At 35.0% G+C, this 72089-nt stretch overlaps 1 protein-coding gene and 1 pseudogene across 1 annotated transcript; both read right to left on the bottom strand.

Moving 5' to 3' along the window:
* Positions 1-12786: 12786 nt before the first annotated feature.
* Positions 12787-14719, bottom strand: LOC126053675 (uncharacterized; annotated as a pseudogene).
* Positions 14720-32800: 18081 nt separating this feature from the next.
* Positions 32801-55170, bottom strand: LOC126056319 (octopamine receptor beta-1R). Its single transcript, XM_064040177.1, has 4 exons — positions 54058-55170; positions 34099-34296; positions 33483-33650; positions 32801-32987 (listed from the first exon to the last, which is right to left on the bottom strand). The coding sequence occupies exons 1-4, from the start codon at positions 54837-54839 to the stop codon at positions 32807-32809; spliced, it is 1329 nt and encodes a 442-aa protein (XP_063896247.1). The 5' UTR covers positions 54840-55170; the 3' UTR covers positions 32801-32806.
* Positions 55171-72089: the final 16919 nt, after the last annotated feature.

Here is a 72089-nt window from a genome sequence, read left to right as displayed (position 1 = left end):
TACGTATAATATTTAACTTTATATAAATCAATCATGTTGACCTGATTTTCATTTTTTTTACCAGCAGTAAGCTACGTTATTTTTAAGTGTATATACTTTACCGTTCTCCTCTTTTGACTTACACACAGGTAGCATGTAATCGCATTAGAGAGCCCCACTGTGCCCCGAGGGACACAGAATCAGACGTGAAGCCACCTTTTTTAACTGACTTGATATAGAAATAGGTACTGCAGTTTATAGCTGCGAGTAAAAACTAGTTGTTTTTAAATAAACACATCTCTTGTGTCAAAACACTAGTTCTTGTAAAGATTGAAAATCATGCAAAGTGAGTTTGTTATTCGTTCATTTTTAGGGTGCCTTACCCAAAGGGTAGAACGGGACCCTACTGTTTTCGCTCCTGTGTCCGTACGTCCGTCCGTCCGTCTGTCACCAGGCTGTATCTCATGAACCATGATAGAGAGTTGAAATTTTCACAAAAGATGTATTTCTGTTGCGGCCATAACAACAAATACTGAAAACTATAATAAAATGAATATTTTAGGGGGCTCCCATCCAAGAAACGTAATTTTTTTGCTCATTTTTGCTCTGGTATGGAGTTCCCTGCCCGGAGCCCTTCGTGCGTGAGTCCGACTCGAACTTGGCCGGTTTTTTTATTTCCTCCTAAAACGACTGAACAAACTAAGACTAAGATGCAATTTGGCATAGAGATGAATAGTTTCCTAGATACAGAAAAGACTTAAGTACCTAACCAGGTGCGAGACGTACTCTCCTCAGGGCACGAACGAAGTTGACCATTCAAAATATTTCAATCGGAAAACAAGATGGGATATTTTAATGGCGTGCTTGAGTATTTTTATGATGTTCATAAGCATTTAATGTTAAACGAAATGGCTGGGACAAGGCAGTCGTTTGGTTTAATAGCTGTCCTGTAAAAATATTTAAATTGCAGTTCATTTTTTAAACACTTCTATATTGCGCGGTTACTCCTGATTGGGACAAAAACAATGTGATGTGACATTTTGATACGTTTTATTACAATATCCTTTTTGGAATTACTTTTTTGTATCGTATTTTTTAAATCTAAATATATAAAACTCAAAGGTGACTGACTGACTGACTGACATAGTGATCTATCAACGCACAGCTGAAACCACTGGACGGATCGGGCTGAAATTTGGCATGCAGGTAGATGTTATGACGTAGGCATCCGCTAAGAAAGGATTTTGATCAATTCTACCCCCAAGGGGATAAAATAGGGGATGAAAGTTTGTATGAAACTTTGTCAATTTTAAACCGATCGGACTGAGACTTTGCATGCATAAAGCTACTATGGCGTAGGCAACCCTTAAGAAAGGATTTTGATAAATTCCATCCCTAAGGGGATAAAATAGGGGATGAAAGTTTGTATACATCTTCTTAGATTTGTACGCGCTAATCTTCCGAACTACTGAACGGATTTCAATGATTTTTTCTTTGTTGTATCAGTATTAAGCCTGGTCAACATATAGGCTATAATTTATCTTCGAAACTTGAAGACCTGATGCAGAACTCCAACAGACCAACAAAACTATAAGAGATACAAAAATGGTGCCATGGCAAAAATTGTTTCATGTGATGAGCATTTTCAGCTGAGATAATAAATTTTAAGATCTGGAACACCTGATGTGGAACCCCAAGAGCCCAGCTTCTCTATACCATATACAGGTATGACGTTTTAGCAAAAGTTGTTCAATTTGATAAGCACTTTCTATTGACTTACACAAATTGAAGATCTAAAACACCTGATGTGGAACTCCAGGGGCCCAGCTAGACTATAGCGTATAGAGGTATGACGTTTTAGCAAAAGTTGTTCAATCTGATAAGCACTCTCTGTTGACTTATAAAAATTGAACCACACCTACACCTGATGTGGAACTCCAGGAGCCCAGCTAGACTATAGCATATGAAGATATGACGTTTTAGCAAAAACGTTTTAGTGAACCCCGGTAGACGTCGTTAAAAAAAGACAATCCCCGGTTTTGTGCTAAAATATTGCTAACTATGGAGGAAAACTACTTGGGCTATTGTGATGGGATATTAGTGGATGACAATGTACCTATTAGGTACATCTAAAAATGGCAGGTGGAGACTCGCCACCTCACTTACTGGGCCCCCGGGAACCAGTCACTGAATAGCAACAAGAGGGCAACAGGGACATGAGCGGCTGAAGGGTGAGGATACCTCGGTGGACTTTAAACGCAGATTAAGCGCTCCCTGTGCTTACCATGAGGCACCTACCCTCCGAGTAGGGCTACGAATCCTGCTCTAGCGACTCCACTCTGGACGGCCAAGCCAAGCCAGAGGCGTGAGACCTACCCCCGTCATGATTCACTCCGACCGGCCGGAGATGGGGGACAGTATACTCTCCCTGGAGAACTCAGTATATATAGCCCCGTGGGGTCGCTACTCCCCGTCTCCCAGCCTTAGATGTCCTGCGGTACCTATATCTCATTATTATTGTCGTTATTATCTCAAGAGCCTTTGTCCCAATTATGTTAGGGTCGACTTCCAGTCACGATGCAACTGAGTACCAGTGTTTTACAAGGAGCGACTGCCTATCTGACCTCCACGACCCGGTTACCCGTTCAACCCAACACCCCTTGGTAAGACGTACTGGCTTCTGACTACCCATAACGACTGCCAAGAATGTTCAATGACAGCCGGAACCTACAGTTTAACATCCCCTCCAAATGACGGTCATTGGTATCCAAAATATACGTAGAAAGTACATATGAACGTAGAAAAGTTGCATTGGCAGGCACTTGCCAGACCTGGAATCAAAGACGCACGCTCATACTTGAGAGATTGGTTCTCTACCCACTAAACCACCACGACTTCCACTAAGTCACAACGACTTTGTCATCTTAAATATATAAAACTCAAAGGTGACTGACTGACTGACTGACATAGTGATCTATCAACGCACAGCTGAAACCACTGGACGGATCGGGCTGAAATTTGGCATGCAGGTAGATGTTATGACGTAGGCATCCGCTAAGAAAGGATTTTGATCAATTCTACCCCCAAGGGGATAAAATAGGGGATGAAAGTTTGTATGAAACTTTGTCAATTTTAAACCGATCGGACTGAGACTTTGCATGCATAAAGCTACTATGGCGTAGGCAACCCTTAAGAAAGGATTTTGATAAATTCCATCCCTAAGGGGATAAAATAGGGGATGAAAGTTTGTATACATCTTCTTAGATTTGTACGCGCTAATCTTCCGAACTACTGAACGGATTTCAATGATTTTTTCTTTGTTGTATCAGTATTAAGCCTGGTCAACATATAGGCTATAATTTATCTTCGAAACTTGAAGACCTGATGCAGAACTCCAACAGACCAACAAAACTATAAGAGATACAAAAATGGTGCCATGGCAAAATTGTTTCATGTGATGAGCATTTTCAGCTGAGATAATAAATTTTAAGATCTGGAACACCTGATGTGGAACCCCAAGAGCCCAGCTTCTCTATACCATATACAGGTATGACGTTTTAGCAAAAGTTGTTCAATTTGATAAGCACTTTCTATTGACTTACACAAATTGAAGATCTAAAACACCTGATGTGGAACTCCAGGGGCCCAGCTAGACTATAGCGTATAGAGGTATGACGTTTTAGCAAAAGTTGTTCAATCTGATAAGCACTCTCTGTTGACTTATAAAAATTGAACCACACCTACACCTGATGTGGAACTCCAGGAGCCCAGCTAGACTATAGCATATGAAGATATGACGTTTTAGCAAAAACGTTTTAGTGAACCCCGGTAGACGTCGTTAAAAAAAGACAATCCCCGGTTTTGTGCTAAAATATTGCTAACTATGGAGGAAAACTACTTGGGCTATTGTGATGGGATATTAGTGGATGACAATGTACCTATTAGGTACATCTAAAAATGGCAGGTGGAGACTCGCCACCTCACTTACTGGGCCCCGGGAACCAGTCACTGAATAGCAACAAGAGGGCAACAGGGACATGAGCGGCTGAAGGGTGAGGATACCTCGGTGGACTTTAAACGCAGATTAAGCGCTCCCTGTGCTTACCATGAGGCACCTACCCTCCGAGTAGGGCTACGAATCCTGCTCTAGCGACTCCACTCTGGACGGCCAAGCCAAGCCAGAGGCGTGAGACCTACCCCGTCATGATTCACTCCGACCGGCCGGAGATGGGGACAGTATACTCTCCCTGGAGAACTCAGTATATATAGCCCGTGGGGTCGCTACTCCCCGTCTCCCAGCCTTAGATGTCCTGCGGTACCTATATCTCATTATTATTGTCGTTATTATCTCAAGAGCCTTTGTCCCAATTATGTTAGGGTCGACTTCCAGTCACGATGCAACTGAGTACCAGTGTTTTACAAGGAGCGACTGCCTATCTGACCTCCACGACCCGGTTACCCGTTCAACCCAACACCCCTTGGTAAGACGTACTGGCTTCTGACTACCCATAACGACTGCCAAGAATGTTCAATGACAGCCGGAACCTACAGTTTAACATCCCCTCCAAATGACGGTCATTGGTATCCAAAATATACGTAGAAAGTACATATGAACGTAGAAAAGTTGCATTGGCAGGCACTTGCCAGACCTGGAATCAAAGACGCACGCTCATACTTGAGAGATTGGTTCTCTACCCACTAAACCACCACGACTTCCACTAAGTCACAACGACTTTGTCATCTATTTAATGTTTTTTTACGTAATAATACTTGTGTAATATTTTTGCCACACACAAATGCGGACTAATTAGAATCACTACTTTTATCCCTATGGTCACGTCTATTGCGGTTCAGTTCTCAGCGTTTTGTTTAGTCTGCTGTGCTTTTGCTGTTAAAGTACAAAAATTAAGTATATAGAACGTTTCTCTTCGGTCCCTTAAAATTCAATATCAGACTATTCAGATCTTTGATTTTGCTGACCTCGTAGTCGCTGGCATAAGGGACAGGATCCGCGTACGAAGTCGCGGGCAACAGCTAGTATCATATATTTTTGTATTGAAAGCAATTTATTCTAAGTTAAGTTCTAACAAAATATTTTTTATCAATATCATATCACTAATACCAATTTATGATTTAGCCATACAGGTTTTCCAGAATAACATTAAAACAAAATCATGTAATCTGAATTCAACCTTATTATTTCTTCGTAGCACCTGCGTAGCCCTCGTAGCAGCTGCGTAGCCCGTAGTGCCTACGTAGCTCGTAGTACCTACGTAGGTGAGTCGTAGCAATTATACGTAGGCAACTAAATAAATATTATCTGTTATGTTTATTGAAATGAAATATTACGTTTTATTCGTTATTAATTTTCATAATTTATTATTCAATTATGTGTGAGCAGTAAATAATTATTGTAGGTAATAATGGTAATATTACAAATACAAAATCAGTTGTTTTATTTTTTTGTTACTAAACCGTTTCTTCATCGTATTTAATAGACTTGCAAGGAAATTACTGTTTATGTTTTCTATCTGAGTATCCAGTAGGCATTTTATCGTGATATCGTAACAAACAAACAAACTCACTTTCACATTTCTAGTAAGGATTCTTATAATGTTAGGTTCGTGGTAAATATCTATCTATATAAAATCGATTCCAAATATTTTTCCACTAAAACTATAACATTTCATATGCCCCAAATATTCGAGATTTTTATTTAGTAACATAATATCGAAACTACAATATTTAACCTGTTAAAACCGAAATTATCGGCATTTCCAGTGAAATGCACTAATTTGATGATCTACGATGTAAACTAATCAGCTATGACAATGATAATATAATGAATGGAACTGCATACAGAGGTCAATGACGAATAATTTGTCCGATGACGAATAATTTGTTCGATGACGAATAATTCCGTCACTGACCACTGCGTCTGTGATGTTGTATGCACTTTGAATATTGTATAGCTTTACTAATATGTGGTAAGCTGGTTTGTATGTTTGTTTGTATTCGATAGTACAATTGATTTATCTACAGGCACACAAGATGAATAATATTTTAGAAATAAAAATTGCTATTGAGGTGAACAGAGGTTTAATGAAATCTTAGAGCAGGTTAAGTGCTATTTTAGTATCGAAATTAAATCTTTATGCAATTAAAAAAATATAAAAGTATACACAGTATAACATTAAAAAAAATCGGAACACACATAAATTAAAAAACATAGGTATTTTAATACGTTAAAGATTCTTCAAACAAGATACAATACATAGATAGCGCTTAAATATATTTTTTACGTCAGTAATAATACTGCCAATATTCGGACTTTTACAGTAACATATACATAGGTACATAAAATCTTGACACACGAGATATACTCTCTAACAACACAACACGCTGAAAGTTAGACAAAACGGTATATTTTCACAAACGAGATGAGAGTAAAAAAACTTTTAATGGTTCCCGGTTAAGGAGTAAGAAATGATGAGCGGATATGCCATAATGTTGCGGGGCCCAACAGGGCCAAGGCCTGCCGGTGCTGCGGGATTGTTCGAAAGCGATACCGCGGCCCTGGTACATAAAAGGCCTACGACGGAACACGACGGTTTTAAGTCAGTAAGAGTCTGACACTCCCTCACCGCTGCTAACCCACAGCGGGAGGGGTCATTTGACGATTTTTGACGTCTCGTTAAATAAAATGCATATGGAAGTACCTCAGGCGCCTTCTTCTAGCTCAACTCGTACGATGGGCATGACGAAAACGATCAGTTACGAGATAACTAATGAGGCGTTTGGGTTCTTTGAGACATCTGGAAGCCGGATTTTAGGTATTACAAAAAATGGTCGGGTCCAAAGAAGGCGTATAAGGGCGAAGACAGTAACGTTCCTCGTCCCCTGCATTTTGGCGCGCTACTTTCTTAGGATATTTTCCGTTATGGCACCTCCGCTAGACATTCTGTTCTTAATGTTCCCGGTCAAGGGTCGGCCTACATCTTGTGAGAGGTAAGAAAAGCCGATTATAACTGTGAGTGTCCATCCGACCCCATGTTTTTTAAGGGCCGAGTGGTGAGGGTGTTTTTAAAGATTTAGCATTTTTTTGCTTTGACTTTTTCTAGAGGAGTTTGGTTTCTAAACCAGCTAAGTATATTATGCGCGTGGATAGGAAACATTACTTAATGGTATTTAGGTATGCTGTTTGAAAGCTATACGGCTGGTGTGACGGTGTGCACATTAAGGCAAAGGCCGATATTGATTAACTAACTAATTCCAAAAAGATAGAAGACTCTTACCCATACTCAAAAAAACAATTTCCTTTGGGTCAAAAAGATTAAACGACTCCACAAAGTTTTTGGAGACGAAATCCTAAAAAAAGCAATATACTATTATCCATACAACATAAGGAAGAACACCAAAAAAATCATAACCAAAATGGCCGCAGCGCGATGTTCGACAATAAATTGTCGCAGTTCACACGAGACCCAAGAGGGCTGTACCTAGATTGGTACACTCGTTAACATAATAGAAAGCGATAGATAACTGCTTTTGTGTTGTTTTATTGCGGCTTTTGTTGTAAAATAAATATTGTAGATGTTAAAAAAGAAATACTACTAGAAAATTCAGTAGGTATTCGTTTTTTTTTGTCATAAAAGAAGAACTTTAGTTGTTAGCTTTAAAAAAATAACGCAGTCTTTCTTTCTCATTTTGTTTTACAATTACTTACTTCACACTTAGGTTTTTTTAATAAGAATAACTTTATTTGCGTTTAGTTTATTTAGTTTAGGTACACGGTATTATGGTTACGGGTTTTGTTTGCAATTCAAAAAAGTCTTACTATCTTCAGCAAATTCTACATTATCATTGATATGCTGCGCTCAACGCAAATAAAATTAAGATAACGCTAAGACGAAGATAATGAGTTTAATTTAGGCATATATCATAACACATAAAAAAAACCTCTTTATAAAATACCTACCATCAAATAGCCAATTTCAACAAAAATATTCAACATAAAAAAAAACAATGTTCTCCAACACTTTAGCCCCCGTCTGTCCCACCCATTTGAAACCACTCGGTTTGCGTTAGGAATTAATTCACCATATCGCTGGGTGGACGAACATTTTTCACGAACACTGAGAGATAACATCGTTGGACAATGGCAGATTTTTGAACACACTCTAATTAGCTTGTGGCTGGAATTTTAATAGAATTTTCGGTGGTTTATCAAATTAAGTATATATCTGATATTTCTTGTGCTTTTTACTTTCTGCATTATCTTTGTATTATTATAGTTAGGTACTAGCTATATTTCGTGTCTGTTATTTTAAGAGTACGCGCACACCACAAACTTTTAGTCGGTCGATACTTGGTTTGGATTCGATAGTGTTTTACAAGGAGCGACTGGCTATCTGACCCCCTCAGACCAATACCCCATGGTGAGACTGGTTATCTGCTGGCTTTCGACTACCCGTAATGTCTGCCAAAGATGTTAAATGACAACCGGGCTTACAGTTTAACATGCCCTCCACGGTCCACACGGTCCTAAGATATACTTAGCTAGCTAATCAAATTGATGGCCAAAAATAGGTACTAAACCTTCAAATTTACAACTAAATTCTAACCTAGGTTACCTAACATCAAAATTGAAGGATCACCAACCAATCCCTGATTGCTTATAAGCCCTGGTTTATACAACAACCAAACATCGAACCCGCGACCTACGAAGTTTAGTGCTCGAATTCAATTTAATTGGATTAATTCTGGGGACGTTTACATACGGTAATGTTTGATATGTTCGGCAAACATATGGCGGCTGTGTTCACGTGGGTTTAGGTAAGGTGATATTTTGTTGCTGGGGAGTTTGTTGCGATGCTTCTTTGTTATAGAAGTACTGGTAATAATTAAGTGTATTTTTTTAGTTAAAACAGTTGATGATTTGTTGGTAGCTCTATAGTAATTTTTTTTGTCTTTGGGAATGTCTGATATGCATATTCTTGCTAAGTTGGCATTAGTTATGAATGAAGTAATACAAAACTATTCGATGATAATTTTAATTACTTTTTACAATTTAAAAGAATTGGGTAAGCTATAGAAACACTCACGCAAACGGAAAAAAGGAATATCTAACGTATAGAAATCAATTTAGATTCAACCATAATTAAATGTTGACTGAAAGATAACAATTTAGTATCGGCTAATCATTTGCTCCCAAGTAAGTAATACACTGAAGTGCATATGTATGTAGTCAGTCAAGGGCTAACGAGGGATGATTGATGCAACACAGTTTCTTCATTAAGTAGGAACAAGGTAAATGGAATCTATTTATATCTTATTATTATGGAAAGGTCATTTATCCGTATTTATGTGGGTTGCAAATATTAATTGTAAGACCAAAAGTTTTCACGTAAAATATTTTCAATTAAAATCCAACGATTGGTTGAACGAACGACTGATCTTTGATTCCAAATAAAAGTTGCAAACTATAGACGAAATTATCGGCCAACTATAGTCGACATATTAATATCGTGAATCCAACAATGTTTTTTGTCGATACCTGAATGTAATAGACTGCCCTTCAGTACATCTTCATATTTATTTTGACCCCTATCAAAAATCGGCCGACTAAAAGTTTGCAAGTTTGTCGTGGTGGCCTAGTGGGTAAAGAACCAACCTCTCGAGTATGAGGGTGTGGGTTCGATTCCAGTTCAGGCAAGTACCAATGCAACTTGTCTAAGTTTGTATGTAGGTACTTTCTAAGTATGTCTTGGACACTAATAGCTGATAAAAAGGCGAAGGAAAACGTTTTGAGGAAACCTGGACTTTATTGTCTGAAATCATCAACCCTCACTGAGCAAGCGTGGTGATTAATGCTCAATCCTTCTCCGTGTGAGAGGAGGCCTATGCCCAGCAGTGGGACGATAAAAAGGCTGTAACAGAAAAGTTTGCAGTCTATTGAACTATGCTTATTATATACAGTGCTTATTTATAGTCCAGCTAAAATTGCGTTAAAAATACAATTTCCATCAACCCAAACTTAATATAAAGTGAAGTCTAAAATCTCTATCTTCGCTAATTTTGTTATAAATTAGCATACTCATCGAAAAATAACTTGATAACGCTCAGACTGGCAACAATTTGAAATACTTAGCTGAAAGTAAATTTACTCGATAGTTAAATAGAGTGGAATTTCTTGCTGAAAGTTAATTAGTAGTCATTAATTATTTGAAAGACTAATTTATTGGAGGTAACTTAGTAACTATTTATTAAAGTGTACCTTTGCTCGGAATGGTTCTTAAGTTTAGGTCTAGATTAAGTGGTGTGTAGTAATTGGAAGTTAAGTGCATCTTAGAGAATTGTTTTGCTTGATTTGTTGAAGTTGTTTTAATTGAATGATTTTGTTGAAGTTAAAGATTGTTTGTGGACTATGAAATACTTTTATTTAATAGCATTGAGACTGTTTATGTATATGTATATTAACAATTTCGTCCATCCTCATATGTACATCCTTATAGGTATTCCGTTTTACACAACTAAGAAAAAAAAACACCTTATTTCCTTTCTAGCTTCTAACCGCACTGTCACCCGCATCTCCTGAGAACTTTTTCGTACACCCGGATAAAAAGTATCTTTTTTTTTCTATAAAGCGCCGCAGAACGAAACTACTGCAAACTGAATGAGTTTTTAAACCGGACCAGTTGATTGTACCTCTAATATTAAAGCGTCGAGTACTGAGTCCCTACTTCAAGCAAACAAACTCTTTGAAGCTCAATACTGTAACTAAGTACGTTTCAAAAGTAAATTTTCTTCATACGATTTTTCTAAGAAAACTTTACTATTAAGTAAGGATTTACCACATATTGCTAAACTGCATACTGCATTTACATACCCCCAATATTTTCGCTCTGCGGTCGGTTGCAGTGATACTCTTAAACCAGTTTTGACCTACTTTCGAAGGAGCTCATATAAAAGATGCTTCGTTAGGTTTTCGGCCGCGTCTCAAAGGGAAATATGCTGAGCTTGCTAGATTAAGATAATACTAGAAGGGTTTCTTGATAACGAGATATTGTGTATGTAGCTGATGTAACTTTTTTACATCTATGTGTATTCAGGTTGTAACGCTTAAATAACTACATATTGTGGAATAAGTAAACATTATCTTTAAAGTATGTGAAATTAGCATTTATATACACTGCCACCTGCAATTGCTTCTACATCCCGTGGAAACTACTTAACACATCCGGATAAGTAGACCATAAATGTTAGGCCATAAGTAGGCCATGTTTTCCATAAATGTTCTTAATGTCCATATCTTTCATATATCGAGAAACATTTATGGAAAACATTTGTCTGATAAATGATCTCGCTATCTAAAACTGAAAGAATTTTTCAAATCAGTGAGCCAGATTAAACAAACTTTTCAGCTTTATAATATAGGTATGGATATTCATCTAAGTTCCAGTTCAGACGTTGAACTGCCACAATAATAATCAATGCTTTTCTTTAACAGCCTTAAAATGTTCATGTTTTCAATTATTATAGTACTAGTCGCAAGGGATAAATAAAACAACATAAATATGGTATGTCCTTACGAGCTGTCCTCGTGTTGACTAGTCGTAAACTTCATAGATTTTAATGCACTTTTATGGACACTTCAGGACTCTTCAGAACGTTTTAGTATTAGATATTTTATAGACAGCACGTGGCGACAACTGCATTCTAAAGTTTATCGAATTTCTTAACTTACAGTTATCGTAGGATTTCTTATTCCTTATTTATGTTATGGACCATGTGATTAATTCGGGCATTATTTATAATGCCCGAGCATTATGCATAATGCCTAGCTTTATCGGGCCAAGTGATTAATAACTATCTTAACTTCATTATTTATCACATTGTACGGGCATTATTATATTGCTACATGATAGTTGGGCAATTTGATAATAAAGCTATATTTTATGCGGTGCGAGGGTGGCAGTTGTTCTAATAAATAAATCCTGTTACTTGCTACATATTTTATTATTATTGTTAAAATTATATGTTCTATTTTAATGGAAAATTACAAGTCTAGCCACAAAATTATTAATTGGGCAATTGTCATCTGATTTACTTACTCGGCCTCGTTTTTCTTGATCTCGTTTTTTTTATGGTCGAATTTAACTTGGATTCAAAACATTGTATTAAAAATTGAACTTAGTGACGAAAACGAATCGCTGCAAAACCGACTCGACGTAGTCTTGTCTGCCCTACCCCTAGAGTGCAATTCAAAACCGCGTAGGCGCGGAGGGGCGAGGCGGCCTGCGAGGTGAGGCGCAGGTAGTTGAAACGCCCGCCGACGCGGCTGAGGCTGGCCGGCGGAGCCGGCCAGCAAGCCGAAGCTGCGGTGGTGAGCGTGAAAATCATCTGCGACGATAAGCTCGCATGGGACCGCCGGAGCCCCGCAGCGCCGGAGCCGTGACAGAAGCGATGCTTGCTGCATGTTGCATGCTTACTTCCATGCTGGGTCAATTAATATGGGATGTGTTATGTTAAAAAAATGAAATTAAATATGTTTGTATTACTTTGCCCAAAAGGTCACGGGCAATATGAATAGTGCCCGGTCAATTTGATTATTTGAATAATTATTATCAAATTGCACTCTCATATTGGGCATTTTTCATAATGACCGGGCATTATGTATACTGCCCAATTTATCACTTGGTCCATAACATTTATATTTGTACGGATTTCAATATCATCATATTCGAGTATTTGGTCGGTTACATAACCAATAGCCATTTTGGATGTGGAATGTTTAAATAAAACTACTTTTACGGATTTTATCGCGGTTATATTATATTATTTAATCCCGACGTTTCGGATCCTTTACAGCATCCATGGTCACGGGCAGACTAAGGTGTTGGTCGTCTTGATATATTAGTTACAAACAGCTACCCTACATTTTGTTAATTATTATTGACAATCCGATTCACGCAAAACGAGCTAACTGTATCCTTAGGTCGAGCAGTTGTAGGCTTGGATTTTGATTTAATAGTTTCTATGATGGGATTCCAAGCAGGTGGTATGACCCAGCCATCTTCTCTATTGAAATTTGGATGTTTTTTAATTTCAATAGCCTCGCGAATCATCCTAGGTAGGAATCGGTTTTCTTTTGCAAGGACTTGTGGTTTATCAAATCTGATGTAATGCTGGGCCTTGTCTAGTGTGTGTTCACAAACTGCTGACTGTCTGGAACGGCGGTGTTTGACATCGGCGATGTGTTCTTTTACGCGGGTCCCTATGCTTCTTTTAGTTTGGCCTATGTAGAGAGACCACAATCACATTCAAGCTTGTATACACCCGCATCTTGTAGAGGTATGTGACACTTGACAGGTGGTAAGAATTGACTAATCTTCTTCAGCGGCTTGAAGTAGGTTTTGATTGAAGCTCGCTTCAAGATGTAGCCAATCTTGTCTGTGACTCCTCTTATGTATGGAAGAACAGCAGGTAGACGCTCAACTGTGGCTGGTTTCACGCGGGTTCTGCGACGAGGGCGCGGTACTCGAGCTTGTTGTCGTGCAGTACTTGCTTAACATGTTGAAGCTCAGCACCCAGGTGTTGTTCATCGCAGATCCCACGTGCTCTCTGAAACAATGATTTACCAACGGTAGATAACTGTGTTGGGTGGTGGTGGGACTCACCATGAAGGTATTTGTCTGTATGGGTTTTCTTCCGATACACAGTGTGACTCAAGGTGTTATTAGGGTTACGGATAACCAAAACATCTAAGAAAGCTAAGGAGTTGTTTGCCTCTGACTCCATAGTGAATTGAATTTTGGGGTTTATGGAGTTAAGATGATTTAAAAATGCTGTGACTTTGTCAGATGGTAGTATTGTGAAAGTATCATCTACGTACCGCTTGTAGAATTTGGGTGTTACGGGTGCAGATTGCAGGGCTCGCTCCTCAAAATCCTCCATGAAGATATCAGCAACAATGGGAGATACTGGGGAGCCCATTGCTACACCATCCACTTGCGTGTAGAAGTGATTATTCCACAGTAAATAGCCAGATGTTAGGCAATGTTTTAACAGTTCAGCATATTCAGTAGGCATGTTATTCTCTGCTAGTTTCTTAGACACAATCTTGATGCAGTCTTCAACGGGTAAGCATGTAAACAATGACTGAACATCAAAACTGACCATAGTTTCATTGTCAGCTAGTTGTAGGTGTTTTATTTCACTGACAAAATGGTACGAGTCCTTTACATATGCTGCTGTGTTTCCTCTCAATGGTGAAAGTACTTTAGCCAGATGTTGAGCCAATCTGTAGGTTGGTGAGTCGATTTGGCTGACTATTGGTCGTAGTGGAGCATTAGGTTTGTGTATCTTCGGTAGCCCATACAGCTTTGGTGGTTTTGCGCAGCTAGGAACTAGGTATTTTACGTCTAGATTCAAAGTTTCGGAGTACTTTTTTATCAAATCACTAGTTGATTTCAATGTTTTTGTTGTGGGGTCGGTCTTCACTTGTTTATATGTACTTACATCCGATAAAAGGTCTTGTATTTTATCATTGTAATCTGACGTATCCATCACCACCGTAGCATTACCTTTATCTGCACGTAGAATTGTTAATTCAGGCCTGTCGCGAAGGTTTTTTAACGCTAGATATTGATTTTTATTTAGATTCGGTTTGGGCAGTATGTTGCGACGTAATACAGACGAAATGTCCTGACGTATCGCCTCCGAATCATGTTTATTGATTTTATTTGTAAAGGATCCGAAACGTCGGGATTAAATAATATAATATAACCGCGATAAAATCCGTAAAAGTAGTTTTATTTAAATGTCTAATATTCGCGTAAGTGTCAGAAATCGATGTGGAATGTTCTTTATATGTTTTTCTTTTAGTCTTTATTTTATCAATAGCACCTTGCATTTTTATTGAGGATATCATATTAATAATATTAAAAAAAAATAAGTTTGTATGTATGGATGTTTGTTTTTTTTTCACGCTAAAACAACTGTATGAATATTAACCAAACTATTCAGTTATATGTATAATAGCTTATACATTAGAATTACACAGGGTTCTATTTATCCACGACCGGGAAGTTCTCTCAGAAAGTACGTAATACCGCTGACGGTTATTAGATACCATATACTTACCTCACAAATACCAATAACATTACCCCATAACAACAAGAAACACAGTTTTCCTTTCATAACCACATAATCATAAAAAAATCTTTTAGCCAATATACAAATTAAGAGGCTTAATAATGTAGCCATTAGCCGTGGCCGGTGGGGCTCGGCTATAATCTTGCTTATCTCATTATACTGGGGTCTTAAACTGAGGTACTTAGTAAAGGTTTTGTTTGTAAGATTGTGGGTATTATAGACTAGTGGTTGACTGTGGTTTCACTTGTGTTAATGGTAAGTTGACGATTCTGTCTGGAGTACTGTGTGATGACAAAGTTAATCGGTATTAAAATAATAAAGAGGAAACATGTTTTATTTGTTTTTATGTTCCCCAAATGGTCCGAAACTACTGATCCGATAAAAAAAAAATTGGAAAGTACACTCTTTCTGAGTAATAGAGGCTACATTTTATCCCGGTGTGGGTAATTGTTCCCACGGCACACGGTTGAAACTGCGGGAAAATGGCTAGTCTTTCATAAAGTTTCGTTGTAATTTTTTTAATAACAAATGTTTTCTGGTTTTTATTCTTGAAATATATATTACTGAAGTAAGATGCGAGTGACTCCGCAGGAAAGAGGTAGTTAAACATTATATAACGAGGAAAATATTTCAAATACGGTTCTTCTGTATTTATCTTTTTGTGTAATCTTAACGAACCTAAAAGTTTGGCAACTCACAAACTTTTTGTTTGCGCCCAAAAATTATCATCGCAGAACTTTGTGAATTATGAAATTTCTTCTTAATTGCTTCATTTGTTTGGTAATTTGGTGGCTGTTTATATTTCGAGGGAAAGCAGAGACTGCTAATAATGATATTATTCGCCTTGTGTAGGGATTTCCTTTGTATTTTGTTTTATATATCTAAAGTCTAGGATCAAGTCGAGTAACATTGTTTTTGCATAGCTTTTAATTTACATAATTTCTACTTATATTTCATTTACACAATGTAATTAACGTTGTTTCATTAATTAATTAAAATAAAATAAAATAAAAAATACATCTTGAGTTTTTATCTTGAAACAAGAACAATATATATTAAGATTAAAAATAACACATTTCTTTAACTAATTAGTTCGTTAGTTGTGATAATCTTAATTAGTTTTCACTAGCGGTTTTCCGTAGTTTTGCTCAAATCTCGAACCACTGCCCAAACCTGAATAAAGTTACTTATGTAGAACTATGTAATTGTACATCTAGGCTCTACTCGACTACCTTACTATTTATCTGTCTACCTTTCATTTAAATCTCTTCAGAAGTTTTGGCGTAAAAGCGCGACAGAGTTATCGAGTTATCTTCGCACCTACTTATAAAGAGCAAAACAACTTCAAAACAATTATGTGAACACACAAAACAGTGTTTATCATTTCCGTCCAAAAATAACTTCAAAGAAAATGATAAAACAACAACAAACAATAATAATATCCGGTTATTTTCCTACTGGGTGCAAACAAAATATTTTTCCCATTCCGTTCCTGTTTTCAAAGTCACCTTGAAAATAACTGCATTCAATTAAAAACAAAGATAAAAGTCGTACTTAGTTACGGAGCCAATTGGTCTCAAGTCCTTCAAATTCATTGATATCGTTAAAGTATTTCCGTAGTTCTAAGGGTTGTTGCAAACTTGGCAACTGTTTAGTTGAACTATCGTACACCCACGTACGTTGAGTCAACAGTGGGAAGATACAATTAGATGTAATCAAGAACCCTTTGTTTGAATAAATATTAGTCGAGTTGATTTCCTTGACATTGCAATTACTAAAGCTATATTTAGTTGCTATTGAGATGATTATACCGAAGAATAATACAGTTTAAATACTCTTATAGCAAGTGTTTGTAAAAAAAAAGCTTTATATATTTTTATGTATTAGTAAGTGTGGAATAGACAGAAGATTCCGATAACTCACCATTCTGTTTTCTAAAATTGTACCCCAACAGTTGCCCAACACAAAGTTGCCTCGTGTAAAACCAACCTAATAAAAGCTTTATTTGTTTTCTTGGCTCAACAAAAATAAGCGGTCATTCCCGGTACATAAGGTCAATGGTGCATTTAATTTTTATAGCTATGTTATCGTTTCAACGCAGGTAGTTTATTTTAACGAACGCTTTTCCTGATGGCTCATACGGTTTTATTATGATTTTAGAAGCGCAAACCAATATATGTATGCATGTATACCTACGGAAATGTTTGTATGTATGACTGGAGGGGTATGGAAACAAATGAGGTAGGTATGTTGTAGGTAAAAACAAATGAATGATGCACCCGTGTGTGACATGTGAAATTTTTTTGACCGAATCTCAGCTCTGAGTGCTTATATTTCATCCTAGGATTTAGCTTTAATACATAGGATGCTTAAGTCGGTTTTTCTTCTTCGTCTTGGGAACTTTTTCGTTCATCTGGATAAAAAGTAATCTAAAGCGGTTCTCGTAAAATGAGCTATTAGCTAAACACTTTTTCAAATCGGACCAGGAGTGCCTAAGACTTGCGAGTTTAAGCAAATACCTCTTCAGTAATACCTTTTAATACTACGTTGTTTTCATTGAATTGAATACTGTTTTTTTATACGATTTCTATACTCGAGTTAAAAGTCTCAAAAAGATAACTAAAACACAATCATGTAATATTTCAAGTTTAATCTCCGAAGTGGACTGAAAAATCCGTCGAGAGCAATTGAGTTTCGAGTTCCATTAAGATTATTTTCCGATTGCAGTGTCGCGTCGCCCGCTTAGGACGTAAGCCGGTAGTATAGAACATTATTACGTTAGTAAGAAAAACTATTGTGAGGTTAACATTGTTTTTACGAATAAGAAAAAAACTTGTAACGAATGTAACTTTGTCTGTTCAGCATTAACGCGTAAACTACTGAACTGATTTAAATGTTAAGTAGACAGATAATCTACATCCTGAGAAAGGAAATTATGTTACTTTTTATCCGTGTACGAGGAATTTTGTAACCGGGTGTAGGAAGTAGGTAGTTCCCTTAGGAAGCGGGTGGAACCACCAGTTTGGTATATGAGATAAAAACTACAATTCGTAAGTGTAACGAATTGTTTCTTATAACTAAGGGCTAAGAGAGTTTCCAGTAACTTCGTGACTTTGTAATAAACATAGCATTTTATGGTTCACGGCTTATTAAGGTCTGTGGCTTATAGAGGTACAGATAATACCAGCATTTTCTCCTCAAAATTAAGTTCCAATTCTACCTCAAAAAGTCTTTTAACATGCTAGATATTAAAGAAACATTCTATCTAGATAAAACACATAAAAAGTACTGCAAAATGAATATCTATATCACTGGCCACTTTTATTGAATAGCAGGGAAAATACCGAAGCAATACATTCGTTAGCGATCATAAAAAACCTATTGAAACTTCTACCGATTGGAAATGCATATATTGCAGGTATAAACGCGTCTAAGCGAAGCGATTCATTTTAAATTCCTTTCATATGTAGAGGTACTGTCGATGTAAAACTCGGTTGGACGCCGTTTCTAATTTCAATCATCGATATCTCTTTTTACCTATCATTGTTTAATATAAATTGTAATGCTTATAAGGTTGAGCTGTGCATAAATCTATAGTGTTGAATTATTAAATAAAGTCTTCGTTAGGATAATACTATTTATTGGCCGTGGTTTCTCTGGCTGGCACTACGAGAAATACGCATCGGACAAAAAGCAATCCTTTTCTCGATTTTCGATGGATTGCAATAACCTATCCTTGATTAAGTAGCGAGAGAGATTGGATTTTGACACTAACTTACTCCATATTAATATGTCAATTTGGAAAATGGGTGATCATGATGTGTTATATAAATCCAACGTTAACGGTCTATCTAACACTTCATGTTTTTTTGTAATCTGCGCTGTATTTCCAAACATGACCCCAGCAACGTCAACATGACTTTGGGGGAAAACGCGTCAGTAAAACAGATGATTTAACCCTATGGCTGTCACCAAACCACGAGCCCCTCAATCTAATCTTATAGCTGTTACCACGAGGCAAATTCGCTCACTTTCCTTTTTAATTAAGCCACTCTGGCCGTATTTTCCCATAGGCTATTTCCTTCTTGATTAAGAGTTCGCGCATACGGCAAACTTTTAGTCGGCCTATAGTTTTGGGCTCATAAATCAGTATGAAGATGAATGGAATACACACGTAACTACGATCAGGTATTAAGCCGGTATTTTTTTACGAGAAGTCCTCAAATGACCCTCCCACTGTGGGTAAGCAGCATGAGGGAGTGTCAGACTCTTACTGACTAAAACCCATCATGTTCCTTCGGAAGCCCTTTATGTTCCTTCGGAAGCCCTTTATGTACCAGGGCCGCGGTAACTCTTACGAACAATCCCGCAGCCCCGACATACCTTGGCCATGTTGGGCCCCGCTGGGCCACCATCAGACCAACTTCCAATTTAATTGAATTCACGGTTGTCTAAAATATTTTTTTTTTCTAAATACCAGGGCAACAGTCGTCCGACTATTTAGTCTGCAGTATGTGCCTAGGTAAAAGGTCAAGGGAGCCTCTAAGGCTGTATAAGGCGACCCTATTCAGGCGTATTTGACATAGTATTACTAGTATTGACGTTTATTTCTATTTTTAGGATATTGGATGTTTTAGGGTTTGATATGAAGTGAAGATGGGCGGACTTGCGAAGATAGAGATAGATAAATAGGTTTTAAAAGATGGCTAACTACCTGGTAAGGGTCAGGAGGCGTGTAGAGTCTTTGTCCGGTAGTGGACAATGTATGCATAAAGGGAATTGGTCTAGTAGTATCAAATATATTTAGTCTGAAAGACCTCAGATTCCCAGGTTAGGCTATGTATTCATTAAGATATTGATTATCATCATCATCTGCCTATCTTTTTTCGAACTATATTGAAGGATGCAGCTTAGTAATACGTTTTAAACATTATTCAGTTAAACATGGATATTTTACTCACTTGCTAACCAATACTCGTGCGTCGGTCAGTACAGGCAAATTCCAGGGAGGCAGCAGCCCTGCAGTGAGCACATTTCAGCTGTCACCACGATAGTACTTGCTATTTTGATTCAACATGTTAAAGTCTGAAATCTTCTGAAAAAATATCACTCGAACTTGATTTCATTGATGAATCGTATACAACGATTTACACTCCGTAAAAAAATTCAAACACTTAAATAAAACTTCTTTTACGGATTTTATCACGGTTACATTAATATTATTTAATACCGACGTTTCGGTAGCTTTACAGCATCCACGGTCACGGACAGACTAAGGTGTTGGTAGTCTTAATATTATAGTTACAAACAGCTACCCTACATTCTGTTAATATTCGCATAAGTATGAGAAATCTACCGTTCAAACATTTTAAACACAGAATACAAAATATAAATACGCGCGCAACATACTCAGCGCTTTCAGCATAACTTTGCTAGCTATCTGATTATTTACGAGTTCCTTTAGAACTCCAATATAGCGGGTGGAATGTTTGCATGGAGAACAAAATGATAGTGGAGATGTCATAACGCAAAATCTCCTAAGAAAGTAGCGCGCCAAAATGCGGGTGTTCGGGGGACGAGGACCGCTGGTAGCTCCACCTTTAAGCTTCTATTTTCAAAATAAAGTCCCTAATCATTCAAGACCAATCTTTTGACAGATTGGTTTTCATTTGACAAGGAACCCGAACGCCTCGTTAGTTCTAGTAACTGATCAGACCTACCGTACGTCACTTGACCTACAAGAAGGCGCCTGACCTACCTTCCTCATGGCATCTCCGCTATCTTTCCTTCCTCCGTAAATGTTTGCATTAACACGTTCGCTTCGCTATAGTAGTGGATTATTATGTAAGCGATGCAGCGGCTGGTAAATCATTTACGCTTGATACAGAGATTGGAATTTGAAGGTCTGTGTGCTTAGTTGAAATTACGCTGTGTGTTACCTTTATATTAGAGTACATTTCGACATTAACTAACAAGTTTATTACTTACTTTCCTACTGGTTTTCCAAGCGCCGTGGTAAGTATTGTCAATATAGGAAAGTACAGACCAAGTCCAAGGCATCTATGTCCACTAAATTGCATCCAAATCAGTTCTGCGGTTTTATCGTGCAAGCGAGGCAAATAAAGATATCAATCTCAGTTTCACATTCAGGATGTACGTTTATTTATTATTATTTTTTTATGGAATTCCAAAGTTCAGGAATTTTGTTGAGGAATAAGCAAGTTTTGATTCATCACGGATCGATATGGAGATTTCCCTGTTACAGTTACAGCCTTTTTATCGTCCGACCGCTGGGCACAGGCCTCCTCTCACACGGAGAAGGATTGAGCGTTAATTTCCCTAGCTAGCTTTTAACAAGACTTATGATATTTTTTTGTGTGATTTAGGTCGCCGTGTTTCTTTTGATAGATCACCTTACTTCATACTTACCCCAGTCAAGGACGTTGGCAAGGTATTTGCAGTATAATCATCCTAGTTAACGAAAAGTTCATTTTCTTTTTAAATTTTGAGCACAATATTTCATAACATCAACATATATATATAGTCACTAGCAAACCTGGCGATCTCCGTTTCGCTTCGTTTTATGTTACATTTTGTTTGGTGATTAAAAGAATTCTTTTGTTTCCTGAATTTTCTTTGCTATAAACCTCATGGAGCCCGAGAATTTTCCAACGAATGCAAAACCGTGGAAATCGGTTCGTGCGTTCTGGAGTTATAGCGTCAGGAAGGAAAAGCCTACTTATTTTTATATAGTAGATATGTATAGTCACGTTTTTCCATCCTACTCCGTATCAAATTTTAGCTTTTGATATCATACCAAAATGAAAATATAGAACGTCGACCATTTCAAGCACCATTTTGCAAGCAAAACTATTCGACTGCATAACACTGAAAGTCAATATTGTCGAATATTTGCAGAAAAATGTTCAGGTATTTTCAATCAGTTTGGGAACAGGCGCGTATACAATTAATCTTTCGTGTAATGAACGAAGCAATAAGGTTTAATGAAATTGTGAAAATCAATTTTACACTACCTGTAATTGTATTGGGATTGGGATGTAATCGTTCAGATTACAGTTCCTAAACTGTTTTTGTTTGGCAAAAAATCAACATGGCAAAAAATCTACGGAACAGTATTTTTGTAAAAGCTGTTCTGTAGATTTTTTGCCATAGATGTAGTTTCAAAAATTACTGACTACTACTGCTTGAAAAAGATCAAAAACTTAGGTACGCCTTTTGATTAGATAACCATGCCTAGGCATATTACTTTGGTTGCTGTTTTAATACTTAATGCTGCTTTTTTGAAGTAACAAATTTGTTATATATTCATCATACAATTCTCTTATTTGGGATGTCGGTTAGTAGATAAAGGCATTTCAATGTTATTGAGAAACAGTGGAGATAAATACATAAATTTTTATATTACTTACCTCAAACTTCGCTCTGAAAGTCGATGCTCGTTTTTTTTCATATACCAAATAATAATAAATCCTGACCATAAAGGTCATTCGTTATTATCATACGACCTTAATTACTTTTTGATTGAGCCGTGTTCCTACAATATATCGTATTCGTTCATTAGTTGCCTACCGTGGTATTTTTTATTCCATTTGTAATATAATAATGGCATCCTGGCCGACTATCGGCCACGGCGGCTGTTCTCATATAAGGAGATCACCCAGCTGTGCAGGACATATTATAGTGCACAAGAATTTGCGCATACACAGGTGCACTCCCTATTCCTTCACTCTCATAGCCCGATGGGACGGCAATCCGACACGACCGGAGAGAGATCAGACACAGAATTGACATGGTATAAATTGAAACAGAGATTCACGCATATAATGAATTTATTTTGCTAATACAATCCTTACAGTTTATTATTTACAGTTTTCGTTTATTTAACTAATAATTCTATACTTAATACCCGTGACATGGAATGTAAAACATTACAAGATCTATTTACAATTTAGTGATGTTCTAAACATGATGATCTTGTATCGATATTTTTGTTTATCGATAAAAAATATTAGGCTTGTTTTTTTTTTAGAAAATATTAATATTATTTTTTGGAAAATATTCTGAATGATGAAAAAAATAAAGAATTTTTGCACAAAATCATCACGTTCAAAAATCACTTTTATTTATAATTTTAGTTACACTGATTCTTCGTTTCTAAAACATACACTACTTGACTGCATTGTACATACATAGATCACAAAATAGGGGTCTATATGATAGGATATAAACACTCAAGGTACTATGTACAAGGAACGTGAAGCCATTTTTCTAAATTATTATAATTTTTATATTTTATTATAATATTTATAATTTATTTTTGGCACTTTATTGCCGTGTTACTTAGAGATATGTTATAATTTTAAATTCACATTTTATGTCAATTTTATAATTTTGAAGGGTGTGTTTTTTCTTTGTAAGTATAAAAATACAAATAAATATATTTTTCTTTTTCAAATATTTTCACAAATGTAGTCGTTCAAATATAAATCAACCAAAATGTAAGTTTGTACAATAAAGGAGATGCGGTTTTTAACACCCTTCAATTTTTTATTCTAAATCTAAGTACAATACAAACATTTAAATACATAAAATTCTTTACAGTTATATATTTTTTATCTTATTTTAATAAATATCTTTTTATAATAATTTATGTTTATTATTTTCATAATTGCTCGATTTTAATAACACTCATTTAAATTACATATTTGTTTATTAAAATAAAAAATAAAATAGAAATACAATTCGGTTTTACAAATATTGTCTATTTTTGTTGTACTTTTGCAATTAACTGCATATATTTTCATTATACTTTACATACTGATGACACTTTGTTTGAGACAGTTGCTTGGAAAATATTAAAAAATACATAGGACAAGTAGAGTTTAAAAACCCTTAAAAGGAAAAAAAACATTGGAATTGAATATACAACTTTGTATTCAATAGTCGCACTTATAACCACGAAACCAATGGATATGACAGTATTTTGACAACTAAAATAGTAGATATAGCGTGGATCTATAATTTTGTTATAAAACCAACGACGATTAAAAATATTGCTAATGAGACGTATATGATATGAGTCATATTATTCAATACATATTTTAAACACTTAAAGTTGTGTATTAAAAACCAGGTAAAAAAAACTTCATAACTTATTGTTCGGTCGATTCCCCGCAGCGAACTCAGAATAATAACACGGTAGCTACCAGGTGTAATTTACTAGCACGGAGTAAGAAAAGAGAGGAGATGCTATAAGGCAGGTAGGTCAGACGCCTTCTTGTAGGTCAGATACATAGAATAGGCGTAACCAATGTGACCAGTTACGAGTAAACTAATGCAGCGTTTAGGTTCTTTGTAAAATGATAATTAGAAGTAAACTATCGCGGCGTTTGAATTCCTTGAGATATCTGTCAACGATTTTTGGAGAGGTTATGTGGCGGGTTGGTCAGGAGCCTTCTTCTAGGTCAAATACGCACAATGAGAGAAACCAAAACGGTAATTAGGAGTCAACTAACACGGCGTTCGATTTCTTTGAGATATCTGTCAACAATATTTGGTACTTTAAACATGACCGGGTTCGATAGAAGACGTATAAGGGTGGAGCTAGTACCTACAACGGTACTAGCGTCCCCCGAACACACGCATTTTAGCTACTTTCTTAGGAGATTTTGCGTTATGACATCTCCGCTTGTTATTTGATTCTCCATGTTTCCTAGCGATTTAGGCAGGCAGCCTTATTGCGGTAAACTAGAAATTGTTTGACTTATTACGTGGAAATAATTATATAGTCTAGTGGTTCAAGGGCTCGGTTTTAATGTTGGAATACAGAAATTGGTGGTAAAAGGTCATATGGCAGAGGTGAACGCTTTATCGTTGGGGAATTAGATATTTTTTATAACAAGATTTTGGATTTATATTTTAGATAACTTTTACTAAAAGAAAAAGACCACATGTCTTTGTAGATTGTATATGGACTTAGGTATGTACTTATAGACTAACCGAATACACTGTTTAATATAGCGCTAATAGCTTTGCTACGGAGTTGCGATTTTAAGATATTATTCAAGAAAAAAGAGATTTAAATGTCAAGGGACTGTCTTTAAACAATAAATCTTCATTCCTCCTCAAATAATATTTTCTTACACAAAATATTGAAAAGTTTTCACTTGGTTTATATAGTTTCTGAATCGTCCTGATATCTATTTAAAATAAAAGGTGCTAAAATATCGTGCATCAAAATATTTCTCGTAGCAAGCTATCTACTACGAAGATGTAGCTCATAGCACGCGTAGTAAAACTCGTAGCGACAGTTGAATATTAAACGTAGCATTTGAAACTTGAAGACACTTTTCTTGAAGAATAGAAATATCGTTTTTGATAGAATATATTTATGTATTTGACATAGCAGTTCTATGTAGGGACCTTTAAGGCTTGTATACGCCATTTTGACCTTAAGTTAATGTTAAAATGTGGCTTATTTCTATGTAAAATCTGACGTCATGGTAGCTTTTTACAAAATCCAACGTTACACATTATAATTTTAGATATATCCCCACTGACCCGATAAAACACCCTGTATGTAAAAATAGGTATTGATTTTGTAATTTTAATCACCCCGTCTGGTTAAGTATAGAATGTTTTTTTTTTGGTTTATAAATTCTCCAGAAATTACTCTGCTTAAATATGTTGAACCAATAAAATAAAATTGGGTTAGATCTAAAATTACAGTGAATCATAAATTATAGAGGAATTAATTAAATTACAATACATACATCGTTCGTTATTCGTTGTTTTCTATCAGAGACAATTTTTTTTTAATCTTGTCTTTGGCCCGAAAATTCTACTTTTTTAAAAGTATCTCCGTCCCATCTTATTCAAATACTAAGTATATTACAGTAACATTCATACTCTTAAATTATAAAAACAATTCATATAATAAACAATCAATTTACCAAATTAAACAGAGGTTCCTTTCTAACAGTGCAACAAATCATTTAACTATACAAAAGCAAATTGGAGCGGTAATCCAAAACAGACAGATATCAACCACAAAGGTTTTGATTGCTAACGATTACCACTGGCTAATCCGAAGTAGGTATTTTGTTTAAATAAACTCGATCGTTACAACCAAAGGATTCACAATAAGAGCACACTGCAAACTTTTAGTCGGCCGATAGTTTGCTTGGGCTCATAAATCAGCATGAAGACGAATGGTAGTACGCACATTACAAAGATCAGGTATTCAGCCGGTATCAGACCGAAAGAAAATGAAATGAAATGAAATCGTTTATTTTGCAAGTTGGACATTACATCACTTTTACATGTCATTTTAAGAACGCTGGGGTCGGCATTTCAAAACTGACTGATCCCTGAGAATAAAAGCCGAAACAAACTCAAGGGTCATAGTCTCTTTTAAAGTCAAAACATGTTATGAATCAAATAATATTATATGTGAGTGTCACCATGTACCATGTAAAACTTTGACTGAAATCAAGATTTTCTTTTTTAAATATATGCCAACTATCGGCTAAACTGTCGGCCGATTGTTTAGTCTGCAATATGTGCGTAAGCTTATTTAACAAAAAAGTAATTTGGGTAATGCAAAATAGCTACACTCGCGAGCAAAAAAATGGAATCACCCCCTTGCGCTATACAAATTCAACGACGGCCAATGATACAATATTTACAGTTAAATGTTTATGGTCTCGTTTGGATTCCATTTTTTTGCTCGGGAGTGTAGATATCAACCACAAAGGTTTTGATTGCTAACGATTACGACTGGCCAATCCGAAGTATTTTGCCTAAATAAACTCAATGGTTACAACCAAAGGTTTCACAATAAACCTTTCTCTGTAATCGTTGGAGGTTTTATTTCAATTATTGTGCCTTTTTGGGGTTTATTTGTTTCTTTTGTTATCTGTAGGGAGCCTTCGGTGAGAAAAGTGTTAAAATGGTAGTATTTTTAATTACTGTTTAAAAAGGGCACCCAACATAATGCATTGTAAATTTAATCACAAGTAGAAAATGACTAATTGCAGGATTTTAAGAGTTTAAACTTCAACTAATTCTGAGTAAATATTTCCACTTGTTGAGTGTTAAGTAGTTGAGAAAAATAAAAAAAAAGAGCAAGTTATTCTAATCTTTACATTATCATCAAGAACAAAACATATTTAAGCCAAACATATTTAACCTAATATCAGCAAGATATTTGAGATACACAAATTGCTGTTTATGCATAAATTCATATAAATGTGTTACATGATTTCCACAAAAACAAAAATACTTTTAACAGAACTTAAACTTGTCAAACGTTTGAGCATTTCAAGGTAAACCCTTCAAAAGTTGATAGAGACTACGTACAAAATCTAAAAAGGGAAAAATAAACCGGAACAAAACGCCGTGCTATTTACATACAGACGGTTCCAGCACTCTTAGTGAACCGGAATCGTGCCGGATGGATGCCGGAACCGGCACGCCGAATGGAAATAAGGAAACACCCTATATTTCGTTTTGCACACTTCTGAAAATGTGAAACAAAAATTTTGTATTCGGTTTGTGCATTTCAAATTGTTTGTGTAAACCATTTTTATTGGTGTTGAAGTGAGTTTTCTATTGACAGTTGAATACTGAATATATCAGCCTTGTCATAAAGTAATTTAACTTATCAGAAATCATGGTCATTATTTTTTAATTAAAAAATCTCAATTGAGAGAGTTTTAAACAATTAATGATGAAGATTTCCCATATTAAGAAGTGATTGAAGAAAAATATCATCCAGTCTGGATCCTCATTAATGGCTACGGTCGTAAACTATATTGATGTTATTTACGATTATCATTCAAAACTAATATTTTGAATTTGATATCACTGCTGCGATGTGGATTTTTCATGCGAGAAAATATTTTTGTTGTGATTTTGCACACCAGAAATAAATATGATTTTGAAGACAAATAAATCTTTCAAATACAAAAATACAGGCAAAAGAAAACTCAACCCAAAAATAATATTATTACAAAGTGCATACCCCCGGGGAATTTTCATTAAACCACTCAAGCGTCATCATAAATTTTGGAAACGCAACATGACACAGTCTCATAAACACGGTATTCCAATTAAATTGATAATGCCTTCCTCGGTAAATTATATCCGATTACTTGGTAATTGTTTTAATGGGATCTTAATGAGATTCTTGTTAATTTGTGGATTTCCTAATAAGGTATACGGAATTTGAATTTACGTCAGTTAATGTAAATTATTCAGCGAAGTATAAGCAGCTTGCAATATGTTTCACATTTTTGAAGTGTGCAAAACGAAATATAGGGTGTTTCCTTATTTCCATTCGGCGTGCCGGTTCCGACAGGCATCCGGTACGATTCCGGTTCACTAAGAGTGCTGGAACCGTCTGTATGTAAATAGCACGGCATTTTGATCCGGTTTATTTTTCCCTTTTAGATTTTGTAGGTAGCTCTATCAACTTTTGGCGGGTTTACCTTGAAATGCTCAAAAGTTAGTTAACTTTAAGTTTTTTAAGTTCCAGAGTATTTCCGTTTCGTTTTTATTTTATTTTAGGCAACCAGTGCCCATACCATAGTATAAAAAACAGCTAAAATTGACTGATGTTAGTGTGGCAGAGATACAGTGATGTTTGAGTATTCGGCCGTTTGTCGTGAAGTATGATTTTCTTGTCATAATTTTCAGTCAAGTACGAGTTCTTACTCTATTCAATATGTTGTTATGTTACAGCCACCTATGCACAGGCCTCCTCTCACACGGAGAAGGATTGAGCATTTTCTTTTTCAATTTTCAATTCTCAACAGGTGGTGATAAGTATGTATTTACTTTTATCTATTTTAACTTAAAGTTCAGGCTCTTAAAATCCTGCAGTTTATCATTCTCTGTAAGTACTTTCACTTTTTTAAATCTTGCATTTTACTTGGCGCCCTATTTTATACAGTTATCAAAAGTACTACCATTTTAACACTTTTCTCACTAAAAACACCTAACAGATAACAAAAGAAACAAACAAAGCCCAAAAAGGCATGATAATTGAAATAAAACCTCCAACGATTACAGAGAAAGGTTTATTGTGAAAACCTTTGGTTGTAACGATCGAGTTTAGTACTTGGAAAGCTTGAATTTTGATTCATTTCCGTGTTGCAATCTATTGTAAACAATTGCTTTCTTTTGAAAAGACAATCCATTAAGTTTTTTTTTAGATAAACATAGGATTTCTTGCCGGTTCTTCTCCATGAGACATACTTTTGGAACCGTGCAACTAGTTGGACATTTTTACAGAGCCTTCATAGGCCTATTTGAAAAACAATATTGACTTTGATTTTGAAAATCGATATCGGTATATTTTACCGCAACATAGGAAAAAAAAGTTATATCATAAGTAGGTACAGATTCTTTTATTTTTCATTCAAGAATACAGTTCCAATTGCAAAAAAATTACGTTCATCTGTACATCTACACATGTCTTGTTTAACTCCATCTCCTTCTTTATTCATGTAATACGGACCTAGTTACGGTCTACAACACTATTAGCGCACAGATCAATACATTCATGAATAACTACCTCAATTTCTAATACCAACTGACCAACTAATACATTACGTAAGAAGCAAAGGTCCAATAATGCCTCCTACTAAATATTTCGTGAAGGTATTTTATGCTATAGTAAACCCAACTAGTGTTGGCAACGCTCCCATTTCCCCGGGACGCTTTTTATAACCCCGGGATTGATTCCCGCTATTGCATTGATCAGTCGACTCAATATTCTGTGAATAGCCCATTCTTTAGTTCGAAAGCTAGTTCATTTGTTTTCGGAGAATCCATTGAAATTTTCTATTTGTTCTTTATTTTTGGTAGTGACGGTGAAAGTTTTTGTTTTTGACAAAGAAGGTCGTCTGTCCTTTGAGTTTTGGCGTTACAATGAAGATTGATTGATAAAGGTTAAATTGAACACTGTCTGGAGTTTTTAAGAGATCATGAACCCTGGGTAGATACTTCAAAATCACAAGTTTGTTTAAAACCCTTCAGGCTACAAACATGTCTTTACCAGAGAAATAGTAAAATGCTGTTCTTTTATTAGCATTTTAATTAAGGAATATTTCATTTCATTCAAAAGAACATAATCAAATTCATTGAAAAATAATAAATCAACATGCCTTTTAACTTAAAAAGTATCTTGATCAGACAGACAACTACAATGCGTAAATTAAAGAACGTTATTTTCGAGTCCATCGTCATAGCGCAACAATATACAAGTATACAAAAATATGCCAAAACGCACAATTATTTACATATGAAAAAGCATACAAAAGAAGAACTTAACTTAAACTAAAATCACCACTAACAGTCCCGCAATTTAGAATCCAAATCCCGCATTTCGTCCACACACGACATCACTATTCTACTTTATTGAGATACCTCGAAGGGGAAAAATGCCATTCGGAATATGAAAGTGATTACGTCATGCTGACATGAAATATTGAAGGTAGAAGCATGAGGAAGAATTCTTATGAGTATAAAGTTACTCTACCGTCTCTGAAAAGTTCGTAAACTTAAAAGATTCATGTAATTTTGCAGCGTTTGGGAAGATTGTGAATTATTTTGGGTTTGATTTTAAGTTCAGAAGTGCCAGTCTATTAAAATCTAGTGAGAACTAGTTTAATAAAATCAATGTTCTCATTAGAGAATTTCACCGTAATCAAGAAAAAAATCATTCAATGGGACGGGAAGATAATAATGCTTTTAATATGGTCTTTTATTATTTGCCGTGACTAAATATAGAAAAGAATATGGAATTTCACAGATCTCGTCTATTTCATGGGCCTCGTGGTCATTAGCGCTACTAAATAGATTCAAGTCTTCGATAAGTATGAGTAAAACAAAATATTATTAAACTATGTCCGTTTAAAGAACTTGGGGTTTTTAAATTACACTTCTTCTTAGCGATAAATTCAGTTTAAACTGAGAATATTACGACTTCTTATATTTAAAACAACAGAAAGTTAACTTTTACTGATACATTTATGATCACACATAGAACATTGATGAACATTCTAAAAATATTATGGTTTACAACCATTCACTTTAAACTAAGTGTTTAAGCGTTTTCTGCTTATTATTTAAATAAATCTAGAGCCCAAATACTTACAATGCCATATAAAGGTATTTTTATCATAATCAAAAACATTCGAAAAAAAAATGCCTTTTTGCCAAATCTGTCTATGTCGTCCTAAGTCTGTGGTAAAAATATGATCATGTTGTGATACATACTAATAAAACTGTTAGAAGTGACAATTACCGGCGCCATCATAGTTTTATATTTCTCTTTCTATGCGTAATTTACAGCTGAATATAACTTTTCGTGTCGTCTCTTTCTTTTGTCTACGTAAGTGATAAAGACAGCATGATATTCAGAGTTGCGTTTAAGTGACATTTCAGTATTTGGGCATTAATAATACCTACATTTCTCTTTGGTTTTTTACAATATAACTTAAAATCTAAGAACACAAATGAACAAAAATATCTTTTCACAACCATTCTAATCTATAAACCATCTTCACAACCAACTATTAATAACCAAAAATATTCAAATCTTTTGAAAAATATTTTATATTTATACTTTCTACTTTTACTCTGATTTACAAACGTACTTAGTACGTTTCTATTAAATAGACACCTAGAAATTACATTTGATTTACACACAGAAAGAAGATTAAGGCTAATTGATGTTTTTTTGAAAAAATAAATAATGTTATTTATGAAGGTAATTTTACAAAATAATAAATACATAGTTCTTTTTCAGACATTGTTAATGTAGCATTCAAAAATAAATTGGACTTCATTAATTACGATCATGCTTCTAATTGGTTGTTATTACTTAAATCAGTCAAACAGAAGGGTCACAAATACTCATCAGAGATCAAAGCCCGATTAGAGAAATGAATCAGTGATTCTATTGAAAACTCATTATTAGCAATAATTAACCGATAATTATTTGGAATGATGTCTCTGTCTTAGAAGAATATAGGCTTTATTATAATCCTAGTGTACTCTTAACACATACTATTATATATTTTAATGAGCTCTTCAATACTTTATTAAATATATAAAATCCATCTAGTAATTTCAAACATACATACGTAGCAACACACAGCTATATAAAAAAGTAAATAATGATTTGTTATTAAAATCTTTCATTAAAAAATCAACCTAATCTCATTAAACACTAATAACAATACTTTAAATTGCATAGAATATTTTGGACAGCTGCTTTACAAAAAAACAATCTTATTCCATTGAACATAACGATAAATTCAACTATTGAGACCTAACATGACATAAAATAGATCATCAGCAGCAATTAAAAAATAAATCTAATACTTATGAACATAAGGCAAAAACCAACGTAAGGTCTATTTCAGCTTACGTCGCAAACACGATCTCCTCAGGGCGCGAACACGACGCGTGATGAGCACGTAAGACATCAGCTGATGTGGATTTGACGCAATTGTTCATGTGCATGTCTTTCAAAAACCAACCTTATTCCGTTGAACATAAAGACTATTATACAAAACTCAACCATAAAGAGCCATTCAAAAACCAACTTAATTCTAATGAATATAAGGTCCATAACAGCTTACGTCGCGAACACGATCTCCTCCGGCCGCGAACACGACGCGTGATGGGCCCGTAACACATCAGCTGATGTGGACTTGACGCAGTTGTTCATGTGTATGTCTGATGAGGCGTTGGAGTGATGCTGCTCGCGGCGCGTGCGTTGACAACAGTAGCGACGGGCGATGTCTCCGCAGAGCGACCTGGTGAGGAAAGAAAGGCATTATTTATTATTTTGGTTCGCAAGGTTCCTAAATACAGTTGGGTTCTCCTAGCTGATGCTTATGATAAAATGGGTATGCTGACCAAAGGACAAGTGTCTGCTTAATTAAAACTACTGTTGAGTTTGGAAACGTTGTCAACGACGTTATCATCGTCACAACCAAAAACCACTTCTGGAGGTCTCCACCAAGCTCGGCATGCGTGTTGTTGTGTTAGTTAGCAGCATAAGTTGGTGAGCGAAGAAATTATGTCTTAGATTTTACTACATGTTAGCAATATTGCATTGGAGTAAATATTTATTTTTAGATCTTGAAGGACCTCTTGTGGGTCTTATCCTGTAAGATTGTGATCCTATGATGATGCTTTAAATTGCTCTGTTAAAATAACAGTTTCATCTGCATTGGTTATCTTATTTATTTCTATTGGTAAATATTACCCTACTAGTACATATCATATCCTCGTCCATCATAACATACCTGCAACAAGAATCCAGAGTTTTCCTAAAAGCTGCCCTGAAGTCCCTGTTGAAGTACGCGTAGATGAGCGGGTTCAGCGCCGAGTTGAAGTAGCCCACCCAGAAGACTGCCGCCACGACCGGCGGGGGAGAGGGACACGCGTCGCCACAGAGAGCTGTGATTATGTACCTGTGGAGACGAAGAGTATTAGGAACCTCGTTGACTGCGTAGTTCACCGCTAGTCATGATCATTTGTCTTGTCTTTACCAACTATGTTGGGGTCTTCTTTTGGCCACAACAGATGCAACTGAGTAGCAGTGTTTTATATAGAGAGACTGCCTATCTGATATCCTTAACCTAGTTACCTATCTGGGCAACTTTGGTTCTCTGGTTTCTGACTACCCGTAACAACTGGCAGAGATGTTCAAATGACAGCCAGGATCCACCGGTTTATCATGCCTTCCAAAACACGGAAGAACTCATCATAACAAGATGTTCACCGCTCCAAGCGTTGCTTAACCTTATGATCGATCAATCCGCGCGGCTTTGATTTACGAGCTCAAGTAAGTGGGACTATAAATATATTTTGCAAGGCATCTACATATATAAGCGTAAAGCTTGCTAGTATTGAACTTACCATAAAAAGAATGGCAGCCAACACGCCAAGAAGGCAGACATGATGATCCCCAAAGTCCTGGCAGCTTTCCTCTCCCTCTTCATCTTGCTGCTCGCCATGGGCTGCATCTGTATGCTCTGCCTCTCCCGCATCACCTCGCCCATGGAGATCCCGTTGATTTGTAGGTGTTTGTCCAGGAGTAGTGCTGCTACTTTACTCCTGGGACAAAAGAAGGATAATGGTTTAATTTTTTAATTCAGAAAGAGATCTTTGTATACGTTTTCGTCATAAGATATTGAATGTGTCTGTCTCTCTCTTAAATGTGTCTTCTTTGAGTACCCAGGACACGTTCTTTATTTATCTGTCATTATTAATTTATAAGTTATAAAGTTTACCAACAGAGAAACAAGTTTAGATTAATGTTTATCACGGTCATCATTATTTATCGCGCGTAAGAAAACCAACAGCGTTAGTCTACAAGCGTCAAAATACGCTAATGTGAAAGGGCTTAAAACGCATTCCGTATAGCTCTTTAGAACGTATCTGATAGCTTATTTGTGTTTTGTTTTATTTAAATTCGTATTTTTTTAATGAGAGGTTGCAAATATTTTTTCATTTTTTCAAAGCTATATTATATTGGTGTGAATGTATCGCCGATGACTTGTTAAACCTGTTTGGGGGTATACCCCTCGAGTTCAGTTCGAGTGCTCGTTTCCTTTTTGAGGATTTTTCACATCGAGGCCACTCCATGACCCGGGGCAAGGAGTGATTTCAAGTCTTAGATTTAAGAAGGTATTGTTCAATAGGTTCCGGTGTGAAAGAAATATATTTTCGAAGTATTTCTGGGTAGCTTGTGTACCTAAATATAGGTACCGTATTCCAACAATGGTAAGAAAAAACATACAAACATACGAATTGAGAACCTCTTTTTTTATTAAACTCGGTTAAGATTTTTACATTACCAAAATTATATATTTTTTAATCATTGCATCTCATTACATTCAAAGAAGTTCAAATTGAGAAAAAGACACAAAAGAATGCTCTAATTCTAGTTCTTTGTTCGATACTTCTAAATACTCCCACACTACATACAATCACATGAAACAGAAATTAGTATAATCAAAACCTTTACAGATATCTTGGTCAATACTTTATCGCTAAACTAGCAAAAAAACATATTCAATCAAATCAATTTATATTGAAAGCCTATCTTATCAGAAAAATGCCAACCAAAAGACAAATCTCGAGATCCGTTCATTCGATATCTCGCAAATAATAATCAAAACGATCATTCGTTCCTTTCATTCGTTCATTTGGCACCGTAAGCACTATTCGAGTGAACGACAAGAAAAGCCCACTCGGATTGATAACTGGATCACAGAGTAAAGAATGATAGCGGAGATGCCATGAGGAAGGTAGGTCAGGCGCTTTCTTGTAGGTCAAGTCACATACGGTAAGCGTGATCTAAACGATTAGTTTCTGGAACTAACGAGGCGTTTGGGTTCCTTGTCAAATCTAAACCAATCTGTCAAAAATTGGTCTTGATTGGTTGGTGATTTTATTTCGTAAACAATGAGCGAGTTTCATAGAAGTCATGTAAGGGCGGAGCGTAACGTTCCTTGTCCCCTGAACATCCGGGTTTTGACGCGCTACTTTCTTAGGACATATTGCGTTATGACATCTCTGCTAGTCAGTTTGTTCTCCATGAACTGGATCAATTCGAGTGTCCGATAGATTTTATCGTTTTCACAAACTCGATGCTACAGTCATTCGGATCGACCTTTGGGGAAAACTGATCTGGTTAAGCACTGAGAGTAACCGTTTAAATAAAGATGGCCTACTGTTATCTTGAATTTAAATCTTATATGGATGAAAATAAAAGTCGTTACTAAAGCTAGCACTAGTTCAGGTACGGCGTAATGTGGCCTTTTCGGTATTTTTTGAAAAAGTTATCCTGGCATAAAAGGTACTATGGAAAGAAGGTAAAGTACCTTAATTATAATTGCTGATTACACATTTTCCCAATTTAAGTATTAATTTATTAATTATTAACATATTTGATAGAAATGATTAACAACTGGGACAACTAAATAATCATACAATAATGTCAGCACATAATAAAAAAACATAAAATCCAGAAGCCAAAATGAAAACCTCCCGGTTACAATCACTAGCAGTTAACTTACGAATTACACTACAACCAAAAAAAATAAGTACCACAAAAATAGTACTTTCCCTAACCACCTAGCCTTACCCACAAGTGGTTCTAACGTACATAAAAAGAAAATCCGTATTGTATTTTGTATTCCTTCTATATCGAGCACTTGACCCGCCTAACGAGAGCTCTTAACATGTTGGCCGAGGTTCTTGCCTATTAATATTAATTGTTTGACGCATCTTAAAACTGGCTTCAATTGTATAAAAAGGGAATAACGAGGAAAGGTTTTGTGTGTAATAAAAATTGTAATGTACAAACTGATACTATGTACATATACTTTATGTAATGTGATACAAGCAATTTTACGCCTGAAGCGTAAATAATTCAACCTAGTTTAGGCAAATGATTTGATAGATTTGAGCAATATATTTAAAGCCATGTACAAAATTAATTAAAAAATTATCTGTTTATTTATGTTTATTAAAATCCTTACTAACATTATAAGTAAGAGCAAGTTACTCGAGCTGTGTTAAGCAATAACCATAAAGGGCTAAACCGATTGAGATGAAAAAAACAAAGACAGGTGTTACTCTGGAGTCGAACATAGACTACTTTTTATCCGATTTTGATGGAAGTAGTTCCTCAGAGACGCGTTTGCAACCACATTTGCATACTCTAGATATAGTATAGAATATAATAAAACAAACGTTTGCTATCTTTAGTATTACTACAGTTATTAGCAATATTAACATAAGTCGTGCCTTTAAAGAAAAAAGCTAAAAAATAATGCCCTCAGTAAAAGAAACCTCGTAAACGTTTTATATGTGTATCAAAAACGTGAGGAAATATATCTTGGTATTTTATATACAGAATTCTTTCCTACAGTTCACTTGGAAATATGAACCACGAGATGAAAACTTCAATAAACTGGAATGTTTCAGGAAGTATGATAGTATGGCAAAATATATTTGTACCTGCATACTACCTCTATGTGTTTTTTGTAAAGGATATGTTAATACGAGCCCTGTGAACGAATACTATCTTGTAGTAAGTACAGTACCCATCTTTTCCATTATGCGAAATACTAGCCATCTTTTGTACATAATCAAGATGTATTTAACTTGACATTTTGCTTCCTTCTTTTTTCTTATATTTAACAAGAGATATTTTTTTGATAAAAAGTGATTTTCGTATGTTTTCCGAGCCTTTTTTAGTGGACAGATTGACAATTATGAAACAGAAACTTGAAAGATTAATATTAGAATTAAATAACACAGTAGTTATTCCATGTCAAATGATAAATAAGCTTTTGACACTGTTTGATATCGAAGCAACTGAAACCTTTTTAGAACTAAATAAAAAACAATTGTAATTAAAAGAGGATAGAATGTTCTGGATTAAACCTTATTTACTTTAAGTTAAAGTACAATTAAAACAATAACAATTCTACTTGAAAAACAAGGATTACACAACGTATTGTACTTATAATCTTTTATTCAACATACATGTATAATACTCTTGGATTACATACAAAACAATTGTTTGTTTCTTTTGTAAATATTGTGTTAATCCCCTTTTAATTATGTTGAATTTCATAAAGTTTCATTTAAGTAGGTTATAATCCTTCTGAATTAATGTACTTTTGAAATTTAACTTTTATTATTTATCAATAATTCCCTCGTTTTTTGAGAAAGTATTATTAAAAATGTAATAAATTCAAAGGTACTTTACAAGACTTATTCAATGTTTTATTTAAAGGTACAAATCATTTTAAACGACTGTGCTTTTTGTTGTGCATTGAGCAAGCGTGGTGATTAACGCTCAATCCGTCTCCGTGTGAGAGGAGGCCGCAGCCCAGCAGTGGGACGATAAAAAGACTGTAACAGTGCTTTTTGTTAAGGGATCTAAGTTTAAGTACATATACAAAACAGCTTCAGGCAGCGACTTCGTGAAGCGAAGCTTCTTCAGCGACAGCCTAGGAACTAAGCCATAACTATCATTAATTTCATTGTACAAAATAAAAACTAAACTAACAATAAGCTACCCAGCAACACATCATCTATTATAAAAAATAGTATGACCCAAAAACTCAAAACTCCCTAAATTTAGGTCTACAAGAAATGATGCCTACTTACAAAATATTCCTTAGAAATGAAAAATTAAATTATCTGAGCAAAAGACGTAGTTATTATTGGACACGACAAAACTTTATGAAGACCTTGTAATTCTGCAAATTATGAGAGATTTTCTTACAACGTGGGCATTCCGTTTGTACCATGGAGAACGAATTGATGATCGGAGATGTCATAACTGAAAATCTCCTAAGAAAGTAGCGCGGCCAAAATGTGGGTGTTCGGGGGACGAGTCAGCATCCTCCGAGCCTTTTTCCCAAGCTATGTTGGGGTCGGCTTCCAGTCTATCCGGATGTAGCCGAGTACCAGTGCTTTACAAGGAGCGACTGCCCTATCTGACGAGTAATGTTACTAATACCGCCTCTTTGGGATCTGCTCATTTCTTTCAACTAAATCAAGAACAATCTTTGACAGATGTCTCAACCCAAACGCCTCTTTAGTTTACTAATAACTGATCGTTTTAATCACGCAGACTGTACGTACTTGACCTACAAGGCACCTGTCCTATCTGCCTTATGGAATATCCGCTCATCTTTCCTTCCTCCATGATTTTTACATTGGAAATCAAGATAAAGATTTATTGAAATCTGTAATGGATTTCATTTTAAAATTATGATGAATCTTGTTTTTCAATGAAGAGGATATTCTGTGCAGTAAGATAATTGATATAATTTACTTTCATGAAATTGAAATTAAATTTTGAATGTAGTACCTACTTAGTTTTCACTAGGTATGTTCCATGAATTGTAGTATAATACTAACTTTGTCAGCGGTTTCCCTCATATTCCGTCTTAATACTGCGCATTCCCAAGTGACACGCCTTAGTAGAGAAATTGGCTATCTAACACATAAATAATTCGGACCAGTAGTTCCTGAGACTAGAGCATTCAAGCAAACAAACTCTTCAGCTATAATATAAAGTAGATAAATCCCAGCGTAAGATTGAAACATAATGTCTTTAAAACTTAAATGAAAATGATAAGAAAACTCAATTAAGGAAGAATGGAACTTACTCTCGAAATTTCTTGAAGCGCATAAAACTTTCAACTATTTTATAATTACGGAGACAAAGACGTCAAGTCATTTTGATCCATCAATAAAGTTCTTAGTAGGCCAAACTTAGTTGGAATTAAATTATGAGACCTACCTATTACTTAATGAATAGAAAAGGTTATAAGATCTTTTATTTTCTTGATTATTGTAACATTTTCCATATTATTATCATCACCACTACCTCAATTTTAGAATTTAACTATGTTTAATACTAAAAGTGCTGGAGTGGAGACCACGGACTACCAACAAGGTTGACAGACGATCTTATAAAGGTCGCCGGAAGACGCTGAATGCAGGTCGCCTCCAGCAGGTATCTGTGGAGATCTAAGGGGAAGGCCTATGTTCAGCAGTGTACGTCCTATGGCTGAGATGATGATGATGAAATACTAATAGAATGAATACTCTAAATAGAGTGTTTTCTCACAAAACGGCCGAAACATGTGTGTTGTTGCACATTATATTTTTTTTATGTAGTGCTTGAGCCGCGGACTCATACAAAGACATTTATTTATTACATTTACACACACGAGTAAAGCTCGCCCGCTTTCGTAAAACAGTTATAACACAACACTTAAAAAATATATTCCTGAAACAAAGAAAACTGAAATTCCTTCAGAGTTTGACCTCTGTATCGCTTTCTAAAATTAAGACATTATTTGACACATTTCAGGCACCAGATGGCTCTGAAATGTGTTAAAGAAAGAACATGTTCTTCAACATTAATATCTTGAAAGCTTTGCTACTATAAGTTTGAGTTTCTTTTTATACATTCGAGCACAAAAGTTTTTGACACACATTTCAGTCGGTATTATATAAGTGTTATATTATTATGTTTAAGAATATCTCGGACATCAATGACAGAGTAGGTAAAGGAATTGTTGAGGAAACCTGGACTTACAATTTTGAAATTGCCAATTCGCCGTGAGCAAGAGTGGTGATCAACGCTCATTCCTTCTCTGTATGAGAAGAGGTCTGTGTCCTGCAGTGATAGAATCAATAGACTGATGATGGTGCTAACAGAACAGGGTAAACAGAAGCCAGTAAGCCTGACAACCAGTTTTACATAGGGGTATTGGGTTGCCCGGGTAACTGTGTTAGGGACAATGATGATGATGCTAACAGATTTCAGGAGTAAATGACTTTGACTATCGATAGTTGAGATCTCTTTTCTGAATTCCATCTTCATAGAAATCGAAGAGAAATTGGCTATTTCAATCTATACATATAATAAAATGATAGGAAAGTCAAAACTGTACATTGAATATTTTTTTTAAAGAATACTTGGGGGGTGGTCCTTAATCGATTCTGAACCCAAATATGTAGTTTTTAGAATTTTTGTCTGTATGTCTGTTTATCTGTTTGTCTGTATGTTTGTCCCGGATAAACTCAAAAAGTACTGCATGGATTTAAATCAAATTTTGCATGACTATTACCTGGGGGCCGGTACAACACATAGGCTATATATTATCACGCTATCACCTACGGCGGATGAGCAATGAACGATTAAATGAACGAAATTTGAAAATTGGAAATTCTATATTGCCCACGCAGACGAAGTCGCGGGCAACAGCTAGTTGGCTAATAAAACATTTGTAATGTCCACGAACCGAAGGCCACGACAATTCATTTAACCATTCTTCTGGTAAAATATTGGCTCTAATTGACACATAAATTAATATTAGCGCAGAATATTTTATGGACCGCAAATAATTCATTTTAAATTCAATTGGGGCCGAGTGTTGGAATATGAATTTGCATTTTATTTCGAAACTAACTGAATAATAACTTCGTTATTGAGGATAGCTAACTGTTAGGGTTGCGCTGTGCAATATTTTGCAGCTGGGAAATATACGGAAATATGTTAATCAAACTACATTTTTTTATTGATATGCAACAGTAGCCGTTATCCCGCGGTTTCGCATGCGTCAAAGGGGAGCTTTTTTACAAGCCGGCATAAAATATAGTCTATGTAACTCGGGAAGGGTGTAGTTTTCCAACAAAGAAAGTTTTTCAAATTTTTCAAATCAGTTCAACATTTTTGGAGGATAAAACAGGTTTCCTATTTATTATGTTAGCATAGTAATCTATACATAATTTAAGCGAATATTAATTACTTCAAAAAGCTTTACCGATTTCTCAGAGTAACGTCATATATTTTTTATACCTTAATATAATTTAACACAGACCTTGTTAATTGAGTAGACAAACATTTCCAAAACTGACAGACATCGAAGTTCAACCGAAAATACATTCATTTATTCCTGTCAAAGTTCTGACAACCCTATATCGAGCCATCTTTGTTAATACAAAATAATTTATGTATCTCTTAGGAATACGAAAGTGGGTACCTTTTGTTTCCTCTCAGTTCAAACAGGTCTTATTGATTGATAACGGCAAAATGGCGACCTCATTTTGTGAAACGTATTGTTTTATTTCTGCTTCTGTGTGTGACAAGATGGCGTTTCCATGAAGGAAACAGCTTTTCACTATGTATGTTTAAGTGTCAGCGTGTCTTATGTGCAGGTGACAGCTGTCAGTTTTCGTGGGATAGCATTTTTGTACTGAATGACAGCAACAGTCAATGCACCATTTGTCGATCGTCGAATGTTTGTTTTTATGGAGGAAATACAATTGACACTCGAAAAGCTTTTAAAGCAATAATATAATTTAAACTCTATATTTCTTCTCTTTATAAACGTAAAAACTACTTTTTTAAACCACGTATCACGATTTCAGAAATCATCGAAAACGGCACAAAATAAAATGAATAAATAAAAAAGTCGTTCATTACTAACTAACTTCATCCATTCCACCCGTCATTTTAAAGAAACTACCTATCCATTGTTAATTTTGACATTAGTTTCATATATTTTACTTCACAATCTCTAACCCCAAAGCAAAGGATAGATACGTTATAGAAATCCGCAGTAAGCGAAGCCGTTAAAATATTCAGTGCCCGCATCTGGTCAGTCTGACCTCAATATAGTTGGGTAACTGTGATTGATACCCCTGATGACTTCTGAGCGTTCACGACTTCCAAGGCGAATTTGTTACCCAGTTGAGATTACTAGTGTAATAATAATAAACTTATGGTTAAGTTGTGTAGTGGTTGAAATTAGACCTCTATGCAGGAGCCTGTTTAAAGACTGGTTTCTAAGCATTTTATAAGTTTTCTATTTATTAATTTATTAACCTTTAAAAATGTCATCAGACGTGCTTAAAAAAGTGGCCATAGGTATTTGCAGAAAGGCATTGTCTAAAAGTATCGTTTAATTTAAATGAACCAGACCATTTAAACACCAGAAGAGGTCTGATGTTTCAAAATAATCAGAAATATTCAATTTCGTTATAACTTACTTTCTTGCATAAGTACAACATTTTAGTGCAACTCTCAACTCAACGACTTTCTCTTACACGTGTTTTCACAAGCATATAATAAAATGTCACCAAAAATAAAGGGCCACCTAGACCCCAAATTACTTTATATCTACATAAACTCTTTCAACAAACAGTATCTGAAAAAACAATCATAAAATAAACCACAGTGTGATTCGCAAATTAGAATTTGCAGACCAATAAACTCTTGAAAATAATGCTGTTTTCAAGTTGACCTTATGTTTTTGCACAAACGTGCATTTTCTATTTTCATCTCATTAAAGTACACTATCTATTATGGACCGATTTTTCAATAATTTCTATGTGATAAATAAATATAGCGATTTGACATATCTATACTAATATTATAAAGAGGATAACTTTGTTTGTTTGGTTGTAATGGATACACTCAAAAACTACTGGACCGATTTTAAATATTCTTTCACCAATAAAAAGCTATATTATCTGCGAGTAACATAGGCTATATTTTATCCCGGTGCGGCAGTAGCTCCCACGGGACGCGGGTGAAACCGCGGGAAAACGGCTACTGTTGCATATAAATAAAAAAAATGTAGTATATTCCCTTTTATTTAGCAGCTGCAGAATATTTAACGTCGCAACCCTAACAGTTAGCTATCCTCAATAACGAAGTTATTATTCAGAACGTCATTTCAAAACGTCAAACATATTCTTCAGATAAAAGAGTTACTATAAGATTGGAGATTCGACTAACTTAATTCAAACTTAGAACTTATTTCACATATCTAACCCTACTTCTACCTTCCTTAACCACAAAAGCAAGCTCTCAACCTATTCCGTAACTGTGGGTACAAAATTACCTTTTACATCTCAAGTGGTCTTTACTGAGCTTAAGCTTAGCGGTGCCTTTAGGCTCATCTTAAATTAAATTGATGTTTTGTGGGTTAATAGATTCTCAAGTGGGTCGCGATTCTACCGGGTGGGTAAATATTTTGGGTGACAGTGTATATTTTGGATAATATTTTTGAAGTGTGTAAGGTATGTTCGATTACGAGCTACTAAGAGTTACTGCAAGAGCCGATAGTTTGATCGAGCTCATAAATCAGTATGAAGATGAATTACAAAAAGAGATCGCTCTTAGCGATAAGACCGCCCATTATGTCACCTACTTTAACTACCTAGTTTAAGATCAAAAATGTAACATTGGTGTACCTACCTAATAAATGATATCTATCTATCTATATACAAAGAAGACTACCATGATTACCTTCAATATAATTTGTTAGCCAACTATCGGGCAACTATCGGCTGACGTTAAGTCTGCTGTTTTCTGAGGAACCCAACTAAATACGAATACCCATCTATCATTTCACAAAATCCGATTTTTCTGAAATTACAAACCACTAAATTGACAAACTTTTTCTAAAATAGATACCTACTGAAATTTGCCGGTACCCTGAGAAACTAGATTCTTAAATCCTTTATGATACCACCTATCGCCGTATGTTTAATCGTAAAAGAGCAACATTTAGAATAGAAGTATAATATAAGGTGCTTTAATATTATCTGCCAGGACTTGAATGGGGAGTAGTATTGCGTTTATAGATTACAGTAGTGAAGAAATTTCGTTCCCCGGAATAGTCAATTCAATTTGAGACATTAAATAAGTTAAATTAACATTGGCTCTACTCTGCATAACGTGGTTGACAAATTACGCGCGTACTGTCACTTCGTCAATGAAAACAACTGCCATCTCTTTCTATCTGTTCTGCACGAGTGGCAACGCGCAACTCTACTGGATGGTTTTAAACTAATAAATTAAGTCAAATTTATACGTATTTTTTTTGTATGAAAAAAATATGACAAATAATTAATTATTTATCTTTACTATTGTAATCTATACACGCAACACTACCCCCCATTCAAGTCCTGGCAGGTAATATTAAAGCACCTTATAGATGGTTAATCCCCGTAACATAGTGAAGGATTAGCCACTTCCATTGAATTATATCTGCAGTTTGCAGTGATCTTACAACCTCAAGGATTAGCCCGAGACGTTACCCTTGTTAGCACAGTCGGTTCCAGGCTAACTGAGTTCTAGGTAGTGTTGTGAATTGGTTAGTTTATCGATATTTCCTGAAAATTGCACGGTATGCTTATTGTGGATCTTATAGTGGAATAATACTTAATGACTATTTAATAAAAATGTCGATATCGATACTGTCATTTGTGATGTTTATAATTTTTGTAAAAAGTACGCTTATATACATAGGTAGTATTAAGTTAATTTACAAAATGCACAACAATGTTAAATATATTTACCAGTCACAGCAACCAGAGTGGTCTATGACAAGAGAGCAAGATTAAATAGAAGTTTAAATAAATAAAGTAACAAGTAAGCACAAGATTTAAATCTTGGAACCTACCTGGTACATATTATATGGTAATGCTTTGTAATAACATACATGCTATACTTACCTACATATACATAAATCTATCGATATCACATCTAATTTAGAAGTGCCCAACACTACTTAGTTGAAGACCGTGAATGAATATCTCTACGAGTTGCAATATTGATATTGCTTCCCAATATTGACTTCATCTGAGCAATTTTGTCGAAGCAATATTGTGCTCTTTTGGAAGATTGCAAATATAAAAATATTGCTAGCGTTAATTACAACTGGCTTTGCCAAATTACATTTATATTTTTTATACAGCAAATATAAAAAAGTGTGGTTATTTATGTCATAATTAAAGTCAGATTGCACATGTCATCAAAGATTTTTAATTTTTCGTGATGCCAAAAATAAAATGTCAATGAAACCACCCTATGATTTTTGCTGTTAGATAACCCATTTTTGGGTTAAGCTCCCCTTTGTACATTTCCTTTCTGTGTAGTATCCGATAAAAAACATATTTGTGTATTCAAAAGAGAATAACAAAAAGTTTGGTACCTACATAAATACAGTAATAACAATTATTTAAACACACAATTATTTAAACTAATACCTGCTAAAATTAATGATTCTTATATAGAATTTTAGCAGTTTATTATGTTGCGATACTCGATTCATATAGATTCCAGGAAAACCAAATCATAAACATTACATAATATGACAATCATTGTATTGTATGGATTCCTATCTGATTAAAGATGTTAAAAGTGTTTAATATGGTCGCCTATTGTTAAAAGCGCACACACAATGATTGTAATTGTATAGCCTCTGTTAGCGATCCAAATAAATACATAATAATATTCCATTAAAACTTATAAAATAATATTTTGATTAAAATTAAACACGATCTCAGAAACCTAGTTTACAAATGTTGCAGAACAATCTATTCGCAAATGACAATAAACTGTAAGTTTCACCGGAAAGGCCCGAGTTCGAAGCTCGATAGTTGCTCAACTTTGTTGCGTTATGAAATTAGGTTTGTTTTAAAATTGTTGGACTTTTGTTCTGTTCTGTTAATGTTCAACAGTGTGCTCAACAATGTAGGAAGTGGGGTATAGTGACGTTATTTGTTGTTAATTAATTTTAAACTGCAGATATTAACATGTGGTTTACTGAAGCAGTTTATATACAACTTTAGAAGAAACGACTTCTACTAGACCTTCTATTTGATGCATTTGACTGGAAGTCTCCCGTTTTTTTCCTAATAATTTCAATACTAAATTATGTAGTTGCTATAACACTATACTTAGCTAACATTACGAATAACCCAGTTAAAAATCTCGCAATTATGTACATCCGACTATGTATTTGTGAGCTACGCTCTTGCTGACATAAATATTCACCCATCCGCGGACTGACCGCACCGTTGCATAACCTTATGATCAATCGACTTTTCCAAAAGGTTTCTTTTAATTTTTCCCACTTTCGAATAAAAAAAATCTTGTTTATTAAATACGGAGAAATAGCAAAGTATTAATTTAATACTATGCAAATACTTTGTGCACTTTCTCAGTGTTTTGTTTGAACATTAATAAGTGCTCGGCGACCGTCTATTGAATTTGCTTATAAAGTTTTCTTCAGGAGTTTCATACTGTTTTGCATGTTCTGCTAAATTAAATTTTATATAATACGGCAGTAGCAAGCGGAATGAGGAGTCAAAGTATGGTAAAATGGCTGAAATAATATTATTTAAATAGAAATAGATAACTTGACATAATAACTCATTTTGTATAATTAATCTTCTTTTTATTATCGAGTGAGCTGCAGTTTAATCACCTAATTAGCCATACTGTCTGAGTTTAGTTTCGCTGCGCCTGATCTCTCTCCGGTCGTGTCGGATCACTGTCCCATCGGGCTATGAGAGTGAAGAAATAGTGAGTGCACCTGTGTCCAAGCAAATGCTCGTGCACTATAATATGTACTGCGCAGCTGGCTAGTTTGTGAATGTCGAAATCGGCCTAGGGTGTCATGATTAATTGTTTTTTTTTTCAAGGTTGTTTTCTAAATCAAAGCAAAACGAGTAAAGTCAAGGGCAGAATATTGTTAGCAAACTACATACTTGTTTACATACTATTGCTTTATATGAAAACTTATAAAAGTATCAAGATTCCTTCATGAAAAACAACTTTATATCAGAGTACTAATATTTTTTCGCTCAAACGACTTTGTGACTACTAATAAAAATTATTGGTTTGTTTGTGTATGTTAATCTCAAGAAGTAGACACTAGAAACGGAAATAAATTCTTTTTGTAGCCTTGTTAACTTATTTTGAGCTATAAACCAGCTAGAGATCAATCAAGGGAAACAAATTACAGTAGAAAAGAAGATAATTTAGGTTCCGTATATTTTTCGATCCTCAAAAGAAAGTAAAAAACAAGAAAGATAAATAATTTATTGACACAAAAATTAACTAAGACATGCAAGGTTTTATTTTTATATAAATAAATAAATAAATTTAAGAAAATAAGTCGCTGAACAATAAAACAGAACTATAAAAAGTCATATTCATTCAATCAATAAACAAATATCAGATACAAACCACAAAAAAGTGTTTAGCGCATAAAATAAATCAATTCATTATAAATCGTTTAGCATCGAGGCATAAAGAAAATTAAATCCATATCTATATTTAATTAACAGCTAAATGACACGTGTATTTTCCTAACACGTGTATCATGTATGACTAACTAATTAAATATTCTTTACGACTTCAGACTTATTGTTTATGAAGGTTTCTCGCTACAGCGCCACAGATAAACTTAACTAATATTATAAAGCTGAAGAGTTTGTTTGCTTGTTTGAACGCGCTTTCAGGAACGACCATACTTCATAAAGAATTTATTTAACTACAAAGTAATCTGTACAATATTTTAAAGAAACCTAAACCTATATTTGTATAGAAAATAAACTTAAAACAACTAAAGAGCGTCGAAAAACTGGCCCTCATCGCTGTCACCCGGCAGTGTACCCATAGACTGGCGGCATTGACACTACATCATTAAAGAAAATCATTTATCGATCATTTTAGACAGATTTATCGATAGTTTAGGAATTTAGAACAGCCCATTAAAGCGTTGAACTTCTCTTAATCCTGTGTCCGTAGTAGTTTCCTTGGACGTGATTGAAACCGCGGTAAGGAATTAGTATTGAATAAACATGTGAAAAGAAACAAATTATATTCTAGCTAGACCTATCTAACCCTCAATTCAATAATCAAATTAAATTCCATCAAATAGACCAAATTATCCACCACTCACGAACAAAGACAGCACAATTTAGTCAGTCAATATCCCAAAATACATTGCATTTAAATCTCTCTATTCAGTGCACTAACTTCACTCTACCCGTGTCCATAAGCTTAAACACTTAGAGGACCCGCACACGACAAACTTTTAGTCGGCCGATAGTTCGGCTCATACATATATCAGAATGAAGATGAATGGTAACAACGATCGGGTATCAGACCGACTGGAGACTTTGATTGGGATCAAGAATGTCTTTACACAAAAAACTGCAAAAAACTATCACCAACTATCGCCCGACTATTAAGTCTGTAGTGTGCTACTCCCAAACTAGCACACTGAAGCATTTAGAAAGTTTGTACCGAACTGTTTTCACAGGTGGTCCTTTCAATTTATGTAAGCGCCATCTATTGCCGGGAAACTGTACTAATCCATGCAAGCGTTGGAACTTCGTGCTTAATCCAACAGAATGGTGATAGTTGGAACTTGGCAAGTTTATTTTGTAGTTCAAGGTTTGTCTTTCGTAGAGTAAGCTTATTAAAAGTTATGCGGAATCTTGTAATTTTATGCTGTTGTAAGTTTGGATTAAAATTATTTAGGGCTGATTTTTCAATCATCAGTTAACTACTATCTGAGGAATAAATATGGCGGTTTGACATATTTTCCATACAAAAGCTGTCAAAACGTCAAACATATTCCTCAGATAAAAGTTATCTGGTGATTGAAAAATCGGCCCTTAGTGTAATAAATTTGCAGCTCATGGCCTTACTAAAAAAACTTAAACATCTGTTGAACACTTGTCTAAAAAAATGTGGCTGCAAAACGGACCTTATTTCAACGACATAATCTGATTTTTTTTAGACAAGTGTTCAACAGACGTTTTAAAGTTTTTGTGGTACGTGGTATCTTTATCTCACCCGCAATTTTATCTGTGTCTCGGAAGAACTACTTCTTTCACCAGGATAAAAACTAGCTTATGTACTTTTCCAGGGTACCTACTGCCTATCTCTGCACTGTTCTGGTTCAGCCGTTTCATCGTACTTGCGTTGCACAAAGACAGAATTTACTCACATTTTTAATATCAATAAGGATTACACGGAAGTACAACTCCGATCATAATGGCGTCCACGGCCGATTTTGGCCACGGCGGCTGTTCTCATTTAAGGAGATCAGCCAGCTGCGCAGGACATACTTTAGTGCACGAGCATTTGCGCAGACACAGGTGCACTCCCTATTCTTTCACTCTCATAACCCGATGGGTCGACAATCCGACACGACCGGAGAGAGATCAGGCGTAGGACCGACATTTACGAGCTTTCCGACACACGGGTGAATCATTCACCAACTTCTAGACTACGGGCTGCTTTGTGAAAGTTAAAGAAAACCCACAAAGCGATTTGAGCCCGACCCTGGAATCGAAGCCGAGACCTCGAGCACAGCAGCCGCGCTTGCGACCTCTAGACCAACAAGGCAGTAGACCCCGAACAGCTAATTAATCAATACCTACATCTTGGACTAATTAGTAACTTAATGCTCCTCAATTATTTCCGTGTAAACAGTATTAATGCGAAAATCGATATTTCCATTAAAGGTTTAATACTGAATTCAAAGGTATGACGATATTGAAGCGGTACGAAGTGGGTCAGTACCTTTATCAAAATGGGGTCGGTTATTTATAAAAGCTATTTTCAGAATTGGTCTTTCAAGGTACGTAGTGTTTTCAATTTTGCAACTTTAATATACTTTTTGGTATGTAATGGATAAGCATTGCCCCAAAGAATCTAGTAGGTACCTACGTGGTACGCAAAGAAAGGTTGAAAAATTTTAAATGCGTTTTTGAGTTACTTTTGGTTTCAACCAGTAAAAGCATTTTAATTTGAATAGACATTAAGAAGTTGAAAAGTATACTAGTCACTGATTTTTTTTTCAAAAAATACTAAGTATTTCTTTTTCTAATAATTTAAAATACAATTTATGAAAACACCTATTTATATTCAAACGCTATTACAAAAAGTTCATTTCTTTGTCTAGCCACAAGACAGCAAAGAAAAATAAAAACCCGAGCGTTCCATTTTTAAAACTAAAATATTCTTTATAAGAACTGTCGCAGTTTTAAAAATAAACGTTAGACCTTCTTTTGTTTATGGAACAAAAAAAACAAAACAGATGAGTTCCATTTGTGTTCTCATAAAAGTATAACAAAGATAGAATTTTGTAGAAAAATTATATCGGATAAATAATTTACACGCTCCAGTTAGCTTATTGATTGAATTTGAAAGTAATTAACTTGGTGAGGATTACGGAAAATTACAATTCAATTGTGTAACCGAGAGGAATAAAATAATTGACCTACACAATTTTGTAATAAATCTATACTAATATATAAAGAGGAAACAATTTTGGTTTGTTCGTTTGTGCCAAAAAGGCTCCGAAAGTACATAACCGATTTGGGAAAATTATTCACTGTTAGAAAGCTAAACTCTTTCCAAGTTTCATAGGCTATATCTTATCCCGGTACGGTTAGAAGTTCCCGGGTGTAACCGCGGGAAAACGGCCAGTATTTAATATAGAAACTATTAATACTTTTGCAAGAAAATAAACCCGCATGTAGTACAAAAAGTAGGTAATCTTTTTGCAGGGGCTTAAGCAATAAAAATGCGAACAGCACACCTGGTTTTGGCCTGAACGAAATCTAGTCTGGCAGCTAGCCAAGATCTAGCCTGGGTATACTCGTAGTGGTACTTCTTACATAAGAGGGATTTTTATATATACTTATTTGTTGAAGATTTTGTGAAAAATAACATATTGCTTTGCAAAGTTTTTATTAAATTAAACTTTCCGAAATAAATAAAGCATAAATTTTATAACAATCAAGGTAATTTTATAAGTAAATAACTGTTTACTTTAGATACTTAGTATTGGGTGTCTTTTTTCAAATTAAAATAAGAGTGAAATATCAAAAGCAAATCCAAAAATATAAGAATCCTTCAAAAAACACCTGTTTTTTTAAACGTTTGTTTCAGTGCGGTTATTTACATGGTTTAGTAAACATCCCTAAAAAACCACAAACTGAAAAAAGTAGTCAAAATTTCCATTACCCAGTTAACCGTTAACCAATTAAATTAACTGCGAAAAATGTAATCAGCGGTCACCGGGTTAGGGAATTAAGAATTCACCGAGCGGTCAACCTTTTGACGTGATCAACGACCCAACTCAGGTTATTTCGAAAAGCGGTCAAATTTACCAGTTTCTGCGTGATTAAAATTTAATTTTGTTCGGTAATGGACGGCCTACCTTCTAACTAGTTACTCTTGTGGTTTGGTTAAGTTTAACATGTGTTTAGCTAGTTAATATAAGGTTTGTAAATAAGGTTATTTTGAATAATCATTAGTAGGGATGAATATGTTTACTTGGCTGGTGGGGCTAACCGAGCGTGTATGTGTCTAGATATGACAATACTTTACCTACTCATTTTCCTGGCTCAATAAAAACTGCAAGCTTCAGTAATTACAAATATACCGTGAAACAATTGACGTATTGAAATAAGTAAAATAAAGTCTTCCTGGGATTTCCAAAAGGATGGAAAATTTTACATATGACAGAAATACGGCCAAATGTAAAGGTGAACAAAAGATGGCTATGTCATACAACTTTTCCGTTGAACTTTTTGTTTTTAATTACGAAAAAAAAACAGGTTACCCATAATTTTGCAAATATTTTCCAAAGAATTTAATTTTCCCATCTTTAATAACACAGCAGTTCACCAAACACAAGCCCACCTTAATCCTAAGATTTTAATATAAACAAACAAACCGCCATTATTTAATGTAACCCCGGCTCTCATTAACTCGAGGATAGACATTAGCTTCATTAAGGCGGCTCTCGATACGGTAAAGCTCGAGGGAGCCTGTTGCCTTTATTTGTTAGTTAGCCTTTTGATGTGGGCGAATCAGTGGTGACAGTTCTTTGTGATGTATTTTTAGGTTAATTAACTAATTAGTGTAGTTAATTGGTGCCAGATACTGTTCAAAGCTGTTTTGACGTATACTTATTAACGAGGCTTAAAGCAGAATTATTATGAGATATTTATTTTAAGAATCATTTTTTCTGAGAATCATAAATCACATCATATCTTACGCAAGAATATCATGTGCCGTGTATCTAAGAATAATACATTTTGACCTGTATGTAGTTATGTTTATCCAAATATATTTTCGAACTACGTTGGGGCTGCGAGATTGTCGAAAGAGTTACAGCTGCCCTGGTACATAAAGAGCTTCGGGAGGTTCAAAGGTGGGTTTTAGCAAACCAGCTGTATAGTGAGAACTCATAAAAATATCAAGACACTGCAATGTTCAATATCCGATAAATCAAAGATATTATCCTTCAGTTCAATGGTATCACAGTACGTTACATTGTGGTTCTGTTCTTAAATATACTCGTACTATAGTAAAAATCGTGTTTCTCATACAATACCTGCAACAAAGTTATCTTAGTACTTATCTAAAGTAGTATCATATTGTTTCCTTATCGTTTGTATTAGATAGTACGTTCACGTGTAGCGTTATCAATAAATATCGGATTTTCCGAGAAAACGCGGAATAATTTAATATTCATAAAGTACTTTCAGTTGGCTCGGTTCTGTAGTATTTTCGTAGTATTGCATTTTTATTTTTTCTGTTACGTATTCGTGGAAATTATTGAAACTATTTCGTACGTACGCGTTAATAATTAAAGCATAATAAAACAAATAAATGAAAGCAATTAATTTTGTTTAAGTTTTTTTTTAAATATGCAATTTTTTTATTTACCATCTAGACATATATTACCACATTTTTTATGACAATAACTAAACCTTTGCTTACATAAAAAAAAAACTTGAAACAAACGGATCAATAATTTGGTCCTTATTGCATATACCTCAAGTCTCATTATGAAATTGTTTTACACTCCACTTAAAACAAAACCATCTTGGTGATGAACCATGACAAAAACAGCGGCCACAGAGAAAATTACTCGAAAATTCACTTCCTAGAATTTACCTTGTATTTTGGACATCTCACTTTTCAACTCCGAATGACATTTAAAAGAACGGGGACGTCTCATTTTTGATTCACCTTTACAAAACAAATGACGATTCGTTTCGTCGTTTCGTTCTGAACTATTGTTGAGTGAATGTGAACTGAACACAGCTTTATTATTTTTTTAAAGTTCTATTTGAAACTCTTTGACATATTGCATGTTTGTTTTAGACTGTTATTTCCTGTGTCATGAATGAGATTGTATATTTTGCAAAATGTTTGCAAATGTCAAAGTCAGGAGCTTTTGTCAAAGGTCAGGCAGTATTTGCTGTGGTTTAACTTATAAATTAGCTTTGTGGTTATCCATTGAGAAGATATATTAATATTTTACTAGATAGAGTGAATATGGAATACAAATGCTACCGTAATACTCATTTTCGAGTACTTCTAATACGTTATGTTTCACGCATTCCTTCTTTTTGCGTTAGTCTTTCCGTGACCTATCCACTGAGTATGCAAAGATACTACTTTAAAATAAAAAAATATGATTATTTTCTCACCTGTACAACATCCTCTCCTGCCTTTCAGCTTCCAAATAAATCCTGTAGTACATATACAGCATGATGACCCCAGGTATCCAAAAACTTACACTACTCGAGATCACAGCGTACACTTTATTCACGGTAAAACTGCACACATTTGGGAACCTCTTTCTAAAGTTCAAATGGTCTTCTGTGGTGTACCAACCCATGAAGATTGGGAGAAAGGAGACCAGAGCTGGACTGCACCAGACTACTGCCAACATAATCCCAAGTTTCGCTGTCGTCATTATCAAAGGGTAGTCCAAAGGCTGGACTATTGCGTAGTATCGATCCACACTGATGCAACAAAGGTGTAATATAGAAGCTGACGAAAAATATACATCCAGAGAGTTCCATACATCGCACATAAAATAACCGAATAGCCATTCTCCATTAGTGATTTCTACACTGAAGTTAAAACACATTGCCCAAATGGCTACTAGCATATCAGCCAAAGCTAAAGATACTACAAAGTAGTTCGTTATCACTCGTAATTTTCTGTGTCTCATAACTGATACTATGACTAACAAATTGCCGAAAATCGCTGCTAGGATTATGAAGAGCATTATAAGACATTTTAGTATGACCAAAAACACTATTAGCGGGTCATCTTCGAATTGATTTGAGTACACTAAGTCATTCGTCGTTTCGTTCACTTCCAAAGTTTTGTTGACGTAAATATCGGTGAGATACATGGATGTTGATAGGTCGGCTGAGTCCAAAGTAAAATTGTCTGGTTCGAAGACGATATCCACTTTCATGTTTCACATTTTTTTCAGGTCATGTTTGCTTGTAGTTCGGGAGTTCTCGTGTGTAGTTCCGGAGTTGTGATTTTCATTGTTGGCTCCTGAAAAAGAAATGGATTTTAGTTGTTTGTCCTTGAATATTGGAAAAGGTCGCAAGGGATTATTGTTAGGAGTTTTACGCCGTTTTGACATCAAACAGTCGCCTGTTTTTGATCAAAGGTAAATCCGCAGTTTTTCTTTTGAAAGGAACTGTAGTACTTTTCTATTGTTCACGTTAACGTGAGAAAGGTACAAGATTATTTTGTATGTTTTCTTAAAATGTTACCGTTTTTGTTTTTAGGTCGGTTTTTCCTTGTGTGTTATTTGTAATCATGGAAATGGTTTGAGTGTACAAATTCGATCATAAGTCAAATTGTGAATATTACCTATTAGATTTCTCAAAAAAAAAATATTTTGAACTGTTTCCAATTTTTGTACCTCGTAGATCAACGGACTTTAAGTATAAGGATGGATGCAGCCGTAACACAGGAGAGCAAATATGAATCATTAAAAAATATTTTTCATACATCATGAATGCAAAATTTTATGTCGTTTAAAGTAATGAGCTTTCATCACAATACAGTACATTAACAGTTACATACATTAACTTACACTACCCTATTCAATATAATTAAGTTTCCATAAAAATATAACATACATACGTACGCTGCCCAGCTCCGAAAAGCAATTCCTATCCACATGCCCAAAAATATTTTGCATAATTACATAACAACCCGGTATTCGAGTCCAACAGCGAAATTGTATCGGAACGGGACCCTTATGCCCGAAAACCCGGCGTCCGGGTTCACTTAAGCCCCGCCCACCGAGCGTAGGGCTACCCAAAATAATTTACTAGAATATAATTATTGTGCATTTTTGATCAGAATAAAGAAAATAAATCCCGTCTTGTTATTTAATTTATTATGTTGTTAAAGAGACAATTTTTTTAATTTTAACGCACATTATATAACAGATTTACTTAATATGATTTATCTACATGATTCTGTAAGCTTTTCTTTTAATCAATACAACGCCGACGTGCTTTGTTTTAACACCTGCATAGGATAACAAAGAAAATAAGTATCTAGTTTTTAGTTTAAATACTCGTAATCTCAAAAAACATGCCGACGCGCTTTGTTTGTCATTTTACGGGCCAGAGATAAAGAACCATAAATCTCGTTATTGCACAAAAGGCGATAGATGCACTTTTGTTTTAACTTTAAAAAGTTTTCGGCAAACGATTAAAGGTCTTACTCAGGTAAAAACTTAACCCTTCTTTGCTGCTAAAAGTAGGCACGTATTTAGCAATAACTGGATGGAATAATACCAATTTACGTTTTCTAATCCGTTATAACCTAAAGCGATGTTTTTTCAATTGATTTCATTTATTTACTTTTGACAACCCTTACAGCTTACTTAGCTATGGACTCGCTATTCGGGTCCTGGGCATAAGCACATGCAATCTATAGCTACACATAGCGACCACTCGGTATTCGGGTTGCGGGCATAAGGAATGAACTATGGTTCGACTCGAATCCCGGGTGCTGGGCATCGAAAGTGTTAAAAAGCTCAAAAGCTTTTCACGCTACGCCACATACTACGCGTAGCCATTCGAAGTTTCTATAGACTATAATGCCGTATAGAGATTATATTATGTGAATGTTGGTAGTACCGGTGAGGTCCGATAAGCCTTTTTTGAAAAGGCTCGGTTTATGGTCGTTGTTAAATGAGGCTAAAGAACTTTAGGTTTTTAGGGATTTTAATGTAAATGTTGATAATACTGTAAATGTTTTAAACATTTTTTGTGCACTTTTATATCTATTTTTTACTTTTTTTTTTATGAAAAAATAGTTTTAAGAAATTTATCTTAGCTTTCATTTTATTTCTGGATTGTGAAACTTATAGAAACATTTTAAAATGTTAAGTAAATCAATTTTCATTTGAGGTATAAAATAAACTCAAACCATTCGACAAGGTAATTTTCTATTCATATAAAAACTTGATAAGATCCAAATATTCCAAAGGTCACATAATAACCAGCAACCATTTTTTGTTACCTCTACAAATATTAATAAAGATAGATCATAACATTACAAGCCCCAAATGGACTATAACCTCTTTCTTACAAAACGAGGCCATAAGGCGGGACCCACATGGAACATTAAATACTAATAGCATACTCTAATTTTATGGAAATAGATTTTACTAACCTTTACCTAAGGCTGCTTGTATACGTCCGATAATCGGAGACCGATTTTTTGTAGGATAAAATAGAACATACTGATAGCGACAAATACAGACAAAACACACTGATAACATTACTTAGTGCAACGTAGCCGTCTCACAGAAAGTCGGTTAGAAAATTCTAGTCAGAACGTCCTACAAAAAATCAGACCGATTATATGTACTACAAAAAAAATGATTGGCGGGTAGCCTAAAAGTACCAGTGTACTGCAGACTAAACAGTCGGCCGACAGTTAACCTGATGGTTGTCAATTTATTTTTTATAGAAATTCTTAACCACATTCATAGTTCTCAGTCGGTCTGATACCAGCTAAATACCTGAACTTTGTAATGTGTTTACCTACTACCAGTCATGTTCATACTGATTTATGAGCGCAAACAAATTACCCAGCGGATCCTACCAGGACCAGGGATTGTTCGAAAGAGTTACCGCGGCCCTGGTACATAAAAGGCCTACGAAGGAACATGACGGTTTTTAGTCAGTACGAGTCTGACCCTCCCTCACCGCTGCTAACCCACAGCGGGAGGAGTCGTTTGATGATACCCCATCAAAATAAAAAAAGCCCTATCAAACTATCGGCCGACTAAAAGTTTGCAGTGTGTATTTGCGGTAAATGATAGTAAAAGGGACAGTGTAGTATTATGATCTTGGGTCTAAAATTTTGTAGCTTTATAAAAGGGTTGGAAGGTAGGCAGATTATTATAGGGTGACGACATAATGTTATGTAATTGATAGCCTTATGTTACTCTACCAAACGTGAGGGTCGCATGATAGTAGATATGTCCCCGAGTCTGCAAAAAAATATACATTTTAATAATATATTAAAAGGGGTTCAAATTGCCCAGTATGTTTAAAAACTAGGCTGAGGATACTGTTATTTTTGTAAAATCTCTCTCACAGATTTTTAGGTAGCCTTATGTTTAATTACATACCTATGTATAATCTTAGCGATTTTGAGGGTCATTTAGATCAGTAAAAAAACTGATACACACTGTTATTTCAAATAAAAAAAATTCAGAACCGAGTAACAATTACAAAAACATTTTCCTAATCGTTTCAATAAAAAATACCTATCAAATTGCTCGTATGCATAATCACATCAAAACAAAATATACCTACGTACATATTAAAGAGGTATAATACCTCCATGTAGGGTGAGATAAACAAAATTGTCCCATTTTTCTTATTTTCCGTGTATTCCTCATCTCGTTTGCGAACACACAATGTCTCTCAGTTTGCAGGCGGTAAATAAGGTTACAAATAATCTCGTATCTTGTGTTTACTGGCGTTTATTAAATAACTAACGACCTGTTTTGACTTCACAGGAAAACATTTTCATGTGACGTCATAAGAACTGATCTTATTTAGACAGTTACAAGATCTACTCCAAAATTAATCATCATCATCAGTTTCAAACGTCCAGGTTTACTCAAGATGTCTTCTTTCACCGTTAAGTACACAGCACGGAGGAAGGAAAGTCATTAGTCAATGGTGTCCAAAAACGACATGGAAAGTACATATAACTTAGAATAGCTAGGTACTGAATAAATAATATACTTCGTAACACAAATTCTTCAAAAATCTACATTAGCGTATCTTTAAATTAATTACAGAATTTGAAATGTATTAGACCTATTTGCATCAAAATCATTTAATTACTGTATTCAGTAAATAACCAAAATTTAAATCAAATCCAGTTGCTAGGAATAATCGCATTCGCTCAACCATTAAATCAAAGTATCAATTACATGTAAATAATTTTAATGATCCGATTAAAAAGTATTTAGTAGATAGGTAAATATCAATGGAAATATTATATACATTCAATTCCCTAATACACGAATTTCACTTGAAATCGTGTTCAGTTAAAAACATTTTTATTGCAAAATACATAAATTCGTTACATTTCATTCCGTATTTTATTTGTAACATTGGTCCGAATTGTATTTATTCCTGAAATTCATAATTGTTTCAACTGAAAACAGATACTGAGAGTTCTGTTTGAACATGTTTCGAAAAATAATTGTACATTCATTTTTCATTGCTCAAAAATATATAATAATCGTGTCATCATCATCAACTATGTTGGGTTCGGCTTCCAGTCTAATCAAATGCAGCTGAGTATCTACCTACCTAAATAGTGACTTTACCTATATGGAGCGACTGCCTATCTGACCTCCTCCATCCACCCAGTTATCTGGATAACAAGATACCCCTTGGTAAGAGTCAAGTTCTCCCTTCCTCTTCTCTTACCTTCTTCTTCATTCAGAAAGTATAAATTATCTTCTGTTGATTGCATATTAAGCTATTACTACACCCTACTACTATTATAAAGGTCAAGTGTAGGTCACTAAAGAATAACACGTCCAATCCCTAAAGTAAATATATTACATAACTAAAAGTCCCTGAGAAACTTCAGTAAAGACAAATCATTGCCAAAGAGTATGTCAAAGACAAACATATAAACTTAACCAATCAACGAAGCTTTAATTAAACAAGTTTTCAGAATGTAATCAGGATCTGAACATAGGGTATTAATATGACAAAGTTACGAATGCACCTTGTAGAAATTGTCAATTGAAAACAAACATGTAGTAGTTTCAGTGAGTTTATGACATTATTATCATTGGCCTAGCCTTTTCCTAAGTAAGGAACTCCAATGCTATGCTAGTGCACTTGAGTACCAATGTTTGATATGGAGTGATTGCCTATCTGAACTCTTCAACTCACTTAGGTAATATGAAAATGGTAAGACTGGTCGTCAAACATATTTATCCAACTGCTCGAGATATACAAAGTTAATGAAGACTGTAATATGTATTTCTATATTTTTTTTTCATGAAGAAAAATTTCTAGTATAATACAAGTTAATAAAGAATGGCAAGCTACTAGCAAAATTTTATAGCTAGGAAACTGATTCATACTTCGTCTAATTCATACGCCTAGTACAGACAATTTAAGTTGGTAATACCTTCATGTTTACATACATTATAAGTCATTAAATATTATCAGATTATCTTGAAATTACAGTGCTTACATGCTTAAGTAGTTAAAACTAGTTAAGCAACGGTAATAACATGTTAGGACTTAAGTTTTGCACGTTTCTGAGGCAATAAACGTATTATAATCGGGTTTTATACGGTATTAAAATGTAGGAGCCTTGAAAGTGGCTTACCAAGTTCAGATATGGAGTTACTGTATTGTGTGAAAGAGTTACCTTGGCCTTGAAATACAAAAGGCTCAAAAAACAAAACACGATTCACAATGTGATGAATTCTAGCCAAAAACAATTATAATTGAAACATGAGATACTTTGACAAAATGTTGGATGTTTTTCATGCATTGGTTCATACGAAGTAGTGGTATGGTGCGTGTTCAATTCCCAGAAGGGTAGTGTTTAAGCAAGGTATTATGTGTTTGTTTGACGTACTCACATACAAGTATGTTTTCAAATACGCACATAATACTGGAAAAATGTTACTGTACCCAATTGTTTTTCTTGAATGTAAAAAAAAATAAAAGCCATATTATAATGACACAAAAAGAAACACAATTACTAAAATTAAAATTTCAAGTTATCTGTGTATTACATTATAAAAATAGTATTTAAAAATAGTCTTTCTATTCTCGCCTCATAGTTCTTTTGTATTCTCTTCTCAAAAATGGTAAAATAAAATAAAAACCTACGTACTCGAGACAATATAATAAAATTTAAAAGATCCTAGATAACCAAACTTAATGAAATCAAAATTAAATGCCAAGTCTAAAGGAATTTCAATCTAATTTTTTGTCTTTTCTTAATAATTGAAACTTCAAAGCGTTTTGATAAATTAATAAGTTTTTGAACTCGTGTTTTCGCGACGATGGTAAGGTACCCATTTTGAAAATTCTTTGTTAGGTTTTATAAGATTGAAACATAATGGAATCATGATCAAAGGCTTTGTCGTGTGTGAGTATGATAGTTATATTTTGTGGACTTAATGATCTTTCAAGATAGGTATGAAAAGTCACATAGTTTTGCGTAGGCGATGCATTACTGCAATATAGTCCATTTGGCAGTGGCACTTAAGTAAAGGTATATACACGATCTTGATACTGGAGAACTTTTACGCAATTATATACAAACTAATGCAAAAAATAATCATTGATTAAAAAAATGTTGTAATTGTATTGAAATTAATTTTATTCAATAGTATTTAAATTAGTTTTAGTAACATTTTATTTCTAAATTGAGTTTTTAAATAAAAAATCATATCAAGTTATTTACCTTTGGGTAAGTGCGTACTCAAATGGCTCTCACAGATAGCACGGTTTCTACCCAATATAATGAAATTAAAGTTAATGGAATTAGAGCACAAGCAAACACAACAAACAAGGCATTAATATTAGTATTTATCATTAGTCAGTAAAACCTATTACAGGTTCTTACTAAATTGCTATAGTTGGGTGGGTACACGCCAAATGCAACTTTCTTTCTACAGAGCGAATCATACCTAACATACATACATTGTAATATCGATAATCTGAAAATTATATTATACAAAATGACCTACATAAATAATGTTAATATTCTTTATGTTTGAATATCCGAGAAAAATATAACAGACCTTTGAAAAAGGGATCCTCAAAAATAATAAAAGTCAACAGTGAGGTCACATATTTTATTAAAATGGGTCAATTTTTAAGGAATTATTTAGATTTTTCTTCCTTTATTTTATCCGGAATGAGTGACCTTTCAAATGTTATTTAAACATTGGAGTTAGGTTGAGCTTAATCCTAAATGATATACATTTGAAAGTGTTTGTCAGAAAATATATTGCTAACATGTTTTTAAAAATATGAAAGGTTTTGGTTTACAGTAGGTGTTACAAAAGATCAAGGCCCAAAATGAGATGGAGAGTGACAAAATAAATAGTGGAATGGCAGGTATCTGTCAGATCGTGGATAGATCGGAGCAGCAGAAAAAGAAAACGGCAATGTTTACAAAAATATGGTCTTGTTACAAAAAGATAAACAGTAGTATAACGCGTGCTTAAGAATGTACCAAACATATGTTTAACTTTTTTATAATAATGCCGTTTTTAGAAGAACTCGAATAGACAAGGCAAAACTATAGCAAAACTTGGACTATCTAAGCATGTTCTAAGCACATAAGTGGTAAACAGTACCGTCTGTATGATAACATGTCTCGCGGCGACTAACTTCGTGTTCGGACGTGTGAGTTACACTGACAGACATACTCAGGGCTGTTACGTTGAGGAAATCTTTAACAATATTATAACTGTGAAAGGGTTTTCTTTTTCTCTGTCAGTTAGACCGCTAAAACTACTGAATACTAAGCTCCCGCCAGAGCGAGTCCCGAAGGAACTACTCTGCGCTTCTGGATAAATAGAAGACTATGTCTTTTCTCAGGCTCTAAGCTCACAGTGTACTCATTTAATTAGCTATAATCGTTTTCATTTAATAAGGTTCAATAGGTTTGGCGTAAAAGGTAGATAGTTACTTCCGCATTTGTAATTTAAGTAAAGATTTAGGTACCATTTACCTTACCTGTAATTCATTTAATCTGCCAACAGGGCTTTAGCTAAAACTGACCCATGCTAAAATTACACTACACGCGATCAAAGACTTCGATCACACAGGGTTTTAAAACCTAAATAACAAAGCATTATTACATTACAAATTCAATGACATTAGCTTCCCCATGCATCGTCCAATAATTGACATTCATGAAACCCGAACGCTCGGAGAAAGAGGTTCTATCTCGTTTTAATATAGTCCTAACTAACTACACACTATATATGTATATGCAACATCATAATGTACGTCAAAATCTAAAGGGAAAGTTCCATTAGTGAAAGGCACGGTGACACACGAGTGATTATTTTGGTCAAAAAGGCAAAAGTAACAACTGCTAACAATGGTAATTTTTTGTTCGGGGACGTTTGTTCGCAAAAAATCTGTGCAATATTGCCATACGAATCTTGATTTTTATAAAATATCACCCGCTATTTATCTGAGCGCGCAGAGTATTCACCACAAGATACAGGGGAAACTATTGACGGAATCTAGTGTATTTACAACTGTGCGAAACCAGAGCGTAGTAACTCATACGTATTAATTAAATTGAAACAAACTTCATAAATGAATACAAATTAAAATATTGTCACAAAAAACACTTTAAGCACTGAAACTGAACGAGTGTTGAATAAAAACCTGTTTTAAAAAGTTTCATTTGATTTTTAGTAACCAATTAGCGTCACTTTATCATTTTATGCTTTTTGCTTGGAAAAAATAGTAATTGAATATCAAAAACTCCACTCAATAAACAATTATTTTTTATAGAACTTTAATTTGATAAACGTTTTTTTTTGTTTATTTTTTATTAGTTAGTTTTGATCACAGATAATTCAATAATAAAATGTAGCCAACCAAATGATTTCATACCTAAATAAATACATGTTTAGGATTACCTCCCACGGGCAGATAAAAAGGAGCCTTCTCAGGCTCTAGACTATTCTTGTATCAAACATTTAAATTGGTTTAGCAGTTTTGACGTGAAAGCGCAATAGACATATTCACAGAGTTACTTTCGCATTTATAATATTGAAGTAAGAAGGATAAAGATTACCCTTACCAACTGATTTCAGAATCAAATAACAGCATGTATAATAAAAACAAACGTTTCTAAACAAAGTGACAACCCTACAGTTTCTCCAAGTGGCAGCTTAAGTACGTAAACTCAATATTAATAAATTCCCCGGCGTATTCACTCCTTAAACTTTGGCCAAGTTTTGACAACTTTCTGATATGCGTACAACTTGCCAGAAAAGATAAAGATTGGCGTTTAAAAGGAAAGGAAAAGAAAAAAGATTATTGCCGTTATGTTAGGATGAAGGTTTGTATTGTATGAAGATGATCTTTTGTTGGGATATCTTTTTATTATGTAAGTATTCGAGGAATATTTTTTTCATTTTTACGGCTTCGTGGAAATATGTGAATTTTCCTTGACACAATTTATTTAATATCTCAAAGATTTCTGTGTACGCAAAAAAGAAGGAAGTAAAATTTTCTGTTGTATTATGTTCAAGTGCTTCATAATGGAGATGGTACTCGAAAGGCAGTGATTAAGCACTGATGCAGAAAAAGCGAAGGTTCAGCTCGTTGCCTAGACATAGGAGCAGCCGTTTAAAGTCCAGTTCCTACAAACAATGGCAAATCCTAACATTGCGAGGCATACGCCACGATCGGCGCACAACGAATGCCTCGGCATGAGGTATGCATGTTGGCCCGGGCTGCGGGATTGTTCGATAGAGTTGCTGCGGCCCTGGTACATAAAGGGCTCCAGAAAGAACATGATGGGTTTTAGTCAGTAGGAGTCTGACACTTCCTCACGCTGCACCCACAGCGCGCGGGTCGATTGATCCAATCAAAATAGACTTCGCAGTCTGGATACGACCTTAAACTATTTGTTTCGCTCGAGGGCGGTAACTTTCAATATTTCTTCTTTCAGATTTATGCAAAAAACTACCATCCGTAAGCAACCCGAATGTTTTTTTCTTGTAATAGAAAGCAGGCATTGATAAATTGAAGCACTACACACAGTCTTTGGCTGCCTGCTCACGTCTGACTTTGTGTAGGACCGATAATCGGCCCGACTTTTTGTACGACTTCTGACAAGGATTTTCGGAGTGTCTTTTTGTACACTGTTTTTCTCCTATACGATAAGTGGCCGTGGACGATAAGTCAAGCTTATAAGATTGAACACAGATTTTAGATTAGTCAATATTTTGTCTACACAATTAAATAATTAGAAAGGTTAATTTAGTACATGACCTTCATACTAGATAATTAAAGACATAATTTAGAGAATTAGAGGAAAATAACTAAACCAAAACAATCATAAACCTAATTAAACAATTTCAACTCATTTATTTATATCCGTCTTATTTTTAGCTTCAAATGATACAATATCAAAGTTTAAGTAAATTAACTTGATAACCTTTCCCAGTATTTCTCTTGCGTGGGCAATAAAAAATAAAAGTACCCATTATTATTTTTGAGTGTTGCCACACTTTCTACCCACAGTGTTGCCAACGTTTCCATTGGGACTTATTAAAGTCAGAGCAACCTCTATTTACAGTTTTTATATTTCGAAATTAGAATGGAAAACACTGGGGAAGCTCGTTTGGGGCCATAAAGTAAGCGGGCGTCTCTAAAATGTTTTTAGGATTCCGGTGTTTGATCTATCAATCATCTTAGTCTGTTTCTTCAACTCAATATGTACTAGCAAAAATCGTGGTTCATTATAACAGCAGCAGCATGTCCTGCTATTATATCGTTCTATTATAAAAACATTCCAAATCGGATTTCCTTAGATAGCGGCGTTCAACCAAACAGACTCTTCGGCGTTATAACATTAGTACATAATAAATAACTGAACTTATGCGTCGATAGAATCCCGCTTATAGGTACATTCCCCGCTGCTCTCATGGCTCAAGGAAACAGCGGCGAGTGCAAAAAGTTTTAATGAACAAAGGATAATGGCTGCCAGTACTGAAACACCGCTTATTTTGTTCTCGCCTTATTCATATAGAAACGTTTATTTACGACCAAATATACGACCCTGGGTATTTATTTCTATCTTTGAAGAAAAACATTTATTTGAACGATTATCATTGGAGATTCTTTTGGTTGGTTTGCCGCCTTCGTAAGGTTTTCCTTCGAAAACAACCTTACTTCAAAAAGTATAAATAGAGCTAACTGCCATCAGTGGTTTTGACCCCTTCTGAGTCAACCCATTTCCTGCAATAAGATGAAAAGTAGCTTAATATGTAATGATGAATGAGCTATACATATAACTGTCAAGTTTCATCATAATCTATTCGGGGATTTTGCGCCAATAGGGAGCAAACATACATCCTTATAAACTCTCAAATTGAAAGTATTAGGAGAATTTACTCCTACAACAAAAGTTAACCTTTAATCTTTACTTTATTAAAAATTAATTAACAGAAACATTACTCCAACCAACTCAATACAACAATACAAACCGCCCACAATTGAATTGTATCACCAACATCTTATCTGCATACATTAATATTCAACTATCTCGCATAAGGACGACCGCTCTCGGGCACGTTTGAGCTGTTAATGACGTTATCTCTCCCCACCCGCGGCTTAACGAGAGCGCGACCTACCCACATAATGGTAAAGCTATTTACTTATTTATCTTCGAACCATGGATCAAGGAAATACACATACGGTAACAATGTCGATTTCACGCCATTTAAAAAAAGCCCTTATATCAAAATTTTGGACTGCTTTCTTTCAACATGTACCTACTATAGCTACGATGATGCATGATGTAAATGCACGGAGTAAAGAAGAACGGAGTTGCTCTAATGCAGGTAGGTCAGGCGCCCTTCTAGTTCAACCACGTACAGTGGGCATGATCAAGACGAGTGAACTAACGAGACGTTCGGGTTCTTTGAGACATCTGTCACCGATTTTTGGTATTACAATAAATGATCGCGTCCCAAGAAGGCGTACAAGGGTTAAGACAGTAACGTTTCTCGTCCCTCGTACACCCGCATTTTGACGCGCTACTTTCTTAGGAGATTTTCCGTTATGGCACCTCCGCTAGTCATTTTGTTCTCCGTGCTTCAAGCCTAAACTCTGGGGAACATGTTGTACATGGATTCCCTTTTATTGGCTTCTATTACGAGGTATATAGGCAAATTATGTAGTACATAATCTAGTAGGCTGTTACTAATATTATTAATGTGTCTGTTTGTTTTTTTGAGAGATAGGTAAATACAGCTGGATTTCGGTGTTTGCAACCTTCGGTACCTACAAACGGAGATATGCCTGGTTCTAGTCTAGGTCCAAGTTGAAGGCAAAAATTTGAGTAGTCCAGCTTTAAATCTTTCTATGCAGATATTTCTGGGGCGTATCTATCTAGAGCTAGATAATAGTTTTTAGGTTCGACGGTCTAAAGATATATCAAAATTATAAAGGAAAGTTTATTGACTGACTGAAATCTTAAAAAGGTCATTCAATAAACAGTTAATAAGCATATCTACACATTACATTAATACTTACCTATTATATAGGAGTTCCACACATCACAGTAACATATTATAATCGTATTTGTTCTTATTTCACGCAAAAACTACTGAACAGAATTTGCTAAAAGTAAGAAGCAATAGGTATAGGAAGCTTTCCTCAGAATAACATATAGGATAGGTAGGTTACTTTTTAAAAGCATTCCTTCCAAGACAGGGTTAAAATCGCAAACAACTACTAGTACAGTACATGCATCAGTTGATTTTACAACATTATATAAAGAAAATGATTGAATGTTTCCTCTTCTACATTCCTTGTATTTCTAGAGCAAACAAATATTCGCTTAAATAAATGTTTTAACTGAAAGCGATATCGGAGCAAACGTTTTTAATGGTCTTCATAGTTGTTTGTGAAGACTATTTTACCATGAGAAAGCAAGGATGGTTGTTCTGTAAATATGTATGCATGTGTGTTTGATTTTCTGTGTCTGGGTAAAGGATTTTGAGTTCTGCTTTTAGGTGAAAATGGTGTGTAGTTGTTTTGTTAAAAAAAATGTGTGAATAACAGTGATAAATGTCTATATGTTTTATAGAGGAAGGAATGCATTTCGATGATACAAATTGCTTATTGTATGTGTTTTACTCTGCTTTACTAAATAAATTATATCAATTTAACATTATTAATTAATTTATCATCTTACAATTAGCCTTTTTCCTTAATAAGTATTTTTTGGATGTAGGTTTTTATTGTTGTTGTTTGCATTTTATAATAGGAAAAATATTTAGCGTTAATTCCGCAAGACAATTACCTACGCAAAAAATGTGATATAGAAGACTAGCTTCTGCCAGCGGTTTCACCCGCATCCCGTAGGAACCTCTGCACGAACCCGGATAAAAAGTAGCGTATAGCCTTCCTCGATAAATGGGCTATCTAACACTGAAATAATTTTTCAAATCGGAAAAGTAGTTCCTGAGATTAGCGCGTTCAAACAAACAAACTCTTCAGCTTTATAATATTAGTATATGTAGATACCAATATATCATCCACGATAAATTCGATTACCTGAAACAGTTAATCCAATAATCTGTATTAATTTTAATTTACCACTAAACTGTTTATTTTACCTTCACTATTAATTTCATATGGAAACGATCAATCATGTAGTTTTAGCGACCGGTACAAGTAATTGATATTGATTAACATCCATACAGTAATGGCCTGACCAAACACTCCATTAATAATGCACAATAATCAATTACTGGACTTTACAAATATTAATAACTTTGATACAATTAATGACTCGGAATCGTTAATCCATTAATTCGGACGTACAATTAGATACTTTAATTAAGTGAAAGGTTGTTTTATATTGCTTTTCAAAAACATCTTGCGATGAAAAAAACACGCAAAGATCTGAATTAATAACCTCCCCCTTTTTGAGAAGTCAGTTAAAAGCATTTAAATTTTAAAATTATCATCAGTATTTCAACCATTATACACGACATAAAATTTACTACCTGTTTCTATCATACTATATAGGAAGGATTTTTCGTAGTACAGTTTGTAAAAATGATTAAACTTTGCTTTTATATGTCCGATTACATTTTATGTTTAGTTTAAAGTTTAATCCTAACTCGTACATGTACTAGAAATACGAAAGTAACTCGGGCTATCTATCTTTAGTCGTGGTTTCACGCCAAAAATTTTGAAAGTAAATTTATACACGTTCACAGATGGTCTGGAACCTGAGAAGGGAAGCAGGAAGTTGCTTGAGAGGCAGGTGAAACCGCAAGAAACAGTTAGTAGAATTACAAATTACCTAGTATCAAATTCACAATAGTATAACAAGATTTAATTTCTCATAATCGAGGTAAATAGATCTTACCAATTACTTAGCATAGAGCTGAGAATACTGTTTGCTAGTTAACTATATCAACAAACAGAATATAATATGCTATGTACATACATACATACAAGTAGACTTAATGTAGAGTATGGAAAGATGACCGGAGATGCCATAATGCGGGTACGTCAGGCGCCTTCTCCTAGCTCAAATGGGTACAGTGGGTCTGACCAAAACGATTAGTTACGAGTGAACTAACGAGGTGTTCAAGTTCTTTAAGATATTTGTCAACGATTTTTGGTATTACAAAAAATGGTAGGGTCCAAAGAAGGCGTGTTAGGGCGAAGACAGTAACGTTCCTCGTCGCCCGCACACCCGCATTTTGGCGCGCTACTTTCTTAGGAGATTTCCGTTATTGCACCTCCGCTAGTCATTTTGGTTCTCCATAATATACAACATATATGCAGCAGTGCCAGTAATCACCTGGGTGCCAGATTGTAGGCACAAAAGCGACCTATCCCGCTCTAGGTTCTGCCTAAATGCTAGCTAATCTATGGATGTAACGTTATTAATATATCTTCTATCTGCTTCAGTTTGGAATGTTCAGTATTAACGCTGTTTAATCTGCGGCCTTAGGAAACTACTTCTTGAAATAGAATAGAAAGTGGCCTTTATGTTATTCTATCAATGGAATTAGTAAGCTCTTTTACTGTCAAGTTAGTTTCATCAAAATCCGTTTAATAGTTTTTGGCCTTACCTATATACTAACATCATCATCCTCCTGCTCTTATCCCAATTTTATTTGGGGTCGGCGCAGCTTGTTTTCTCCTTCCACACTTAGATAGAATCTGTCGTCATCTCACAAGTAACCTTCTTTCTTACCAATACCAATAACAAATACCTAAAAATCTATGTATACCTACTTTCACGCTTATAATAAACTAGTATGATATATTACGTATATGCATGTATATGATTTTTTGTTTGTATCAATTTCACGGTGATCCCTACCCCTCTGGAGACCTATCGAAATCGGTTGGCACATAAACTGAGATTAGAATGTTGACAAGGATAAGGGAACATTTTTATCCCGGTACACAAAATAGAAAACGGAAAAAAATCCCTAAGCCTGAAACCGAAATTTTTACGAAATAGCATTCCAATCGCTATAGTGGTTTAACTGTCATTGGCAAATATACAAGTTAATTACTCATTTCTACAATTCAATAAATAACGATTAACCAATTTACAACTACCTAAGTAAATAAAATCGCCTCAAAACTAACTTACCAACCGAAATCCTATTACAAAACTTTAGCACGCCAACAAAATCTTGTTAGGTATACCCGTTTGACGAAATTATCGGTCCACCGACTCTGATATTTTCCCAGCACTTTTTTCTTAACGCTCCGATAGTTGCAAGAGCTTAATTTTATGTGCGCTGTTAAAACAGTCGGGTATAACATACGATGAAAATTCATTTTGCCGAGTGTTTATTTTATTGGTCCCGGTCATGGAGAACAAAATGACTAGTGGAGGTGCCGTAACGGAAAATGCGGATTTGTGGAGGACGAGGAACGTGACTGTCTTCGCCCTTATACGCCTTCTGTGGATTAGACCATTTTTGTAATACCAAAAATCGTTGGCCTTTGTCTCAAGGAACCAAAACTCCTAGGTAAATCACTCACAACTAATCGTTTCGGTCACGCCTATCATACGTATTTGACCTAGATGAAGGCGCTTCGCCTACCTGCATTATGGCATCTCCACTCATTTTCCTCACTCCATGGTCCCATTTTCCAGCGACATAATTTGTGAAAATATTTCATGAAAACAAACACTTTGTGAGTGTATGAAAAGGTGATATTTTCCCGGCCATTGGTTTTATGTCGTGTTTTTATTGTTTGCAGTGTTCCAGTGAGGATTCGGCGAAATGATGCATCGATGTTTTCGGCAAACGAGTGGACGTTTATGAGAATGGCATCGACGTTTGATATGGGTTCCGTGAATTGCAATGACAAGGAGCGTATTACCGTGTTGTGTATTTTTGTACTTAGGTTACTGACACGACGGATTATAGCTACGTTTTAATATAGCTTAGTGCCTTAATTCCATCGGAACTGAATTTATGACTATCTTAAGTTAGTTTAAGTACACTTTCATTTTTTGTACGCCATACGGCACAAACTGAGATTCTGTACCTCCTTTCTATGAGCCACGCCTAGGCAATATATTACAAATATCTTAAGCTTAAGCCCGCATGTACAGCATCTTTTCAAATATGTATGCAACAGTGTCTCTTAGTGCAATAAAGTGTAGTGTAAGTGAACATCGTTATCCTATCCTTATCCCAAATTTTAAATAGGAGTCATGTCTAGAGTAAGAGTCAGACCCGCATGTCTTCTTCTCCCATTCCTTATTTTTCTCACAAGAAACATTCCTTCCAGCCATATCGTCTTTCCATCTTCTCTATATCAAAAGTTATATAAAGCCAATATGTACACGAACCGCAGTTTAGTTTTAAATCACGCAAGGGCATCCCCTGGGTAAATGAATGAATTGATTCGTGAAAAATCGCTTACAGAGGGTACACTGAATATTTTTACCCTTTTTTGGTACATTGGACCGATATTTTTAGTTAAGACGGGCTATATATTCTCTCTTGGAAGCGTTGCTAATTTTGTATGTTGGATAAGTGCTAAATTAAGCTGTGGATTTACGTAATAAGTTATTTATAGGTGTCCTGTGGCAAGACGGGGTCAATAAGGTCATAATTTTAGGCTGGTTGCAGACAGGATTTAAATGTGATAAGAAAGGAGTCGAAATTCAAATCATTTATTTAATGTAGGCCTTCACGGGTCCTTTTGCATATCAGAGATATAAATAAAATTGATCTGCATTGCTTATTCCAATAACACTTTCAAGAACACATACAAGAAAAACGAGCAGCGATCGCAATGTTTGCCATTCTACTTTTAAGTATGACTACAGACCGAAAATTCAGTATAATATGAATTCCTGAGGTTTTAAATGATCACATATTTGGAAAACTACCAAACATGGAGCATCT

This window comes from Helicoverpa armigera, chromosome 21, assembly GCF_030705265.1.
Source record: "Helicoverpa armigera isolate CAAS_96S chromosome 21, ASM3070526v1, whole genome shotgun sequence".
Taxonomy (NCBI): Eukaryota; Metazoa; Arthropoda; class Insecta; order Lepidoptera; family Noctuidae; genus Helicoverpa; species Helicoverpa armigera.
This window is presented reverse-complemented; position numbering and strand designations above follow the sequence as displayed.

What these genes read in the sequence shown, in the direction of transcription:
- LOC126056319 (XM_064040177.1), bottom strand. Translation starts at nt 54,839, where the DNA reads ATGAAAGTGGATATCGTCTTCGAACCAGACAATTTTACTTTGGACTCA. An exon ending in CAGGAGAGGATGTTGTACAG is followed by an intron (nt 34,297 to 54,057) that starts GTGAGAAAATAA and finishes CTTTTGTCCCAG; the next exon opens with GAGTAAAGTAGCAGCACTAC. An exon ending in ACTCTGGATTCTTGTTGCAG is followed by an intron (nt 32,988 to 33,482) that starts GTATGTTATGAT and finishes TTTCCTCACCAG; the next exon opens with GTCGCTCTGCGGAGACATCG.